The 72,089-nt window shown below is 36.6% G+C and overlaps 2 protein-coding genes and 1 long non-coding RNA gene across 3 annotated transcripts; all 3 read left to right on the plus strand.

Moving 5' to 3' along the window:
• The first annotated feature begins 14,253 nt into the window (after positions 1-14,253).
• LOC118492310 lies at positions 14,254-14,771 on the plus strand. The gene is made up of 2 exons (XR_004893150.1): positions 14,254-14,512; positions 14,604-14,771. It is a non-coding gene; the product is annotated as an uncharacterized LOC118492310 (long non-coding RNA).
• Positions 14,772-30,181: 15,410 nt separating this feature from the next.
• On the plus strand, positions 30,182-32,635 carry LOC110938636 (receptor-like serine/threonine-protein kinase ALE2). The gene is made up of 2 exons (XM_022180831.2): positions 30,182-30,602; positions 30,814-32,635. Exons 1-2 carry the CDS (start codon positions 30,419-30,421, stop codon positions 31,119-31,121), a joined length of 492 nt encoding a protein of 163 aa, XP_022036523.1. The 5' UTR covers positions 30,182-30,418; the 3' UTR covers positions 31,122-32,635.
• Positions 32,636-37,262: 4,627 nt separating this feature from the next.
• On the plus strand, positions 37,263-42,373 carry LOC110940167 (diacylglycerol kinase 4). The gene is made up of 12 exons (XM_022181728.2): positions 37,263-37,864; positions 38,273-38,395; positions 38,665-38,802; positions 38,889-38,974; positions 39,064-39,154; positions 39,859-39,934; positions 40,050-40,132; positions 40,266-40,336; positions 40,639-40,716; positions 41,303-41,390; positions 41,466-41,582; positions 41,975-42,373. The coding sequence occupies exons 1-12, from the start codon at positions 37,520-37,522 to the stop codon at positions 42,131-42,133; spliced, it is 1,455 nt and encodes a 484-aa protein (XP_022037420.1). The 5' UTR covers positions 37,263-37,519; the 3' UTR covers positions 42,134-42,373.
• The last annotated feature ends 29,716 nt before the right edge of the window (positions 42,374-72,089 follow it).

Here is a 72,089-nt window from a genome sequence, read left to right on the forward strand (position 1 = left end):
TGTTTAACTCTGATGATTCACGAAACCAAGCCTGTTATGGAACCGGCTGATGGCAAGTCAACTGAGACCCCACATGTTAGTTGGGATGCAAACTCGACCTTACGAGGGGACAGGCATTCGACACCGGTCTTACTCCTACTATCGTTGGTGGTTACAACGTAGTAGTTAGTGTTGGTTGGTTACCTGGATATATCGCCCAGACGTACCCTGTAAGAATAAATTTAGCGTCACTTTATGCTCTAATGTACCAGGGTGGTGAAAAGATTAGCATCATGTCAGTAATGATAGCCTCGAAAGCGTCTATGAAAGGATGACCTCACTGTAGTAGCAACTAACTCTAATGATCAGACTAAGTGCGATAGGATCAAGGATCCATCAATTGTTGTGACTCATCCCAATGTGCAAGTAGACGAGCTTTCAGACCTATTACCACAACTATTAGTCGGACACTCAGTTACTTCACGATTAGAGGGAGTTCCGAATACTCGTACTCTTACCGTCTTGCATCAGGAGGGTTGCAAGAACTGTATGAGCTACTACGAGAACTGTTGGACAAGAGCGTTGTCAGACCTAGTTTTCGCTTCGGAAAGCCCCAGTTACGTCTAGGAGGATAAGCCTTTTGGTGTGTATACTGATTATCAAGAACTCATCAAAACGATAGTTGAGAACCGTTTGCCTTGACTATGTATTGACAACCCGTCGACTAGTTGCAAGGGACAAGCCTTTATCAGATGGAAGTCCAGGGGGAAAGGTTATTAAAGCGGCTGATCAGTCGCAATTCAGCCATGCGACTTTGCATTCCATGACCCTTGGGGTAGTCATCACACCCGCAACTTTGTGTATCGTGTGAACCGACCATGTTATTTCGATGACGTTCTGAATCTTTTCCAAGAGAAAAGAACATCCCAGACAACTTTTCATTTTATTAGTAGAGCCCCTGAGGGAGGAGCCATACCGCGCGAAGTCTCGATAAACGTAACTTCTGGATCCGAGAGATATTCTTTGGGGGTGCACACATATAATCAACGAAGTGGGGATGCACGTGGATCTCACTAAGACACGCTTTGGGTGGAGACTGATCGACACTGAAGAATTCCCCGAGGATACAACGATTACTTGGTTCCTCTTGATATTACCGCAGATTAATCGCAGGGATCCTGAAGGTCGCGTAGCTTAGATCTCTCTAGTACAGCCGAGTGATATGATCGCGGAAGAAAGAACATGAGGATGTCTTCCCAAGTTTCGAATCTTAACTCTACAAAGCGCTAAACATCGTTTCACCCGAGGGCGCGGGTAATACAGTAGCATATCATTATGCTTCGAATCGGAGTCCCAGTTACACGTTGACGCAACACGAGAGAGTGACGACTTACGTAATAGAGTTACAAAGAAGAACTGCATGACACACACAACCGGTGGTAGAAACCATAGTCTTTGGATTCACTTGGAGGCATTACTTGTACGGTACCGAAAGCATTATTTAGACCGATCACAAGGGCCTCCCATGTACCCTGGTTATGAAAGAAGCTTTACCAGTTAATAAGATCGCTTGATGGAACTCTTGGATGATTACGACTGTGAGACCTGAACATGCACAAGCTTGGCAGCTCGCTACCCACTCCGAAATACCTGATCAAACTCGCCTTGTTCGAAGCGAATAACTGATGGAAGAGAATGCACAAGCTGGGTTCATGCGGGGCATGGAGGAGCAACTTTTGGCAAGGCGGACAATATTCGCTACCTCGTGGAACGAATGTGGATCCCACTATACAGCAACCGTATGGAACTCATACTGAGCAAAGCACACCGACCTCGATATTCTAGTAGTCTGGGCTTGATAGGGGATACTAGGATTTTAAGTCTCGTATGGATGACCGGGCAGGAAGGCCCCATAGCACGGTATATGAACGATGTTGGATATGTGCAAAAGTCAAGGTAGAACACAAGAAACCTACTTGTATGTGCAACAACCAGAAACACCCATATGGAAACGGTAACAAACACCGTGAATTTGTCATTGGTTTACTTAAAACTCAAAACGGAACCGATATCACCTGGTGATCGTTGATTGTCCCACGTAACCGGCACACTCTCTTGCAATCTAGAAAACTAGCAAGACTTCACAAGCTGTGGATGTTCTTCTAAGAGAGGCGGCTTTAGGCACGAGGTGCCAACTCCTGTCACTTCTGATTTTGGAGCTATACCTGATTTATGACAAGCAATACACGATACCCTCGGTCCACGTCTAGGTATGGCCATTTCGTATCACCGTAGGGCAAACAGATAGAGTAAACGAACCATCCTTGCACTCGAGGACATGTTGTGAGCATCTGTATGGTTAACTTTAGTAGAAATGGAAGGACGCTTATCTTTGTGTGAGTTCTACTGCAGCCGTTACCGTTTTAGTATGCATACAGTTCTGTCCGAGGCATCGCATATACAGTAACGCTAATCTCCTTGTTAGATAAAGGTGGGTGACAACCTAATCACAGTTCCAGGATTTGTATTCGAAGCTCTTGGAAAGATTGTTTAGATCGGAAATTGTTTGGCGGCAACGAGTAACCGTCAGGGAAGTTGATAAGCTTAGGAAACATTGGGGGTTCGCTGTAGGCGAACGTATCATGTTAAAAGTCTCACCCTGGAAGGGTGTGGTGCGTTTTGGGAAACGCGGAAAACTCAACCCCCGCTATGTTGGACCATTCAAAATTCTGGAACGAATCGGAAAGGTGGCCTATAGTGATGTATTTCATGTGTCGCAGTTAAAGAAGTGTTAGGTTGACGAAACACTGGTTGTACCCTTTCCAGAACTGAAGATAGACGACAAGTTACAATTTGTCGAAGAACCAGTTGAGAGTATGGACCGGGAAGTTAAAATTCGTAAGCATAGCCGCATTCTGATTGTGAGGGTACGTTGGAACTCGCGACGTGGACCGGAGTTCACGTGGGAACGTGAGGATCAAATGGAGCTCAAGTATCCACATCTATTCCCAAAGGACAAGACAAAACCTAGTGACTCAGATGTTAATGCAACTAGTGAATTTCGGGACGAAATTCCCTTTCAAGTTGGGGATGATGTGACACCCGCAGAAAATACGCAGTCATCCTGATTTAGCATACTTTCGTTCGTAGCTTGCTTACCGTTTTGTAATTTGCCTATCAAATTTCGGGACGAAATTTCTTTCAAGTTGGGGATGATGTGACAACCCAAGACTTCATGTTCTTTCCTTTATGTATCATCTATTCCGAAATCTCTGTTGGCAATGTGTTAGGTTTGGTAATGTGCATGTACTGTTCGAAATATTAGATTTTTATGTGTATGGGATTATGTTAAATTGTTAGAGGTGCTTATTATTTTATACGTCGTTGTTGCGTTATGGCTATATGTGCTTGTGCGGTTATTAGTCGAACCTAGTTAAGTATTTGTGATTTCATTTAAATGGGCTGGGTTGTTTCATTTAGGTCGCACCCTTACGTCCCTCTATTAAATGGCTTCGTTCCATCTGGGCCGCACTCTTGGGTTGTTCTGATCAATGGAGTAGCCTAGACTTTTGGAGCCCAAAACAAACCCAAGTGAACCTTTATGTCCAACCGAACTGGATATATGTTCCATACGGATCTTCCTCTTTATACGCATAACACACCCACACAAAATACAAACCCTAGTGCTCTATCCTCTCCCCCTAAACGACGGCAGCCCCCTTCTTAGATCGAATACTCCTCCTTGTGAAACTCGGTTAGTATGATTACAATATGTTAATATGATTTGTATGTTTGGTTGTGTTCTTGTTGATGAGTTATTGATTGGTTTTAATTAGATGGAAGATAAGGTCCATTAAACATTTAGAATTTATATAATTATTGCACAAGTTTACACGTAATTGTCTGATGATCATGTGAAGTATAATGATTGATATTTGCATGTGAATGATGTGAAGCAACTAATATGTACCCATGCTAGAATTAATGATAGTGAGTGTGTTTTGGGATTCACATAATAATAGGGCCGTCAAATCAGTGATATGCATCCCACCACATTTACATATTATAGGCATTTTATTCACATGGATAGTGACTTATGATCTGAATGATTCACATGATAGACTGAACAATCACATGAACATGGCTGACACAATTAATCACCTTCAAAGCTTATTGGACCATTAACATTGTTTTAAATATTTTGATTGGGCCAAGACAAAAAAAAAAGGACATGCCATATTAAATGGGTCTTACTGTTAGTTGTTTAGGGTGTTGAATATCTTGTTGGTGATGACAATATTTAGGATAGGGTGTTCGTCAAGGATAATGATGATCGTATAAAGAAACACTTTCGTATTTGGGTATTATGGATTTGATCCGATTTTAATAAATGCTAAAGATGATTTTTTTTATTGAAAACGTTTATTAATGAGTAGCTATCTCGAAGAATTAGAAGTTTGTCACTGGTTAGAATGGAGTGACGATGAATGCTTGTTGAAAAATGGTGTGGATGGTCATAGCCTGGTTCGAATGATGAGTTGAAGATGTTTGTATATTTGAAGTAATATATTAATTGTGTTATTGATTGTATGGAAATTGTGTAAACTGTTTGACAAAATAATGTGGAAACAAATAACTGGTCACACACTTTCATGGTAATGGCATAAACACTTGGGTTATAGTGCATTCTGGGCCGAACACATTGGAGGCCTAGATCGCACCAATAAATCTTACACACACTCCATTGGGCCATGCATTAGTTATCGGGCTCTAACATTGAGAATGGGCTTTCTATTATGAGCCGATCGCACTAGTTACTGGGTCGGCTAACAACTGTGACACACACAAATACATGCTTTATGTTTTATGTTTGGTTTCAAATTATGTGGATTGCACACTATATGGAAGATAAGTGTTAAATGATACGTGAAAACGAGCTAATACGAGGCCCATACACCTCCCATGTACTAATACAACATAGAGTATGGATTGTTGGATTGCGTGAATAACTGTTACGACTTGTATGCTGATACGTGTATGTTACGTGTGTAATACGTGTTTACGAAACTGACAGTTTTTGGTAACCGCGGTAGGGTTTGATTGGCTAACTGGAAACTGGTAACGTAACAAACCGAGCACATCTAAGGTGAGTTCACTACATTCGAGCATGCGTCCCAGTGGTTGGGGACAGTCAGTGGGTATTCCATGGGGGGAATGAGTCATTGGGTAAAAACGAGTATATTGGTTAATGATCTCACCTATCATCTTTTGTAAGTCCCTCATCGGGTATTAGTTAGTAGCGCTACTTAGGTTTGGCACCCTCACCCCGTGCCTGTAGAGGACGGAGGTGAACTAATGACCCAGTCTGGCCCAGTACTAGATAGGAGTACGTGGGAAGGGCAGTCCGTGAGCCGTCCGTGTTTGGAAATGAGATATTAACAATATTACTTGCAGTGGTTATTGAACGGTTTTATACACAACGGGTAATAAACATTTTCTAAAAACTGTGAACTCGCCAGCTTTGTCTGATACACGTGTTACATGCTCGCAGGTCGTTAGGTATCTAGGAATTGGGAAGCTTGCTATCTGGGAGTGCAGGAGTGGTCATGGATCGAGCCTTTTGGATTAAATTACATGTGATACATTGATTTTAAGCGTTATTATGAAACGATTGCTAAACAATTTATTACATGCTTCCGCTACACAACTTTTGAGAATTAATAGTATGTTGACAACTTATGTTGGTAAATAATGTCATGATGTATTTAAATACTTACCATTGGTTCAATGTGATTGGTGGCTCGAACTCTGATGCGTAACACGCCTCGCGGGGTTTCCGCAGGTGGAATTTTGGGGGTGTTACACGCTACAATAAATAATTATAACAAAATATTAGATTATGAGTGGTATAACACTGCAAAATTAAATACTAAAAATAATTTTTGGATTTTCTATTATGTCAATATATGTAAAATATGAATAACAACTGATCTTACAAAACGCCTGTCGTACTTCCATTCAAACTCAATAGGATTGTAGTCCGGATCACCCTTTTTATCTTCTTCACAATCTGAAACTTCAACGTCTTCCTCATCATTCATTCCATCGATATCAGAGTTAGTTAAGATAGAAGAAACATCAACAGAATCATCATTCATTGATTCATTATAATCTGGATCAGATTCTTCCTCATCGTTTTCATGATCGGTTTTATCATCGGTGTCTTGTCTTTCAATATTTGAAGGACCTGGTTTAGGTATGTTTCCAGCAGCAAGCGTGTATAGACGCTTCGGCACAAGAATCTCACAACCGTTCAAGTCATAAACAATGAGCTGGAAATTTTGTTTAAAAATGTACCTCATCACAACGTAATAATCCGGGTATATAGGTACGTAATTCACAACATTGTCCCATGAATCGTACATAAGATACACCTTAAGATTACGGTCTTTCTGAATCATCACATCAAAACTGTCCCACAAATTAACATGGACCTTGAATGTTAACTTGCTAATAGATGGTAAACGTATTGTATTTTCAACGAAATCAGCAGGAATTATCTGCGTATAATATTCATGCAGTTTAAATAACATAAATTTGTTAGTGAAAACCATATAAAAATATTGTTTGTATACTCACCAAATTATCATTCGACTCTTCTGTGAAGCGTTGACAGAAGTACTCAACATTGCTTATCGTTTTCTCGGTAGACATGGAGGTAAACAAAGGAACATTAGATCCGAAGATCGGATGGTCTTGCATATTCTTAAAAGGTGTTAACAAGTACGAATACAAGTCAATTTGCTTAAACATCAGAAAACAACCCTCCGTAAACGATAGTTTGGCTACAATCAGTTCCCAACCATCCATGAACACAAACGCATCTTTATGTTTAGTCAAAATTACTTCAAATTCCTTACCGTTCACACATTTGATAATGGCTTGATTGTTTGGTTCAGCATTCAATAGGAATCTGTTGCTATATTGATTTGGTATTTCCTTGAAAAACATAAGATGGATTAACATAAAGAAATGAGGAAAAAATGATGTACTTATAAGATTAATTATCTTACTAGATATTCTGAACAGTCGGAGGAAAATATTTTATAAAAAGACGTCATAGTTATCTGCGTTTGAACAAACATGAACTAATTAGATTAGGTATTCCGTTGAATAAAAAACATAATCAACGTACTGCACATAATCTAAACAACATATTCACATAATAAAATGTTTTCCACAATTATCATAATGCAAAAAAGATGATGATACCTAATATAATCAATTTAATATATCTACAAAGTAAGACCTCATACCATAAACATTTAATATATAATAACGGTAATCTAACATATACTTACTAATATTACATCTTCCATTGTATAATACAAAATAAAAATTCAAAATCAGAATGTTTTAAACTTACCTTAAACATGTCTTTTATCATATATCACATTCAATACATCAAAATAACACATATCGTTCAACTAATCTCATTAACAATCACCCGAATGTGCTAAATCTATATATAAACATGAATAGAAACTAAAATCCATAATCGAATATTAGACCTTCAAACTTAACAATGCTTTCAAAGAGTTAACAAAAACAGTACAATGAAATTCAGAATTTAAGATATTGAAGCATACCTTTATGATCCGAATAAGTGAAGAAGATGAAGATGATGTAACCGATGAAAAAGATGGAGGTTATTGGGAAGTGGGAGGAAATCTTTGTATATGGAGAAGACATATGGGGAAAAAGATTTTGTACAAAGAAACCCAAATAATTACATTTTGTTAATTATTATAATTTATTAACTTTACGGAAAAATGTTTATTTACACTTTCTTAATTATTATAATTTTAATATAAGTTTTTAATTTGTTAAAAAGATACTAAAACATTATTAAAATAGTTTTAAACTTTCTAAATTAAATGTATTAATTATCGAATCATCGATTCATTCCAAAAACATAATAGTCAAACTCTTTCTAAAAAAAAGATATATGGTAAATATAAAATTCATAAACCAAAAATAAATACAATCATCTTAGTATTTACTTTATATATAGATTTAGTTTAAATCGTAATATAACATTTTAAATTAAACAACTTCCTAAATTAAAATGTCTTTATAAATACATGTTCAAAGTTGTTAGAAATTTATACATTACAAGATAAAAAACTGTATTTCACCTCGAATTTGAAAAGGTATTAGTTTAATTTTGATTTTTTTTGTACTCTATTCTACCAGTAATATATAAATTTATTAATGCCACTTTTTTGTTCATTTTCTACATACAAAATTAACTTTTCGTTTATATTATTGTAGATGTCAACTGATGAATTTATCATGAATACTCCTTTGAGGAATATATATGATCTCTGGCAAATTATGAAGGTGTGTATATATATTTATAATGGCAAAAGTAGATGAACATTGTCTTTAAATTAAATATTTTTATAAATTTTATTTTATACAGCCTCAATCTGTTATCATACTTGGTACTATTACTGGTATCGATAAGCATTTTGGTTGGCACTATATGGAGTGTCCTAAATGTTTAATCGAGGCTGGTACAGATTTTATAGACAGCCCGAGTATGGAGGAACAATTTTTCTATGTTTGCAAGAACCCTAATTGTGATGAAAGTGTTATATATCCAGTTCCAAGGTAATATGATAATTTGTTATCTTCTTTAATATTTATATGTTTTGTAAAATAATCTGTTTGTATATATGTGTGATTGTATTTAACTTAATTAGATTCAAAATAAAAGTTCAAGTGGAAGACAACAGTGATGATGTTCCACTAATATTATTTCATCCTCTGGTTGATGAAATCATTGAAAAAGTTGTTCTAAAGTCGGCTGAACAATTGTTTCAAGAAAATATAACACCTGTATGTATAAATCATTTTTCCCTTTGTCTATTTTTTTCATTTTATTTTCTAAAAATTTCTTATTAACTTTTTCATACAATATTTTGATTCATAGGTTGTTGAAAAAGTAATCTTTCCCGTGGATTTAAACAACTTGATTGGAAAGAAGTTTGCCTTTAAAATTGAGATAACAAATTATAATCTTACTAACTTTGATGAGATGTATTTTGTCACGAACTTGACTGATGATGAGTCAATTATTAATGAGCTCAAAGAAAAGATGAAGATTACGGAGGTAATTTTTTTTTTCAATACACGTTTCATATTTATTAATAGTTATAAGATTTTTAATTATATTATTTTTTAATATATTTTCACATTTCTTTTAGGTAAATGATAAAGAATTTATAAAGAAGAAAAGTCACATCCTAAGTGTGAAGGACGATGATGTTAACACCAGTTGTGATACCAATAAAAAAAAACGTACATTGGATGACGTCTACGTGTCTTCAACTTCAAGTACTTTCAAGACTTTGGAGAAAGTTAGCAAGAAATTAAATTAGCTCATATTTCTATTATTTAAAATCAGATTTTTTGATTTAAACATTCAAATTTTATCAATCATTACATGATATTAAACATTCATTGGTATTTCAATATCAATGTCTGCATTGAACAGAGGTTTTTTATATTTTGTGTTGGTTTTCTTTGTGCTGAATTTCAATCGAATCTCGATTGAATCCCAATCTAATTTCAACTGAGATATCAACATTTAACTTGATTATAATATACCAACATTTAACTTGATGATATTTGCCTTTTTTTATATTAACTATATTAATATATATCTAATATATCGTATACTTAATTGTAAGGTTTCCAAAGATATGTTTTTATTTGAACAGAAACATAAGTTGGTTGTTAATAGTTATTGAAAAAGTTGTTAAAACATGTAACAAGTAACGACTTTAGATATAATTATTTTTAAATCCCTTTTTTAGCAACATCTATATATAAAAAAAATTTTGACATTTTTTTTTAATAATAAAAGAATTAAGTGTATTACGTTTCATGTTTAATTATGTCAAAAAAATTGCTGTATTATATTATAGATTTGGACGGCCCAATGATAGTTTGGACGGCCCAATGATAGTTTACCAATTAAATGTGTAGGCCAGTATTTGTTGCTATATGTGATTTTGTATTATTTTTTATAAAGTGGCCCAATCAATTTTTATAAAGCGGCCCATTAACCTGGTATAATTACATTTTCTATTACTACAATACCATATGTCAATAAAAAATATATTATTCAAATTTACTTATATACGTTTACACAACTTTCCTATTTAACTTAATATTTGTATTAGTAATTTCAAAGATTTTATACACAATTTATAAATGTGTATCCAAAAATACCCCAATCTTTTCAAAATGCCAGTCAAAGCTGTAAACATATTTCAATTAAATAATTATATTTTTATTCTGTTTTCATATAATTAATAAGGTTTAAAAAAATACTATCATACTAAATGAGATTGACTATATCTATATACATTTAACAAAAGTTAACGGGGTTTATGTACATATGTTTTTAATCCTTTGCTATCTGGACCGAATATCCAGGCTATTACAGAGCATTATTAAACATCAACAAATATCACTTTTCAAATCTTCATACAATCATCACATACAAATATCTTCACCATATCCAAACATTATTATAATTATATTTCACTCTTAACCTAAAAGTTAATTATATAAAAGCCTATTGAAAACAACCAAGAACTTTTTGTTATCAAGATCATGGGACAAAAACGATAATTAATCATCAAATTAGTTTGTACTTGGATTTAATTCTTGCTTATTGCTTAAAATCCCTGTGAAGTTATAGTCGGAACTCTTCATCTTCTTCGACGAACCATATTGACTATATGTCCGCATACGACAATCATTCATTCATTCTCCAAACGAATGAACCTAACTCTTAAAGATCTCCCGTAGTCACTTTAAATACGTTATATATATATTTAGATATATAAATTTCATATTGTATAAGTTTGTATTTTCAAATTTAAAATATTTATTGTACAGTCATACCAATATTAGTCACTTTCAATACATTATATAGTTTTAAAATTAATCCTACAAACTTATAACATAACTCCACGAGATATGCAAGAAATGCGAACCGCCCATCCATGGGTATCCGGACTATATATAGGAGATATTTTAGTAATATCTCTCACACAATATTTCACTTATTTATATTGCTTCATCTCGAGAACCAAGGAATCCTTTGATCTTCAACAAGTTCATCAAAAAACCTCAAAATCTACATCGGTAATATCCTGCATATTTCATACCTAAAATGTTTTTGGTGTATTGTTTTCATCTTATTTACTTTAAATGTAAAGCTTTCCATCTCCGATTATGTATCTATACATGCAATCGCATACCTGGATCTTTTGTTTGTCTTCATCTAATATTTCTGGTTAAATGTTTGATTCCATCTCCGATTGGTGTATTTTTTTCATCTTTTTTATTCGAAATTATTTGTTCTTTATGGTAATAATCTATGTCTTCAATTTTATACAAGTATTTTGTATAAGATTATCTTCAATCATATACTTGGATAGTATGTGTTTCTTGATGTTTTATCTATAGATTAAACCGGAAACCAAAACAATACTCGAGATTGTTTGGTATGGAGTGTAATAATCTATGTCTTCAATCTTGTACAATGGAATTTTGTTTATATTGTTATGGTACAGTGATCGAAAGTATTGGGTTTGACATAAACTTATTTGAAGATTTCGTGTTTTTATTAATGGATTTTGTTTTCATTAGGTTTACTGTTAATGGTTAGATTTGGTGATTTTATATAAATATTTTCTATTTTTTTAATGTCTTTTTTTTATATTTTTTGAACATCCTGTTTGAAGTATTAAAATTATTCTATTATGGTTATTGTATAAAATTTTACTATTATAAATTTTTTGATATTCAATTGATAGTTCTCAAGTGTTTATACAATAAGTTTTTATACAATCGTTTTTTGTTTATTGTTTTTTTTGTTATCAGAGTATTAAGGATCATGGAACGTATTGGTGATGACATGATGTTTGAAGAGATCTTATCGAGACTACTTGCAAAGGTAGTTTGTCAATTCAAGTGTGTTTGCAAACAATGGTGTTATGAGTTATCTACACCAAAGTTTGTTTTAATACATACTCGACGACTTTCAAACTTACTACAAAAGAAGCTGCTCTCTTTGAATGAACATACCATTGTCGTTGACGACATAGTATCTGGCAACTTGGAAGTCGATACCAGAAAAATCGTCACTTTTCCATACGATGTCCAGCCATCAAGATTAATCATTATAGGTTCGTTTAGTGGACTGATTTTACTTTGCATTAGGAGGACTGATGCGAATGAGCTCGTCCTTTGGAATCCAACGATTAGGCGTTTTAAGTTGATATCGGACGACTATTTTAGTCATTATTTTGGTCGACATGACGATACGGGTGGGATGTACGTTGACGAGCACAACGATCTGAAAGTGCTTCATATTAACTGTTTCGCTGGCGCAGTTACTGCTCGTGTATATTCACGACATGATGACTCATGGAGAAAGTTGAGTTTCTTGAAAGGATGTTTGTTTGGTTCAAGTTTTTATTCATGGTCTCACGGAATTTATTCGGGCAAAACAATTTATTTCACTGTTTCCAATTACTGGATTCCACCTGGTGAATGTAACATTGTTGCTTTTGATGTTATATCTGAATCGTTCAGTATTCTTCGTTTTCCCGAGCGTATTCAAGTCAATCCTTGCCAAGTGCATTTTCTAACAATTTCGGACAGGCTCCATGGCATTGTTGTTCGATATTCTGATGAACTAACTGCAGAATTGGTCAAATATGAACATGATGATTGGATAACGGTATTTTCTTTCACCAATGCTCGCATAGTTCAACAATTGGATCCGCAGCAAAGGACGAATATAATTCAAGACAATAAGTGGTTGGTAACAAGTATTTGGGGAGATACTGTAGAAGTTCTACTGTGCAACGATTCTTTTAACTACATTCAACATGTTGACAGCTTTAACGGACCTAAAGGCGCATTATTTTTGGAGACAATCGTTTCGCCTTTCTGATAGAAAAATTTAATTAAATTGATACTATTTCATCTTTTGTTTATCGAACTATTTAATTTGTTTCAAGTGTCTTGTGTTTTATCTTTTCCTTAGTTTAATAATAAAAGAATTAAGTGTATTATGTTTCATGTTTAATTATGTTAAAAAATTTGCTGTATTAAATTATGGTGTTTGGACGGCCCAATGATAGTTTGGACGGCCCAATGATAGTTTACAAATTAAATTTGTAGGCCAGTATTTGTTGGTATATGTGATTGTGGATTATTTTTTATAAAGCGGCCCAATCAATTTTTATAAAGCGGCCCATTAACCTGGTATAATTACATTTTCTATTACTATAATACCATATGTCAATAAAAAATATATTACTCAAATTTACTTATATACGTTTACACAACTTTCCTATTTAACTTAATATTTGTATTAGTAATTTAAAAGATTTTATACACTATTTATAACTGTGTATCCAAAAATACCCCAATCTTTTCAAAATGCCAGTCAAAGCTGTAAACATATTTCAATTTAATAATTATATTTTTTTTCTTTTTTCATTTAATTAATAAGGTTTAAAAAAATACTATCATACTAAATGAGTTTGACTATATCATAGCCGTTTTACAAAAGTTAACGGGGTTTATGTAAATATGTTTTTAATCCTTTGCTATCTGGACCGAATATCACCGCTATTACAGAGCATTATTAAACATCAACAAATATCACTTTTGAAAACTTCATACAATCATCACATAGAAATATCTTCACCATCTCCAAACATTATTATAATTATATTTCACTCTTAACCTAAAAGTTAATAATTCCACATGAAACCTTTAAACACTCATGGAGGCCAAATTGGAATATTACTAAAACCGAATAAAAGATTTTGTTAGGACGGGAAAGAACACACCAATTAGTTTACTAATTTTATCTATGTATTTGATTTTTCAAATATAATTTTCCCTATCCCGAGATGTTCCCGGGTGATAGCCTAGTTTATAATATATAATAGATGCTAAAACTTACTAAGAAAACAAGAACACACATACAAATGACAAAACCAACAAAAGACAAAATGTTATAAAATTAAAAACACACACATACAAAAGACAAAATAGTTATTACCATTCGTTAACATGTTTGAAATTAATCTATACTATATAATATGCATATTCGAATGACGAAAATGGTCATTGGCCACATTTTTAAATATTACAAGCCTTGAAGCTTTATGTACAAGGATTCAATGCCAAAAAAAAAAAACACAGGATACACATCTAGGGTTTCTAGATCATTCTTTAGATCTCACATTTTCAAAAACCTCAACCCCTCCCTTTTTCTCTCTGGCGATTCAAGAACATGAAGGTGATTTCACCACGATTTCACCAGATCGTTGAAGATTGCACGTGATTGATGATGAATCCGACCTCTTGGTTCCGATTTAGGGTTTGAGAAGAGCTCAAGATCGAGATACTGTTTTAAAGTTAGAATGTATACTCTTTCAACTTCTTCTTGCTTTCATATGTTTTAGTTGCTGCAATAAAGGTTTGTAAGAATTCAATATAGATCTGTTGTTTTGTAGTCTAGGGTTCCACCGGATCTAACGGCAGTAAGGACGACAAGATATATTGTGATTTATATTTCATAAAGGTCAGATCCGCTTCAGAACCACTTCAGATCTGGAAATGGTTCGATTACTCAAATATTTCACTTATTTCTTACTCTAATCAAAGGTTTATTACGTTTTTAAGTCATTTTTTTCATCAAGTCACATGATTACTCTGAATTGTTTCGAAAGGCTTAGCTTGTGAGAAAATTTTGCATTCTATGTCTCATTCTTTCTGAATTTAAACTCATTTTAAGTGTATATAACATGTTTGAATAGAGGTGGTCTAGGTATGAACCATATCGATAAAGGGTATGAAGATGTTATTGGGCTTGGTTCATTATTAGACCAAGCGTAATGGGGCGTTTTTTTTAAAAATTTTTGCCCGAAAACGCCCTATAACGCCCCACCCCCCATTACAGGGGGCGTTATGAGGCGTGATTTTCGAAAAAAATTGTCTCCGGCGTTTTAAAAATAACGCTTAATCGTGTGGGGGCCACCATCTTTCGACCGTTGCTCAAACGGTAACTTTCTTTATTTTTTTTTTATTTTAAATAATTCCCACTATATATATTTAACTCACATTCACACCATTTTTTATACAAAACTTCACAAACAACTTATTATTTTTTTTTTGTAGCAAACTTTCAAACGGGTCCGGTTTTTTGGGATAGGGTTCGTGCACTCTTCTTTAGCACGTGGGGTCAAGGCGAACATCGGGACAAAGACTCGATTTCTAGCAAATGGACCGACATAAACAACAAGTGTCATGCGTTTCAAGAAGTCTTCCAACGTAACTACGATAATCGCCCGAGCGGTGAAGGTGACGTGGGGGTTTTAACGAAGAGTTTGGAGGAGTTCGAGAGGACAAAAGGCCCTTTCACGTACTACAAGTGTTGGGAGCTACTTCGAAAAAGTCCAAAGTGGGCGGTAGTTAACCCAATGACGTCTAGTAGTAGACGTCGGGCTAAAAGGTCAAAAACATCATCCTCCGTTGACCCGTCAACTCCGACATCGGATGCCCGCAATGTTGATTTAAATGAGGCGGTGGACGAGGGCATTCAAGAAGAGTTGGCCCGACCCGCCGGTAGAAGAAAGGGAGCCGGGAAAAAAACGCTCGAGTCGTCTTCCGATCTCGAGTTAAAGGATGATTTCGAGGAGATGAACCGTCGTCTCCAAGACATTCGAGATCTCGGCCACCAACGTTATGAAATTATGAAGGAACGAATGGCCGAAACAAAAAAATTTAACGAGATGCAAGAGGCGAGGCAAATGGAAAAGGACATCGAGTTTTTGTCCAAACCTATCGACCACCTACAAGGCGATGCGTTGATCCTTGCGCAAATGCGTCGCCAAAAAATTAAAGAAAAATATGGACTCTAGATCATATTATTTTTTTATGTTTTTTTTTTATTTTTTTCAGTTATTTTTCGGTTTTTTTTTTATTTTCTGCTTTTTTTTTACTTTCGGTTTTTTTTAAGTTTTTTTTTTATTTTTTTTTCAAGTAATGTAATTTTTTTTTTAAATTAATGAATGTTATTTTATGTTTTAAATTAAAAAAAAATAATTGTGAAATGATTGTAAAATGATTGAATGGGGCATTATGGGGCATTATACCACTACACCACTTTTGCTATAATGCCCCCTTGCTGACTAGGACGCCACATGGCGCAAAACGCCCCATGGTGGGGGCATTATAGTGTTATACCACTACACGTGGTCTTATAAGGAAGGCTTAGACCATGGCTTGGTTCATAGTTATTATTTTTTTTATCTATAGTTGCTTTATGTATTTAATCCTATAGTATTGAGTTCAAGCTTTCATATGTTTATGATGAACAGATATGAATGGAGGGCATGGAAACGACGATTTGGAAGGAATAATTTGTCCATATATATTTTGTGGGAACTAGACAGTGGTGAGCAGTGGCGGTGGATGATGATTTACTTGAAGCTTGCTGGGTTGCTTACAATGAATGTGGTAAGTTCTGGTGACCTTTGAATCAGTTGTATGCTGTTTGTTTCTTTTGTTATTAACCACAATTGTTGTTAGTATCATAAATCATAATCTCTTATCTGTTAATTATGTGGTTCGAAGTGGAACTTTGTTTTTTCATGGTAGGATTTCAATGGAAAATTTGGTAAGCCCCATTTTAATGGTTGTCTGTCAATTTTGAGCCACGCGGAGGTCAATTTGGTCAAATAGAAACGTTCGCATTTTTTATGAACCGTAAACTTCATTAAACCGTAAACTCCATGGGGTATTACATAATGGAGGTTCCAACAATATATAGTAGACTCAACATCCTAAATAATGTAGACATCAATGGAAACCAACATGATGTAAACATAATAGAGCAATGGTAACATTCCATGAGTTCTAGATAATATGTAGAAACACTAAGTCTAAATCGAAGGGTTTATCTTTGTGGGAATGGTTTTTTCAAGATGGTTAATCCTTAAGTTTCATCGGTAATGATCGGAGTAAGATCTTCAAAATAAAACACCGTGAGACTCGTTACAAGGATGAGAGGTGAGGGGTTCTCCTTGTAACCACCCCCGACGTGAGAATAAGTATCGTTTAAGAACACTAAACGAGTTTGTGTTAAGTGTAAGAGAATGAGAGAGCTGATCCTTAAACCCGTGGTTGAAAGTTGGTATTAATAGCCGAGGAATGTGTACAATGAGATGGGCTAATAGGCCTAGGGCCGGGCAGTAACATCAAGAAATATCCTATTTGTCTCACCTGACACGAGCGTTAGTGTTTGCAGAGGATTTAGACACTGGCGCATGGTGACTGGAGCCACGTGGCCCGACGATCGTCCATGTTGTCGACTCTGTCACCAGTTGTGAGTGGAGATCATGGAGCAGTGAATGACGCAACCTGATTGGTTACACGTCACCGTCCTTTTGTATTTCTTGTCTCATGCACGATTGATCATCATGGGAGTTGCCTGGGCAGAGCTTGACGCACACTGATTGGCTGCAACCCCTACATTTGTACTCTTTGTACCTCTTAATTGTCACTGCTGCATGCGCCGATTTGGGTGCATGCTCTGGTGATAGTTAAGTATTGTTTTGTTAAGTCTAGGTATAGTCCTCTAGACGCATATCTTGTGATGCCTTGCACAGCTTGAGACTATATTCCATAATCTTAATTCTTCGGTCTTCATGGTCTTTGAGCAGTGGCACATATTGCAGTGAAATAGTGACATTGTTGCTCGTCCTTAGCGGTTTCATCCTATTTCTAAGACAACTAGGTTTAAAAATGTTCGCCGTGTTGCGGCGAATTTCTTTTGTTATTTAGTCCGTGTTTACAGGTGTTTTGAAATCACTACGAGCGTGTTGCGAATTGAACTACTGACAAGAATAAAAAGAAAATGTAGAAAAAAACACTAAAAGATAACCGAAAGAAAATCAACCAAAAAAGTTGTATGGTAATGATGTTGTTCGTATGAAACCCGTGGTCAGAGATGAGCAAATTGGTCTGGGTACCGGTACCAAATTTGCCGAATCGAAAGATCTTAAGTACCAATTCGGTACCGACTTTTGGCGTTCCTGTTACCGGTTCACTACTGTTTTTTACCATCTTATACCGGTACCGTAACCGGTATTTTCGGTATCAGTACCGATTATGTATCGGTTGGCACCGAGCTCATTCCTACCCCTGAAACTATAAAAAGAAAAAATTAAAAGTTGAAGAAAATCAACAAAATAAAGTTGTACGATACCGTTGTTCGTACGGTAACCGTGATCAGGGATGAGTAAATGGTACCGGGTAGTAGCACTGAATTTCCCAAACCAAAAGATTTCCAATATCAATTTGGCACTAAGTTTTGGCGTTTACTGTATTAGTGCCGTTTTTTACCTTCATACTGATACCAAACAGGATCGTCCCGGTATTTTCGATACCAGTACTGGTTCGATACCGGTTGACACCAAGATTATCCCAACCCCTGATATTAAAAAAAGAATTAAAATTAAAAAGTAAAGAAAATAACTATTATTATAATATTAAAATAAAAAAAGTATTAAAAAACTATATATTATTATAATACTAAAATCACTATTCATTTCAATTCCTTAGTAATATATAGTAATAGTAATATATAGTAATAATTACAAATAGTTTTCATATTATTACTATTAAGTTTTGGTGTAAATTCATATCCCAACAAAACTTATTTCGAACACACTTTTTTTTAGTTTGTGATCAAGTGAATTTATTAAAAAGATATTTTTAATGGAGAAAAAAAGTCGTACTACATTATTTATTCTTTTTCACTTGAGATGTTTTAAGGCTGGTGGGTGTGGGGGCGTCATCCCGCCATCTCAGCCTCCATCGTCCACACCGCCCACAATTAAGGGGGGGATGCCATCATCCTTCCGCCACCATGTTAACGAGCAAAGGGGGAGGGGGGGCTCCATCGAATTTGATTGGCTTTAAAGGGGGGCGCTATAAAGCCCCTAGCCACACCCTCCACACCCTATAAATTAAAGGAGAGGGCTTTAAAGCCCTTGTATGATGTGACGATGAGATGACGTGATAAAATCCTAGCCAATAGCCACACCCTCCAGTGTAACCAAATTTTGTAGATTCTTCAAGTTTATAATATCGCCTACATGTAAATTAATGAAATTGACATAAGCTATGCCGACTATTCTTTTCTTTAAATAGAAGTTTGTTGGCCGATGTCACTTGCTTCCTACGACACAAACGCAAATAAATGGATCACGTATTAAATCGATCTGAATTTAAAACCATAGTAGAAGATATTGGCGATCACAATTTTAGACATATAATAGGCTCAAAATTTTTATTTTAAATTCAACGAGCTATTATAAACTCTCTCACTTAAACTCGACTTAAAATTTAAAGTGAGTGAAGGATGAAACATGCAAGGAACAAGTTCTATTTACCAACAAACTTCTGGTAGTGTTGGATCACTTTGTTATTTCTTGCTTTGACTTCTGGATTGAAGAATATTTAACCTAGAATATTTGTATACAATGTGATAGTGTTGAAGTGAGTGAAGGATGAAACATGCAAGGAACAAGTTCTAGAGAGAAGAAGTGAGATTTCTGGAAGTGGCCAGCTGAATGAATGACAATGTGTTCTCATTTATAGAGAAGGGGCCAACTATAAGGAGAAACCTTTGATTAGTGATCCAAGGTTGCAGTGGAGGGCTTGTCCTTTTTGGTAGGTTGAAGGCTTCAGACCTGCAGATAAAAGGATGTCTCTTCCCACATGCTCCTTTTGCGGCTAAGTGGGAGAGATCACACGTAAAGTGTGATGTGACCTGTCACTGTTTCGTGCTTTTTGCTGTTCACTACAGCTGGTTGACTCCGGTCCCTTTTACCTTTCAACCTTTTAAGCTATATTGCACTTTTAGCCAGTTTATTAAGCTTGAGCTACCCATGTTATCAGCCCCCCAAGTCAGAGGTGTTTGGGGTGTAAACTCAAAGGCTTCTGACTTTTGTACAACACTTTTACTAGTTAAAAGGCTTCAAGGCTGGAAGGGATCCGGGTTCTGCGTTTTGGGCGGCGAAACTGTTGGGTTTGAATTTTAAAAGACATCTGATTTGATTGATTGGACGGTTTTCTTGCAGATGACAGTTTTTAGCCCCCTAAGTAATGATGGTAACCGTCAGACCTTATTAAAGTTTTCTTTTCTCAATAAGAACTACCTTCACATATTTCTCTTAAACATTCACAAGTTTCATCAAAACACTCTCTTCCATCCAGGTTAGTCTTTTCTTTATCGTTTTCCTTTTTTTTCCTTCGATCATCACTCATGGGTGCCCGAAAGGATCAGTCCATTAGTTATTCTCGCCTTACTCAAGAAGAGGTTGAGGCGTTTTGCATACAATGGGGAATCGATTCAAAGTTTAATCTGGTGTCTCCGGGTTTGGACAAGTCTATCAATCAATGTCCGGCCGGTTCCATTGCTCTATATTGCCGTCATTTTGAGTTTTCAAACCTCCGTCACCCATTTTTTGTTTTTGTTCTCAATGTTTTAGAGTACTACCATGTTTCTTTCATTCAATTACAACCCCAGGGCCTCGCTAGGGTTTTACATTTTGAGGTAGTATGTCGGGCCGCGGGGTATGATCCGTCTTTGTTATCCTTTCGTCGTTTCTTTCATTTAGTTAAGAACGACAATTGGTTTACTTTCGAGACGTCTCAGGTTGACACATGTTTGATTTCGTCTATGGTGACCACACTCGGTTCTTGAAAGACCGTTTTTTTTGGGTTTCCGAGTCGATTGTTCTGTTCAAAATGGTTTGGAGGCATCCGGATGCTGTCCTTAATGAACTGGAACCCTCTGAATCCGAGTTGGATAGTTGGTTTTTGAAATCAATCAGGGCATGTCCTTCGAGGCTTCGCCCCTTTCCTGAACATTTGTTGGTCTTAATGGGCATTTGCAAATTGTGGGATAAACCGAATCGAGATCCTGTACTCATGAGGGATGGTCAAGGTATGCATTTTACTTTGTTGGTTTCTTTATAGTTTTTCCATATCTTTACTTATGTTTTGTTTTGTGTTTTGATGGCAGTCATGTCTGCATTGGATTTCATTAAGAGTGACGACACCTCCGATGTGTTTACTGTGACAAACGACATAAATCCGGTAACTTCCGTACTATTTTAATAATTATTTTTTAACTGCAATTATGTGTTTTAATGTCAACATTATATGCTTGCTTGTCATACATTTAAATCATGCGTGTTAAACATTTCATTTATCGCATTGTGAAACAATTTAAGCTTTGCGTCGAAACAATTAGAAAATTCACCGGTTAGACAAGTCAGTACAGCCTCAGTACTCAGTTAAATGATAGATTTAGGACTTAGATGTAGGTCCGACATCAAAAATATATTAAACCCCAATTGGGAGAACAAGGGTTTATGTAACACTTTCCGGAAACATGAACAAGCACTAAAAACTGTCTGAAACGAACTATAAACAACAAATTCAGCATTTTCAGCAAAATTCAGCATTTAACTAGTTATGTTAGATGCAGAAAATAGTATAAAACATCTAGAATAACTTGTAAAGTGTCGGGATGGAAATCATAACACAAAAGGTACTTCATACTGTATAAATTACGCAATATAACACTTTAACGAACCGACAACCGAATAATTATCCGGACACTACCAAAACACCAAAAATGAATTAGAAGCATTGCTTTAGTGTTATTAAGCTAGTTATGGTCATATAACACTTAAAAACACTAAGACACATATAACCTTACATCTAACATCAAAGTTACACCTTCACCCCCTAACTTCCAACTTTTAACCATTACCCCCCCTCCCCCCACCTATGTTGAACGGTCAACACATGGGGACCCACATGTCCCCATGTTGTCTAATTAAGTAGTGTATAGAATGATGGTTAATAGGATTATTTGTTGGAAGGAAGTCTTGTTTGGATTATAAGAACACCTAAACCCCAACATAACCTTATCACTTTCATCTCAAAATTTCAAACTCTCCTTCTCCTTTCTCCTCCCACGCCTCACGGTCACACCCATCTACATTTCAATTCCATCATCAAGCTAATTTCAAGGCATTTCAAGCATACACAAAGGTGTCTCAAGGCTAACAAAGGAAGGTTCAAGCACTAGAAGTTGAAGGACCACTCTTGGAAGCTTTTAACCACCTTCTTCTTATCATCTTCATCTTCTTTGTTTTCTTGCCACTTTTGTCACGGCCCTCGGCCCCGGTTTGACCCGGTCTAGAGCCGCGAGGCAGGAAATCCCGTGGTATTTAATTTAGGCGACATCGGAAGTATTTAATACAGGATCTTTTAATATTAAAAATGCCCGTTACATAAATTAGGGATAAAAACCCCGTAATTTACATTAACATGATTTCACTGGGAAACCTTTATTTTTACAAAACAGGTTTCTTTATTTATTTATATTGAGCCACTTCTCTAAGCTTGTAGTGCTTCACGGCACTTTTCTTTGCTCACAACAGATCACCTGAAACATGTTTGAAAAAGATTTTGTCAGCGGGGAAATACTGAGTGAATCATTCAATTTACTGAAAACGACACATTTGTTATAATTTACAGTATTAAGAGCGATTACAATGTTTCTGATATCAACCAACTACCCACAGTATTTGTCACTCGACCCATTGGCCCATTCCTCCAATGGTGTCTATGACTATGGTCATATCACCCCTTGGCTAACTCGTTGTCCAATGGTGAAGATTATCAAGTAATGTATACAAAACCCCACATACCGGCTGTAACTTGGTGATTACATACACTTAATCCCTGTAATTATAACTTTGAAAATAATTAGGAGTTTTGTAAAACAGTTGATTAAAAGAGAATGACTCACATTGCAGATTTAACGAGCAGTGTATAAGCCTACTGATTTAGCCTTGTTTAACCTAATTTAAATAACAATGCACACAAACTGGGTTAGTAACTAATACAGCAGTTACGACAATTCACGAGATTAAACCCTCATAACGAATGACAAAGTGCGATACTTAAACATCCAGCGGATTCACAACGAATGACAGAGTATAGCCCGAATTTGGAGAGCACTCAAACATTCAAGTTGAAATCACGACGAATGACAAAGTATAAACTCAATTTGAGAGCACTTAAACATACGTTGGATAGTTTCAATCGATCGGACGTTGAATCGTAATAGCGATCGAGTTATTACCCTGTTTTGCGGCAGCGTTTCGATATTGGTGTGTGTTGTGAACTGTTTCTACGATATCTCAGTGTGTATAACGAATTTCTTCGTCGTTTTAGTGCCAGAAATCAAGTCCCAATGTCTACTATTTATACACAAAATTTGACCCCCCTCGCGTGACGCAAGGGGTCACCTATTTCCATAGGGTAGCTACGTGTGTGTGTAGGCCTGCTGAGTTGACGAAATCGTAAAATTCAAAACTGACAACAAGTTATTTAGATAATCGTAACTAGGGTTTTACCCCCCCGAGTTTTAGGGGCCCTGATCCTGATTCCGATTGTTATGAAAATTTTAGGGTTTATGCAGAATTACTTGGGTTTCTCAATTAGGGTTTCCTTAATGGATAATTAACATACTAAGTATTAATTTTAGTGAGAGTTGTTACAACTTTCCTAGCCACAAGAGCTAGTAGTAAGCCTTCTCATCTTCATTTTACTTCTTGTTAGTAGTATGTTACATGTGTACAAGTTAAACCATCTAGAAAACTTAACTTTGAAAGATGAACACTTAAAGAAACAACATAATCTAAAGAAAATAAAGTGTTTCTAGTGTTGGTTGAAGTATGTGATGAAGTTGTTGTTGTTGTTGATCTTGTGATTTTGTTAAGATCCATCATATGTAAGCTTTTTAGAAGCTTAGATCTATCAAGTGTAAGCATGGATCTTGAAAGATCCATGAAGAAACATGTTATTAAACTTGAAGATCCTAAGAATGAACTTGTAAGTGGTTTTAAAATGAAATATTCATGTTCTTAAACCTACTAATCAAGTGGATGAACAATTTTGCAAATTAAAGTTTCATCAAAGTTTATAAAAGTTAACAAGTAAGCCTAGATTTAAGTAGATCTATATGTTTAATGTGTAGATCTATTAAGCTATTAAGGTATTGTCATAGAATATGCACTACAAAATATCCAAAGACTCAATAATCAAACTATTAAGCTATTGTCACAGAATATGTACCAATATCACCTATATTTATAGTTGGAAACAGTAGGTTCAAACGGCCCCATGCCTGGTAGGCACGTCTCTGTGTCCTTCTCCTTCTTTGTCTTCATTTAATGATCTTGTCAGTCCAACTGTACACACGACCCCATGTGTTAACGGCATGGCCCCATGGCCCTTTTACTTGTTGTACGAACCAAGATTTGCAAATTTGAGAGTTGACCACGGTCCGTGTCCATGAGACACGGCCCCGTGTTATCGCAACCCCGACCCCTGCCCTGGGAGGCGGGCGGCCGCGAGCTACTCAGAGCTGGTGGTATCGGTGTTTATTAATTTGGCAGCGAAAATTTCATCAGGATCGTAGTTAAGAAATATTTTATCAGACTAAAACACCATACTTTTATAATTAATAAGTACGTATATGGGAAAAACCCAAGTTTCCATTACAAACATGTTTTTAGGGATAAACCCTAATTTATTTAAATAAAACTTCTTCTTTATTTAGGTAACTTTTATAGCCACTTTTTCAAGCCTTCAGTGCTCTTCAGCTGGCTTCTAATTGGCTTTCACATTTTGTTACCTGAACCGTTTAAAAATATTTTATCAGCAAGAAATACTGGCGTGTAAATCCCAGTTTAATAAAAACAAGTTTTATCATTTTACAGCATTGAGAGCAATCCAGCAATTACATTTGTTTATCTCTACTTTAATTACCATCCACGGTACTATCAATCCTGACTTGTGGTAATGTTACTACTCACAGTGTAGTAACAAGTTATGTATATAAAAACCCCAACATACCGACGATGATTGTAGATTTACAAATACTCAATCACTGTGAATTGTAATTTAAAACATTTGAGGTTTTGTAAAAACAGTTTACAAAAAGAGGAATTACTCACATTGCTAATTTAGGTATTTCCTTGTGACTTCCTGGTTATAATCTATTAATTAAACAATGCACGCGCGTTAGTATGCTAACCCAAATTTACATTAGATATACCCTCCCCGAGACAGAACTCCAACGACTAAGTCAGGCAGAGCCTTGACATGCGTTACGGAGCACTAGATCGATCGGGCAGCGTAACTAATACGTAACCTGGGTTTATGATACTTACATCGAGGCAGAGCTTCGCTATTTTAGTGGGTATAATACCCGAGAATTATAATTGCTATCCGAGAATTGAGAGAGAAAGTTGTTTTATGAACGAATTGAAACTGAATGCCAACGGTCCCTATTTATACATCTGATCGAGCACTCTCTCGCGGCCCGCGAGAGAGTTTACTTTGGCCTTCGCGGCCCACGAGCAAGGTAGGGTAGGCTTTTCCTTGGCCAGTCACGGGTGTAGGTTGAACGCGTAACAGGACACGTGGCATTACCGGGTTGTGCTTGGTGTCAGGCTGTCGCGCCCCGCGACTGAGGTAGCTAAGGGGGTCGCGGCCCGCGAGCGCCCCCTATTTCTTGTTTTTATTTAATTTTGTTAAATTAAATGTATTTTGGGCCTATTTTTCGTATACGGGATGTATTTTAGGACATACAGGGATGTTTTAAGGTTTTTAGGAGAGTTGTTATACGTGTCCCTTTTCTGCTTATGTTTGTCTTTTTCTTCAGGGAATCTTAAGTGGGGCACGGCCCCATGCCCGGTAGGCACGACCCCGTGCTTGGGTTCTAGTTTGTTGTTTTTGTTCTTGGGTGAAGCTTGGAGGGTCGGTATAGTGTATCAACTTCCCTTCTTCTGTATTTATGCTGGTTTTTGCTGTTAATTTGTTCCTTTTGTACGTTTAAGCTCTTTTAATCCTGAAAATCAAAAGTAAACAAAGAAACACACTTTTTCCAAATTAGTACTAAAAAGGGTTGTTTTTATACCTTATTTGATACAATTTATATGTTGCCTTTTGCGCGTATCAATGACTAATCTAACCATATTGCGAATGATAAATGGTAGTTTGATGCTTGACAAGTAGGTGGAAGCTTGGGGAGGAACGGGTAAAACGGATCAAATACGTGGGAAAAGCATAATCGGACGCAAAGTACTAGGCGCAAAGAACCAACCAGACTGATCGAGTGGAAAAATCAGGAATACAGAAACAAAAACGGCAATTGGACCAGAATGCAATTGCATTATAAGGTCGCAATTGAATAGATCGAGCAAGTTCAAATTGACGTAACATAAAACCTATTAGTCCGAAAGCGCCATGGAGAGCACCAAAAGTCCACAGACTGCCTAATTGACACCAACGAGTAAAATCTCCTTGTGCTTCAGGACCCCATAGTAATAACAAAGAATGTGCTAAACTATTAGCAGGAGTATAAACTACGACAGTTAAGAAATTGCAGCCTTCCAAATAGGAACTGGCCAATCCATGGGTATACCATGAAGTTCCAAAGGTTGTACCCGTGAACCAACCCCCTACGGCGAAATAGGCACAAGGAAAGAGCAATAGGCCGGACCAGCCTACAAAAACGAAACGGTCCCTACGTAACCAGTCATCCATAATATCAAACAAATCATTTTGGTCTTTGGTAAATTTACCAAGGGCTATAGTCCTCCTATTCAACTACTTCGACCATTTCCGGACATCTCATAGTATTTTCGGGGCGTCCAAAGAGTCGATCATTTCTGCATGATTTTTTTCTTTACATCTTTTAAATAGAACATCTACTCTGTATTTGGTTAAGAAAATGAGACCTAGTATTGGAATGAGTCTTTGAAATATGACGATCTAACACGAATCGATACGGGTCGGAACGAGTAAAAATGGTAAGAAACCATATTTGGTGGTAAACAATGAGTTTTGGAAAGATCCCCTATGGTGTAAGCCATGATGGGTAAAAAGGGTAAAATGATAATTTGGTCACGTGTTGACGAATAAACAATAAGTTTTGAAAAGACACCTTATGGCGTAAGCCATAATAGGTCAAACGAGTAAAGAAATGACTTTTAAGAAATATGACCACATGGTGTAAACCGTAACGGGTCAAATGGGTGAGATGGTAAATAAATACCTTCTTGAAATATATAATATTTGGGTTGTCCTAACGCAAAAAGGGTAAGTCAAGAGGTGGGTAAAATGGTCATTTAGGCCAAACGGGTCAAATGGTGATGTTATCACCATTTGATAATAAGGATTAATGATTGCTTGTGAGTCTTGTGCTCACAGGGAAGAATAGCGTACGGGCATGCATTGCTAATAATTAGCAACTAATAGATACAAGGTATTGAAAGCGGGTTAACGCTTTGACCCGATCCAGGTATGTGTAATTGGTCAAACTCTCAATGAGGACACAGGGTCCGATGAGAGTTAATTGAGTCACGAGTGGACATCGGATTACCTAAAGTGGGTATATCTAGTAATTTGAATTAGAGATATTATGTTCCTAGGAACACAATGAATTTTAAATGGAATACGGGTTAAATGTGCCCACTTGGACAAAACAAGTTTTTAAATGTCCTTCGTAGTTAAAAGGACTAAAATTGACCAAAACGCCGCCGAATGATGAACCGGGCAAACGAACCTTAAGGGTAGTTTAAAAATGAGTTTTATAATTGGGTAGACTCTTTCGGTGGTATTAAAGTGAAAGGCGTAAGCCTTTTTGGCTTAATGTCTTCTAACGGGTCATTCTTGTAAAATGTCAAACCGAAGGGTAAAATCGGAATATAATGATTTTACTATAACAATCCACCACAAATAAAGTTGTAGTGGAAGATAAATGGAAGTATTAGTGTGGAAATAAGTGGTTTGGAAAGAATGAGTGAGATTTAAGCTTAGTGCTCAAATCTTGAAGCAGGTCAAATAATTATGCGCATGAACTGGGTGACGGATGCGCAAAGTGTAAAATTGTGAATCCGGGTTATGCACTATGAGTAAAACATGCAGATAAATGTTTTACGAATGCATAGAAACAAGTTTGAGGTCAATCGGATGTGTCTTGACAAAGTTATGAAAATTTTGGTGAAAAAGAGTTTTGCTACAAATTTGCAGCTCCAAGCCTGCCGTAAGCTACGGCAGAGAGTCGTAAGCTACGGCAGAGAGTCGTAAGCTACGACACGGACTTCCTGGTTAAAATAGAACAGGTATACCGTAAGCGACGGCAGTGAGCCGTAGCCTACGACGAGTTATGTGAAACAAACAGAATAAACATACCGTAAGCTACGATAGGGAGCCGTAGCTTACGGTGGGTTATGGCAAAAATGGTTCATTTTTCTTGTTTTTGCATACGGGTTCGTTTAGACATGTTTTAAACATCCTATAATTGATGTTTCGATGGTTTTGTGACCCAGGTTGCTTAAGAACGGAAAACGGATGATGATCAAGTCGCGTAGCAAACCGAACACAGACCATGAATCAACGCTTTCGCGTTTAGATTTTTGGATTACCAAAAAAATCAAAGAAAATTCTTGTTTTATGAGTACTCCTTGGTACGAACGAAGTGTTAATTTATCTCGTTTTTGGAACGACTATGCAATTGCATTTATATTTATATAAATGCAAGATTTTATTATAGTTGAAGTCCTATTTGGGACGAGTCTTGCATTTACTTATAACAGGTTTTGTATTTAATGTCAAGTAGTCTTAACCCCACGCGTTGCAATTTCGGGTCTCAAATCATGTTGTTGTGGGCGTGGGGCATGCAACCGAATGACAACCAAAACTGGTAAAAAACGTAAAAAAAAATACGAATTTCTAACACCAAGTGAATCATGTGACGTAAACGTAGACAAAGTTGAATTTATACCGACACATATTAGAAAGTCAAGTGGTAAAAAACCTGAGTGACCACCAAATAACATGTCAAGTATCAAGCGAACAATGACCAAATCCGAAAAAAGCATAAAACATAAACTGATAAAGAAACAAAATTCATTTAACCTTTGTGGCAAATTATAAGAAATCAAAGTTTGTTACAAAAATTGAAAATCATAAAATTTAGGGGAATTGGCCTGTAATAATCTCACTTAGGCCTTATTGGCCATTAATAATCCCACCTCAGAATAATCCCCCCACCAGTTCCACCTTTTACCTATTTTTCCTACAATGGTCCCCCGTTAAAAAAACTTAACGGAGTTAAGTTTTTTTCCAAATTACAAACAAATTTTTTAGGGCTTTTGATCAGAACGATGATACGAGTCCATTGATGTAAAACTTACTTCGAAATGGTGCTCCAAGTGACTTGATTTTGGTTAATTGGAAATTTAAACACATGAATTGAAGCGCCGTTTTCATCGTTTGGAGCACCGTTTCGAGGCAAGTTTACATCAACGGACTCGTATCGTCGTTCTAATCAAAAGCCCTAAAAATTCTGTTTGTAATTTGGAAAAAGTTTAACTTCGTTAAGTTTTTTTAACGGGGGACCAATGTAGGAAAAATAGGTGAAAGGTGGGACTAGTGAGGGGAATATTCTGAGGTGGATTATTAATGGCCAATAAGGTCTAGGTGAGATTATTATAGACCAATTTCCCTAAAATTTACTATGAAAAAAGGAAAAAGAAATACAAAAAAAAAAAAAAAAAAACCACACACACACGAAAGACAAAATTACTATACCTTAACATGTTATGAATTAATATATATATATATATACACAATACATGCTATTAGAATCACGTGATCCTTTAGTAAAGACAAAGCCTTTAGGAACATCTGCGTTAAAGGTTTATGTTCAAGTCATATAAACGACAAGTTAAAAAAATGGGTAAATTACTTTTTGAGTCCCTGTGTTTTATGGGTTTTAACCACTTGAGTACAAAAACAAAAAGTTTAACGACCTGAGTCCCCATAAGCATTTTCTTTAACCATTTGAATCCAAATTTCTAACACTGTCAGAATTTTTTGGTTAACTATTGTTAAATGACCAAAATACCCTTATAATTAAAAAAAATATTTCTCTGTCTCTCTTGTCTCCCTCACACTTCCTTCATCTTCAATCCCCATTTCAATCTCTCTTTTTAACCTAATTAAATCCCCTTTTCATTCCCCACAACACCCACAACTTCAATCTCTGTTACAGATCAAACTACGCTTCCTGATATCTCCATACACCTTCTTCCCATTGGTCTCCGAACTTGCTAAAGAAATCGCCACCAGCGTTTCCCTCAATGTTACTCAAGCTCGAATCATGGGAGCCAATGCCGCCGGTGACCGGCTCGACCAAACCATCGTTCTCGTCAATCTAGTTCCCCTAAAACAAAATTTCAATTTCTCCACTGCATATTCAATCTACCAAAAGTTCTGGAGGAAACAAGTTTCCATCAGCAAAGCTCGATTTGGATCATATCAAGTCGTACACGTCCAATTTCCAGGTATTACATGGGTTATAAAAAGATAATTTATTTACTTTGTGTTTAGAAAAAGATCTTTACCCTTTGCAGGATTTGAAGTTACAACCATTTGGTTGCCATTATGGGCATTTGCTTTATAAATAAATAAAAGAATGTGTTTTTATTGTGAATTGGTAGTTTAGTAAAAGTGTAACTGCACATATGTAGAATTTGAAACCTGAATTATTTTTAGGGCTTCCACCATCTCCGCCTTCAAATTCCGCTGTAACAATCGATTCTAAAGGATTGCCGTCGAAGCCTTTTGGAGCAGACATACATAGAGAGAATAAGAAGAAGAGTAAGCTGAATGGAAGCATAATCGTTGTGGTTATTATATCTTCTATCACAGCTTTTGATCTTCTCATTGGAGCTTTTTGGCTTCTGTTGTTGAAAAGTGGATGCTCTTCTTCGTCCCTGGGGAAACCATCAGGTAAAATTCAAATCCACCCACCAGCTGCAACTCTGTCTGGATTGAAGATGAAGGAAGTGTGGGGGAGATAAGAGAGACATAAATATTTTTTTATTTTTTAATTATAAGGGTATTTTGATCATTTAAAAATAGTTAACCATAAAATTCTAACAGTGTTAGAAATTTGGATTCAAATGGTTAAAGAAAATGTTTATGGGGACTCAGGTCGTTAAACTTTTTGCTTTTGGACTCAAGTGGTTAAAACCTATAAAACACAGGGACTCAAAAAGTAATTTACCCTAAAAAATAGTCTTAAAAAATTACCAACCTTACATTATTTGTAAGGCCAACCGCAATGTCGACAGCCCCCCTCCCACATCACCATGAGTGATTCTGTGGCAAACAGCCATGGTGTTGGCCGGGCTTTTTCGGGTGGTCTAAGATGGATCTCCATTTATGGGATAAGAACTTGTGTTTTGTGGCCATGATTGAACCACTCTCTAGAAAATTATTTTTATTTATAACAACAAAATTATAACCTTTTAGTTCTTCAAATATAATTTGGATGTATAGAACATGTGAAACGTATGTTTATAAAGAAGGAGAAAGAAAAGTTTAAACTATGTTTCATGTCATATATGAATTATATCCATCATTATTTTTTATTGAGTAAACTGCCATTTTGGTCCCTGTAGTTTGGGCACTTTTGCCATTTTAGTCTAAATCTCAAACTTTTTACATCTGGGTCCCTGTGGTTTGTATTTTGTTGCCATTTTGGTCTAAAACTCAAATCATATCAGATTTCTAAAAAAAACCCTGCTATTTTGTCCTTTTCTGAAGGGGCATTTTGGTCATTTTAAAAAAAAGCCCTGTCTGTCTCCCTTCTCTCCTCTTTATCTGCAGATCACCAAAAAAAAAAAAACCCCTGTCTCTCTCTCTCTCTCTTTTCTCTCTCTCTATTTGCAGATCATCACCAAAAAAACCAATCTCTCTCTCTTTTTTTCTCTATCTACCGTCTATTACCCTTCACTTAGGGTTATATGACAGTGAGCAAAGAAGAACCAGAAGCACCTGAACCACCACCGCCCTCATCCAACCTGAACTACCTTCATCAAACCCAGATCAACTCTTCACACAAAAATACAGTTTATCCACATCCACCCCCAATCTTTCGATCTCTCCAGAAGCAACGGAACCCGCCGGCGGCGACGGTAATGGAGGTGATGATATGGTCAGGCTTTGATTTTGGCTCGGATTACCAGGAAGAGGTTTAATGGTTCGGGTTTTGTTCGGATTTTGCTTTGGGTTTGGTGAAGGTGGTGACAGCGGCTGTTTGACGTAGTTGGGTGGCCGGTGGTGGTGGTGGTGGTGCTGGTGGTGGTGATGGTGGTGGTAGTGGCGATGATGAAGCCAGTTGATGACCAAAATGACCAAAAGGTTTAGGGATATGTTGAAGAAGATGATGAGTTTGAATATTGGTCTGTGAAATCGAATACGAGTTTTATGATTCTGTATATATTAAATTTTAGATATTGTAGTTTTGTTATATATTTAGATCGAATTTAACATTCTCCAAAAGCTTTATGTTGAAATTAGATTCGTTCGTTTTTAGTAGATTCTTGATATCTACTGGGGAGATGAACTGGGTTTTTTTGGGAAAGATGAACTCTAAATGGGGGTATAATGACCAAAATGCCTCTGAGAAAAAGGACAAAAATCAGGGTTTTTTTTTTTTAGAAATCTGACCTGATTTGAAATTTGGACCAAAATGGCAACAAAATGCAAACCACAGGGACCCAGATGTAAAAACTTTGAGATTTGGACTAAAATGGCAAAAGTGCCCAAACCACAGGGACCAAAATGGCAGTTTACTCTTTTTTATTTATTAATTTGTAAGAGATTGTGTTAATCATGCGTTTTGACTTATTTAATTTACATGTAGTACCATTTGATTGAGAATCATTTAACTTATAGAAAACATATGTATGTAGTATATGAAAACATATATTTATCATGATATACAACTGTTATTGGATAATTATATTCCTTACTTTATTTCTCAAAAAGCATACTAGTGGTTGATGATTACCTGTATGTTCAAATAATACTTTCTTTAATGCGTCCATAAAGAAAATATTCGAATACGGCGTGTCACAAGTGGAAAATTATTGAAAGAAAACAAAAATATATTCATTAAATATGATAATGATAATTTCAAAAGAAAGATACTAAAATGTATTTTTTTTTTAATAATTATACTGATATTTGCTGACATGTATGCTTTGGGCCATTGCTAACTTCATCTTTTTGTTTTTTATTACTCCTAAGACGTTCATTTGTTATTTTCTATAAAACATTTCTGACGGGTTCTTGTAACCCTAGACCAGAGTAAAAAAAACCTCAATTTTTAGCCCCAAATGTAAAATAGTTCAACGAATTAATTAAAACTTGAGCAAAACATGAATGCTAAGTTATCGGAGAAAGTATCTGATCACCGGCGTGAAGGCTCGGCGGCCGGAGAAAGCAACCATTTCTCTCTCTCTAATCACATTCTCTAAGGCTGGCTTCATCTTCAAATCAAGTGTCTAACCCTCAGTTTCATGCTTTCTTTTCATAATGAAAGTGAATCATGGTGGTGGAATGCAAAAGGGAACATATATGGTTTGATGGGGAGGAAACACGATTTCACCGGCTGGTAAAAAAAAGTCCAATGATCACATGCCAGCAGCCGTGTATGACTGTTCATTCCATTGTATTATTAATAGGTAGAGATATTAATGCTCGGCTGCGTTTAACTATTTTTTCTTTACATTCTAAGTTTATTGAAAATGAAATTATATTCTAAATAGCAGTACGTTGACAAACCAAAGTCGTATCAACCAAACAACATAAATAGCGGTATCGGTATTAATTTTTATGGTATTGATTAACTTAAATCACAACTTTAATTTTTGGGTTACATCGTACAACTTGTGTGTAATAATTAGTATTTAGGACGGCGGGAGCGTTAAACCGAACGAAAAATTAGATGTTAAAACGTTGAACCACGCAAGAACATTGCGGCATGTTAGGCATATGAGGGAATTAAACTGAGATAATTAACTTGGTTAGTCGTAGAGGATTGAACCCGTAATAAAAATATAAAAGTTATTTTTAGCAAGTTTTAAACATAAAGGCTTAAACCTGCAAGTTTGAGAAAACATAAAAGACTGTTGTGCATTTTACTCTAGTAGTTATTTGGTTCTATCTCATCTTTTAATGCTAATTCATTTTTTTTAACAAATTTACATTTTTACCCCTAAACTTTGATAAATTTATTGTACAACCCTAAACTTTAATAGTTGTTGGTATAAACTCGACTACGTCTATGTTTTACGTCACCTGACTCACTTGTTAGAAATTCGTGCTTTTGTTTTATGTTTTTCCCGGTTTTGGTTGTCGTTTAGTTGGCATTTTTTACGCCCACTCCCCTCACGCTTGTAGCACAATTTTACACTCCCTGCCCCGCAATGCCTGGGGCTTAAGACGAGCTATCATAAATTTTGAACATATTTTGTTTTTCTTTTATAACTTTTTAAATATGATCTTTAAAAAATTCCAAGTATACATTACAACATATTTATTTTTTATGCAAGTCTTGATGGTCGTTGTTCGCTATCATTATTTTTGAACATATTTTGTTTTTTTTTTCTTATAACTTTTTAAATATGATCTTTTATAAAATACCAAGTATATTGTTACAACATATTTTTTTATGCACATTATGATGGTCGTCATTCGTATCATGCAAAAACCTAATTAACCTAGAGAATTAGGGTATGCATGATATCATATCCACAAACACGCATGTGGTCAGTATTAGTGTGTTACATATTTTGTTTGATTATTTATATTAAGACTTAATATGAAACTAAATTTTGGTCTGATTGATTAATTAAATACTATGAAATGTGAAATTGATTGATTGGAAAACAATAATCACTCTCGGGTTACAACATATTTATTTTTATGCACATTTTGATGGCCGTCATTCGTGTAATGCAAAAACCTAATTAACCTAGATAGCTAGGGTAAGCATCATATCGTATCCACAAGAAGCATGTGCTCAATATTAGTGTATTACACATTTTGTTTGATTATTTATACTAAAACTTAATATAAAACTGAATTTAGGTTTGATTGATTAATGAAACATTATGAAATCTGAAATTGATTGATTGGAAAACAATAATTACTCTCGGGTTTCATGTATGTGAAGCGCTCCAAAAGTTTTACCAATCGGAAAGCCACATAAACATGACTTGTTAAACTGTTTGGTTGAAAAGATACTACGAGACGAATAATTTGGTTATGATTATTAACCAATGAAACCAAGTACATTCACAACTAATAACTCATCTATTTAGCTAACCCTACATTTGGGGTTGATCACAAGCGAATTACCTTCGCATGTCGATGATTGACTTTGATTCTTGATGTTTTCTTGTTGGAATTATGATGTGCTAGTATTGTATCATTGACGTAACAAATCAAGTTGATATTGACTGAAACCGGATTTCCATCGCACCTGAGAAACCCACTAGTTAACTTTTTATATTAATCTACTTTTTTCTATCTTAATATCACTCATAAATAGTAACTTCAATCAGATTTATAAATTGTTTTAATTTAACATAAAAATTATTAAAAAGATGTGGAAATTTATTCAGTGCAGGATGTGTGTAATAAATACCCTGTATTAACATAAAGCGTTAAATGCCATTTTAGTCCATGTGGTTTGTATCATTTTGCCAGTTCAGTCCAAAGGTTTGGAATGTTATCATTTTAGTCCAAATAGTTTCTAGCGTTGTCATTTTAGTCCACTGGGTTAACTACGTTCATTTTTTGTATTAGCTAGAAGGGTAATTCGATCATTTTATGTGGTCGAAATGCCCTTATAGTTAACATAATAAAGGGATGAAGTTAACTCAGTGAACTAAAATTACAACGTTTGAAACTATTTGGACTAAAATGACAACGTTTCAAACCTTTAAACTAAACTGGTAAAATAGCCCAAATCACAGAGACTAAAACGACATTTAACTCAACATAAAAATATTCAAAAGATGAGGGAGTGAAGTGTGAACTAGCTATTAAGTACAGGATGTGTGCAATAAATACCCTGTATATGTGGAACTTTGAAAAACTGGTCCATTTGGCACATTGCTTTTTAACTGGTTCCCAAATTAAATACGATGAAAATTTATTATTTCACCCAATAGATTAATAAGTCTTAAAATATAGCCCCTGTACTTCCATAATTAAATTCTTTTCAATCATGTTTCCATGAATTATTTTGCAAGTTTCACTAAACTAAAACTTTAATTTGTTTGTCATTTGGTAAATTAATCAACTTTATTGTTCTTTAATTCTTCACTTCACATTTTTCTTTAATTCTACCAATGATATGGTGATTATTAAAACTGCTCTGAAAATAAAGACAACTGATATATAAATAGAAGGGAACAAGAACGGAAGACATTTAACATGATTTAACGGTCTAAGTTTCTTTGTGGGCGAGGAGTAGGTCTAAGTATAAGTGTTTGGATTGGGGTCATTGGTGCGACTTCAATGTTTGAGATATAATCATTTAATGCTTGATGTATGGGTTTTTCAGCATCTGACCGTTTTTTCTATATTTATATAAAAGCTGTCTGTTTAAAAAAATTAAACATGATATAAATTACCGATGCAAAAAGATGAAAAGACAACGTGTATCTATAATAATGATGATTAACATGATAACCCACCGATTATATCCATTGGCTTTACTGATTATTGGCGGAAAAAAATCCTTTAAAACATCTGCGTGAACTAATAGTACTATTTCTACTATAAATATCTGAATCTAATAACTAGTTGTGCTTGATCTTCCAACAAGATATTAGAAAACTAAATTTCTTTTACTTTTGATGTTTTAAACATGTCTAAAAGTAATTTCAAATATGCATGACAACCAACATCAATATCCAAAAGAAACACACAAAATGGTAAACATCTGTTAAAGTTAACTTTATTTTATCAGCGAACACATACTCCTCTAAAACCTACTCACTTTATAGCACTTAAACCCGTACCACTTTAAAGACGATAAACACCCGGTGTCACACCACTAGACAAAGAAGCCATCACGAGTCAAAATTGTGACAATCTACAACTCAAAATAGCATATGAACAACTTAAGGTAGAAATTACCATATACACGCACACCAACACCACAAAATTTCCAAAACCACACCCTCCACCGGAGTTCCAAAACCGCCCCCACCACCACCAATCCCATTCTACCCACACAAAGAATAATAATAAATAATAGTCAAAAGGTCAATTTCAAGTATTCCACACGCCACAAAACTTGAGTTTTGACACCCTTTCAACCCAAAAAACGAACATATTCAACTCTTGCTGTATTCAATTTAGGTTCCCATTTCACCTCAACTCAACAACAATAATGGAAGAATCATCGGAAACTGTGGTGAGTAAAGTAGGCGTACGGTCATCAGTAATCGAATCCCTCAAGGGTTTCTCTTTTTCCGGCGTACGGATCCGTAAAGATGAGTTGCGGAACAAGCTTACCATGCCGGAGTATTTAAGATTGGCGATGAAAGACGCCATTTTTGAGGAAGATATTGACGCCGGAAAACGTCACTATGACGTCATCGCCGCCGGTGGTCATGATGCGCCGCCGGTCGCCGCCCCTGAAGCGCCAGTGGTTGTGTTTATTAATTCCAAGAGTGGTGGTCGTCTTGGGCCCGAGTTGAAAGATTTGTTGCAGGATTTGATGAGTGAAGAACAGGTAATTTTTTTTTTTTTTTTTTTTGTAGATGAGGAATTGTAGGTGTTATTGTGGGTTTTATATGTAGATTTAAAAGTTGCATTAGTTAAGGTGAAGAACAGGTAAAGTTTTTTTTTTTTTTTTTTTTTTTTAATATATATGTGTTTCAATCATGAAGGGTAAGTCATTCTTGATTTAATGATGCAAAAAAGAATCATAATTTGTTGAAGTTTATGGTTCTTGCTAATGGTTTATGTTGGAGAAATCTTTGTACATTTTGAGTGCTACTGCTATATATGATAAACTGTTTTAAATTTTAATAAATTTGGTAAAAGAATTGGATTTTTACATAGATGCAAAGTGCAAACAAATTAATGTTTTTTGCAGTGTGTTGTAACTTGTAAAAAAAGTTTTGTTTTTTGATGTTAGGTTTTTGAAGTTCTAAAAGTGAAGCCACACAAGTTTATTCAGTTCGGGTTGGGTTGCCTTGAGATGCTTGCTAGTCTTGGTGACAGCTGTGCCAAGGAAACTCGCGAAAGATTGAGGGTTGTGGTATGCGTAAATTGTAATATGTTTAATTCAAATATTCGATGGTAGTTGATGGTACTTCCGTATGATTGTCATAGTCGTCAAAGGCGCAAAGGGTGAGCCTATGGCCAGAATTTTCAAGATTTGGCCGGAATCTCACCGGAGCTCCTGCATGGCGGCAAGGCGTTTTCTTGCGCCTGAGGGCCTAAGCGCGTGCCCAAAGGGCTTTTGACAACATAGATGATTTATAACATGAAATTAGGATTTTGGGTTGTTAACTTGTTATTTGACAGGTTGCAGGAGGTGACGGTACTGTGGGTTGGGTTCTCGGGTGCCTAGGAGAGCTTCATAAAGCGGGTCGGGACCCGGTTCCACCTACTGCAATCGTACCTCTTGGTACAGGAAACGACTTATCCAGGAGTTTCGGTTGGGTAATAACTAATTACTTATAATAATAATAATAATAACCATCTACTTTTAGTTTTCTGATACGGGTCGGGTTTGGACATATATTCAGGGTGGTTCGTTTCCTTACAACTGGAAAACAGCTATTAAAAAGACCCTTGATAAGGCAATTCACGGTCCAACTTGCCGCCTGGATAGGTGAGTTACATTTTCATGGGCTTCCTATGAAACATTAATTGTTTTTAAATAAAAATATTGCTTTATGAATCGTATCTTGTTATGCACAGTTGGAATCTTGTAATATCAATGCCAGCGGGTGCAGCAGATTTGGTTGCCCCTCATTCTTTGAAACGATCAGAAGAAGTTGTTCTTGATCAGGTTAAGATTACTGCACAAATCAAAATATATGTTAATATTATGTTGGTTATAAAACTGCGTATGAGGCAACTTATGGGGCAAAAAGGCGGGCATCATGAAAAAATTGAGTGAATTTCAAGGATTGTCTTTTATCTTTATACCCATTTTCAGGCGCTGTCCTTTATGTTCAAAATTGACGAGTTTTGTCCTTTATGTTTTTGGTCATGTGCTTTGCACATGAGGGCATTTTTGTCAATTCAAAGGTTGCAGAAGCTTTGAGCTGTAAATCTGCCGTTGAACTTACCTTTGAATTGACAAAAATGCCCTCATGTGCAAAGCAGGTGACCAAATTTAACTGAAAAAACTAACTGGGTTAGGCCTAAAGGACAAAACATGTATGATATGAAAACATAAAGGACAAAACTCGTCAATTTTGAACATAAAGGACAACGCCTGAAAATGGGTATAAAGATAAAGGACAATCCTTGAAATCCACTCTGAAAAATTTATGAAAGGTTTACTTGATAAATATGTAAAACAAATAAGAGGGACACAACTTCTGGTTGTAAATAAAGCTTATAAGGTTGTGTATTATTTAGGACCTATACGCCTCGGAGCGCCTCATGCTTTTTTTTAAACCAAGAATATTATGCGTTTTCGCAACTTTATTTCAAGAAATACGGGAATTTAAAATTTTGAACCTTTATGCACTCACTTATTTGCAGGATTTAAAAATAGAAGGAGCATTACCTGAAAAAGTTACTTCCTACCAAGGAGTCTTTTATAATTACTTTAGCATCGGTATGCCATTGTATTTTTTTAAAATCACTTATTTTCTAACTAATTATTGTTACTATTTATTATTTATGGGTTTATTTTGATGTTTTCTTCTCTGTTTTTGGTCTTATTTATGTAGGGATGGATGCCCAAGTGGCTTACGGTTTTCATACTCTGAGGAACAAGAAACCTTATCTTGCCCAAGGTCCTATTTCAAACAAGGTCTACCTTTATTCCGCTTCTGGTTAAGTTTCATAAATTGTTATGATATTTTCTCATTTCAATCCTTTTCTTGATCGAGTATATGTAAGCTAATATGCTAAAAGGTAAACTGTTTGACTATATTTGGTTGCAGATAATTTACTCGAGTTATAGTTGCAAACAAGGATGGTTCTTTACGCCTTGTATAGCCGATCCCGGTTTAAGGTTAGAATTTTTTAAAATGACATGCCTTTGTAAGTCTAAAATAGTAAAATGCTACCGGGTCAAAACTGGTAATATGTCGAATACGATTACAAAGTTTATAATATGTCAATAATAATCTATTTTTGTGCAAATAATGATGTAGGAGGTTTTATGCATTATAATTACATTTTGGCCCACCGTTGACCCGTTTTATTTACCCGTTTGACTTGTTGGATATTACATTGTAACCCAAATTGGCCCATATGTAAGTAAACTGTGAAAGTTCGTTTGTGACTGACAATGTGGTGAACCGTTAACGCTAGGGGACTAAATAACATCTTGAAGCTGCATGTTAAAAGACTCAACAGCACGACGTGGGAGCCTATTACTATCCCCTCGAGGTGCGGCTTTTATATCTTATCTTTTATGTTCAATAATTTATTTACTTGTGACATTAAAGTTACCAAAGGTGCGGCATATTTGATCTAAAACAATCGATCATACCCTTCTTGTGAAATATGCGATGATTGACTTGACATGTAGTTTGAAGAATTGCTTGGTTATTTGTGAAATGTCTAAAATACCCATTATGGACAAATTAAGGAGTTACTTATTTAATTGATGAGTAAAGTACACGGATTGCCCCTGTAGTTAACCAAAATTTTGGATTTGGTCCCCTAGCTTTTCAAAAGTACACCGATGGTCCCTGTGGTTTGCATTTTGTAACGTATTTAGTCCCCAACTAACAAATCTAAAGGTTTTAACATGTCCAAGTTAGGGGCTAAATGTGTTACAAAGTGCAAACTACAGGGACCATCCATGTACTTTTGGCAAAACTTGTAGACTAAATGCGATACAAAGTGCAAACCAGAGGGGCCATCCGTGTACTTTTGGAAATCTAGGGACCAAATCCAAACCTTTGGTCAACCCCAGGGACGATCTGTGTACTTTACTCTTAATTGACTGACAAACATGTGTATGTTTCAGTGTTAGGTCTATAGTGGCTTTGAATCTTCATAGCTATGCAAGTGGAAGAAATCCATGGGGAAAATTGAAGCCAGAATATTTACAAAAGGTAACATTTGTTCATTAAGATCTTGTGGCAACAAATGGAGACGGAATCTGATTTGCATCCAAATATTGAATGCAGAAAGGGTTTGTTGAGGCTAAAGCAGATGATGGTGTTTTAGAAGTTTTCGGGTTTAAACATGGATGGCATGCATCGTTTGTTATGGCCGAACTTATTTCAGCCAAACACATTGCACAGGTATTTATTTAACCTGGTTAAGGGGCTGTTTGTTTACCTCTTAATGGAGCTCTTAATGATTCAGACCTCTTACTGGTTCAGCACTTAATGGTTCAGACTGTTTGTTTCGCGAGCAAATGTCTGAATGGTTCAGACATTACCTCTGAATGGTTAAGAATTATACAGAGTCTGAATGGTTAAGACCTCTAATCGGAATTGATCAGACATTTGCCTCTAAACGGTTAAGCATTATACTGGCTCTTAATGGTTCAGACCTCTTACTGGTTCAGCACTTAATGATTCAGACCTCTTACTGGTTCAGCACTTAACCATTCAGAAGTTGCCAAACAGCCCCTAAGTCTGTTCGATATGTTAATGGTCTTTATATTATTTTATAATTTTACGATTATCAGGCTAGTGAAATCCGGTTTGAGTTGAGGGGTGGAGCATGGAAAGAAGGTTTTATGCAGATGGACGGAGAACCATGGAAACAACCCATGAACAACGAGTTGTCGACGTTTGTGGACATCAAACGGGTGCCGTTTCAGTCGGTTATGATCAAGGGAGAGTAAGTTATGTAACTAAGTGATGTGTAAAATACTTGTTTGTCTTGTAAAAGAAAAAAAAAAGAGCATTTGTATGGTTGGTAATTTATTTATTGTTAATATTAGTTGTTTCATTGTTAGTGGTGTGGCTTTTGTGAAGTCTGAATATTGTAAATGGTTCAGTTTGTTCAACCTTGTTTAGATGCACTGAAACCTGTAAATGAAATACTGAACTATCTAGAAACTAGATTTTCGTTTTTTATATCATTTTACTTCTTTCTAATCATTATATTTGTGGTTTTAGTTAAAGAAAGTAATTGCATACAATTCAATAAAAAAGATGCCCTGCTTGTCATGTGCATGAATTGTGAATACAGTTAAATAGAAGAAATTCTCTACTTGTCATGTGCATGAGTTGTTTTTCAACAATTTCCAAAAGAAACGAAATGAACGAATACGAATAAAGTTTTGTTTGTGTTCGTTTGTTAAGGAACAAACATGTTCATGAGCTGTTCACAAACGCTTATCGAACGAGATTTCTTATTTGTGTTCCTGCATTAAGGAAAGGAACTTGTTCGTGAACTGTTCACGAACACTTACTATACACAAATGAACTCTAACAAATGTTCATGAACATAAATGAACATAAACGACGTTTATGAACACAAATAAATACAGTATATTCATTTTAGAATAAAATCTGCATTTTCATCACAAGCATTACAAAGAATCCACAAAAAAATAAATAAACACTTAACATAATTATCCGAACATAGTTGACATGATTATCAGAAACATGATTAACACAAAATTAAGAGTTTGTCAAGCTTTAACACAAACTAAAATTGAAATAGTGAAATGAGGGATGTTTTGAGAGACATATAAGATAACTAGGGTTTCAAATTTTAAAAACTAGAAACAATAAAACAAAATACAACATCTAAATACCTTTAAACGAACGAGTACAAATAAACATTAACGAGTGAACATAAATGAACACATTACCGAACGCTCATGAACATAAACGAACACATTACCGAACGTTCATGAACATAAACGAGCGAACACAACCTCTGTTCATGTTCGTTCGTTTAACTTAACGAACGGAATTTCGTGTTCGTTTTCATTCATTTACTAAACGAACGAACATAAACGAACTTCCCACCGAACTCTTCACTAAACGTTCGGTTCATTTACAACCCTAAGTGATACTGATTGAACATTGGTACTGTTACATATTCAGCATGATATTAAAATTACCGATATCCCACCGTAATAACCGATATCTCAAATATCAGGCCTTGACCGATATCCGACTTTTTACCACATTACTGGAGGGTAACTTTGTACATCTCTATACTTCCCGAAAGCAGAATGTTATCTAGCAACACAAAATATGAAATAAAATATCTTTATCCTAGTTTATATAATTTTTGGTTTCATTACTAATTGGTGTTTTGTACTACGAGTATTGAACCAACACCGTGCCGCTATAACCGATACCGTGCGCCGCTATAACCGATACTGTGCCGCCATAACGGTACAATATTTCTTTTGTGTTTTTACTTGTTTTTAAGTACTGAACCTGGTGGCGTTATGGCACTGATCTTAACTGCTACTAGTACGGTATAAATCTCATCCTTAATTTCCAATACTATCAAATTAAAGGAGATGTTTTAATGTCATAACTAGATACAATCTAAATACAATTCTCTCTTTTTTGATCTCTAATATGATAGTTATTTCATAAATAAGTCTAGAATTAAAATTTATTAAATAACCACAAAAATCTTCATTGAATACCTATTGATTTGATTATATAAAAATACTTTGATTTTGTTCATTTTTAATAAAAATTAAATGAAAATAAATACAATATAAATAAAATGAACTTAAAAATACATAGGACAGGTGAAAAAAGCATAACAAATATATATATATATATATATATATATATATATATATATATATATATATATATATAGGGAGAGGATCATGAGAAAACTACATCAAAATGAGAAAATTAGAAAACTAACTAAAAAAAGCCAAAAAACATACCAATTTTTTTTTACAATTTTTTATAAAAAAATCGCTACTTTTTATATATAAAAAAAATTTTCAAAAAAAAAAATTGTTGTACTGCACATGTGCATTATATGTGTACTACACATGTACTACATATGTGCACTATATCCGTAATAGTGCACATGTGTAATACAACAAATTTTTTTTTTTTTGAAATTTTTTTTCCATGTATAAAAACTAGCGATTTTTATAAAAAAAAATTAAAAACAAAATTTGGTATGTTTTTTAGGCTTTTTAGTTAGTTTTTTGGTTTTCTTATTTAAACTAGTTTTCTCATGATCCATCCCCTATATATATATATAGGGGATGGATCATGAGAATATATAGGGGATGGATCATGAGAAAACTAGTTTAAATGAGAAAACCAAAAAACTAACTAAAAAGCCTAAAAAACATACCAAATATATATATATATATATATATATATATATATATATATATATATATATATATATATATATATATATATATGGGAGAGTTATCTTGAGAACGCTAAATATTGCGAGAACTGTGAGAACGAATGAAAAAACCAATCAAAACCGATTTTTTTTTTAATTCAAACCTGTTAGGATCTGAGGTCCTCATGATTGTGTTTGTTTGTAATAATTAAACAATGGATGAATGTAAAACAGAGATCTAATGCAGCGGAAATAAAACAAACTTTGTAAACACAATCAAAGAAACAATAGTTTTCATAAACATGTGAATCTCACTAGAGTCGAAAGATTATAATCAAAAGATTACATGTATGCTTACAAACTAAAAACTCCCCCTCAGCTCGAGCTCCATGGTTGATCGTACAAGATGATAGAATTGAAGGAGAAAACTGACGTCACCATGAAAGTGACACTTAACAACCTAACAAACTACAACCACTGATCTAGTACAAGCACTGTTGTCAAACAGCTGATTACAATACAAAATACAAAGACAAGTTAAACTACTGTTTCTTCATACCACTGCTTCAACCCTAGCAGTGCTTTGGTCTTTAGCAACACTTGAGTCAAGGCAGTAGATTGACCAACAGTACTTAGCCTATAATAGTCTTTGAATGGACATCAGATGTTGTGGATAACAGTTGTTGTAGTAGATCAGTTGATAGAAGACATCAGTTGTTAGAATCACTATCAAGGGGAAGGTCTTGTATACATAACATCTGCTTATTCTGGATCCACTGCTCTGATCCAGTTTTGGCTTTAATTATCTGTTCCTCTGATAGGGTTCAATCCCAACAAAACCTCATTGTAATTAAAATACAACATCAAAAAAGAATTTACAACATCAAATAATTCATTTCTCCTTTCAAAATCATTGTTACTAGATTTTTTACTATGTGTAAATATAACAAATTTACACATGTATAAATGACAAACTTACATATGTGTAAATTTTCTTTATTTACGAATTCACGTAAATTTAAACGTGTTAATTTAATTTCTAAAATTGTATTCGAACAATAATGATAAGTCTAAAAAGAAATTTTGAATTTGAATTGTTTTTGACCAAGTTCTTGTGGTTTTTTTATTTGTTCTCACGGTTCTCGCGATATTTAGCGTTCTCATTTAAACCCTCCCATATATATATATATATATATATATATAGGTAGAGGATCCTGTACATTAATCCAGAAGTGTGAGAAGTGTATTATAACACTATATATAACACGATATAAACACCGTATAACACTATGTAACACCATATAACACCATATAACACTATGTAACACTATATAACATTATATAACAAATATAACACTATATTTTGTTTGATAGCATGTCTATGATAGATGTATATTGTTATATTTGTTATATAATGTTATATAGTGTTACATAGTGTTATATGGTGTTACATAGTGTTATACGGTGTTTATATGGTGTTATATAGTGTTATATATAGTGTTATAATACACTTCTCACACTTCTGAATTAATGTACACTATCCCTACCCTATATATATATATATATATATATATATATATATATATATATATATATATATATATATATATATATATATATATAGGGTCAGGATTTAGTGAAAACGGTGAAAAGTGTGAGAGTGAGAACGCTTATGGATCGTCAGATCAAAACAATCTATGGACTAGATTGGCATGGTGGCGTTTTAGTAAATAACATCAATTTTATTACGTAGACACACTTCATGAAGGGTAAAAAGGTCTTTAGACTTCTCCACACAAAACGCCATTAAATTCCCGCCTTAAACTACAAAGCACACATCATCCTAATCCACCAAACTTTGTTTTTAAACCATAAAGCTGAACAAACAGTAACTGAAACGATGGAACTTCATTACTAGCATTTATTATAATAAAAACCCGCCTAAAATACGCGCCAAAAAAATCCTATATAAACAACGTCTCAGACCTTCCATTGAACACACCACACCCAAATCGCCATATTTTACTAAATACCATTCAATTTAGAAACGCCAAAATATTCAAACAACAAAGATTCCAAACAACGTTCTTTGAGATACAGTTTTGTTCTCAGTAAAGTTTCACTCAATGTGATGGACAAAATCCTTAAGTAGGGATATTGGCCATCTCATTGAGCAAAATTTTATTGGGTTTATCCTTAATATAAACGCCAAAACATTCAAAAACCACAAATTGCAAACATCATTTCTTGGAGATTCAATTTTGTTCTCAATAAGGTTTCACTGAATGGGGTGGACAACATTGTTGGACAACTTTCTTAACTGAGCCTTAACAATGTTGTCCATCTCATTAAGCAAAATATTATTGAGTTTATGTAAGTCCCAAAAACGGATCTAACATTGATATCAAACAATCACCAAGGATGGGCGGAACCCAAACTTGGTGAAATAAAAGAAAAATAAAAACAAACAAGAACACCGAAAACACTTTTAACTCACACACGTTTCTATTACTATCACTAGCAAAAACGTCTGGTATGAGTACACCACAAACAATTCGCCTCTCTCTCTATCTCTCTAGAACTTGTGTAACAAATGAGGCTCCAACCCTAGTTTGTGAAACAAACTAGTTTATACACCTGGGAAAGCCCAAACCCTACATGGGCTCCCCTTGGGCCTGCCTGGCCCACATGGCCTTAGACAAGGCCCAATCACCTATTAAAGGCCCACAACCTAATATAAATGTGTTTGATAAAGACAAGCGTAAACCTACTCAGTTTTATAGCCTTACAATATCCCCCTAGGTTTATGTTGTCTTTATCAAACTACTGTCTTTCTCACATATCTGTGGGAAGATACTTCATCTTTTCTTCTTCAAACTTGGGCTCTTTGTTTTTCTTAATCACGACTAGCTTTGCTTGAAAATCTTGTTGAAAAGAATGCAAGAGGAGGATTCTAAATAACTCTTTTTTTTGTCAATGTCTTTTCTTTCAAGCAGGTTCACAGGTACTTCTTTAAATGTACTATCACTGTCAGATGATGACTCGTATCTGTTCTTCTGACTCAGGCACATCTTGTTGTTGTGATGCTTTATGCTATATCAGCAGCCAACAACATCTTAATCTTCAACAACCACTGTTTCTTGATTTAAATCAAGTTCTGCACATGCTCAGAAATTCATAAGCAACATTTCTAAACAACAGAGGGAAATACCACATTAACACTTGGTACGTCCAAGTATTTGTACTCGGATTTCACAATTCAAATTTCTTTCAACTTATGATTATCAATCAAATCTTCATGAACGGTTAAAATTTTTAATAAAACAAAAAAACACTCTATTTTTTGGATTTTTGATTTTATAAAAATAAAACACTATTTTTGAAATTTTTATTTTATTTTTAAATCTAACAGTATAAACTGAATCACAAATAAACAAAGAAACTAATATACAATTACATTTTCAATGGGATCAAATCAGAGTGTTTCAGGCTAGACCACACTTATCAAAACTAATTTACTTTGGGTGATCCGAGCGATTGCCAGTATTTTTATCCACTTAAAGTTATCTCCTTAGGCCTTTTTCATGTAACGATCTGCAACTGATTTATCATGTTTTTCAATTTAATTAATATGAATGCTCAAACAAATTACAGTCAAATCCTGGAATTTTTTAAATCGTACACGCTATCATACATTCAGTTTCCCTACCACATATTTTCACAAGCCTGTTCTAGGATTCTGAAACCTTGACTGAGACTGAGTTGAGAAGAACATCATAGATCATTAGCAGAGATGGATATAATATACAGATCAAATGAGTTTTCTCAGTTTGATATAGGTTTTTCGGGTTTCTTTTGGGCAATAAAGGGCCTCTTTCGGGTGTAATTGATCTATAGCGCGACAACGTACAACTAGGTCAGGATGTATCTGGATGCAGCAGAAGCTGACATTGCCTAGTACCTCCAGGTCTTTGCTCACGCAAAACAGAGGAGATACACGAGTTGGTCAGAAAAGATTTCAGAACTAGAACAAAATTGTGTGTATCGGGACGTCACACACGTATTCAAATAGTCATGTCCTAATTCCAAGTGACGTGCTTTCCTGAGGTCATAGAGTAATTTAATGTTCTACACATAACTAGTCAAAATGTCCAGCCATCAGGATAAAGCCTGCCAACATATCGCTCTAGAGTCAGACCATTTCAATATTGGTCTTACATGAGTCAGTCTTAATCCACCTAGTAAAAAATTATTTCATTTCCCATATATGCAGTAAAATCTTTTTGAATTTTCTGTTTTTCGAATGTTTTTGTATTTTCTCATTTTCTCTATTTACAGCTATCTCTGGATATCCCCTAAATTTGTGCATAAATTTTATGCGCAAATTTACTTAATAACGAAAACGTATGTACAAAGAGAAACACAAAAGAAAATGAAAACATTTTTGTTACTTTTGCCTAACCATTCCATCATAAGATTTAAGACTAATCAATATCGAAATTAGAACACGAAATTCAAATTTGTACCTTTTCGCTGATCTTGTCTCGCCTCTCTTATCTCCTTCAAACGAAACATATCAACTGTAAAGAAATATACATTTTGCAACAGTGAAATGTTACCTGTTATGTCTCTAGAACAACCGCTATCAACATCCAAAGATTGTCAACAACTCCTCCTTGGTTGTCCTTGAAAAGTAAGGAGATCAGTAAGACATTAGTACCCAGGCCATCGTGGTCCTAGGTTGTCCTGAAGCATCAACATAAGACACTTCCCGCAAGCACATGTCCCCTTTTGTTTCGGGGATTGGTGACGTCGCTGCATTATGTTTTGCCTTCCAAACTTGTTTAGGTTTTTCTAATTTCTTAGGTGCCTTGGGTAAAACAGTCTGCTTTTCAACCTTATTGTTTTTCAAAACTTGTTTAGGTTTCGAAGCTTGCTTTCTTTTAGCTTTGGCAGCATTCCAATCCCCATCAGATGGTTTAACCTTGGTATGCTTATTCATCATTGCCTTAGGCTTTTCAACCTGTTGATACATATTGAGTGGACACGACTCGGTTTGGTTTGGCTCGTTTAGGTTCGGCTCAAGCCCGACGTCACGACATTCCTCCGTCGTGTGCCCCAGAGTTCGGCACGCGAAGCACGGAGAGCCACGAACTAATCCCGCCTACACATCATCATGACAGCATCATGATGATGTGACATGTTGACTAATTACATATTCACGTAGAAAACTGTGACAACTCGAAATTTCACCCTATGCATTAGCGTAGCCTGTGCGTATATAATTAATCTGTAAACTTAATTGTCTAATATGTGACATAGTTGTGGGTTTAATTGTTTAATATGTGATATCGTTGTGAGTTAAATGCTTATTATATGAACGATGTAAACTAGTGTACGTTATGTTTTTGGATTGCACAAACGCTCCGGGTCACGCATTTCGTTATCATCGCACACCTTTCTACCCTTTGGGTGTTTGGGCTCGGCCCAAGACCTCTCATGATAATGCACCGCCACATAACTCAAGCACAAACCGCCATCACCCATACCCATTATGTTCTTGATTATGGCAGCCCAAGTGTATGGGCTTAAGCCCATTTCGGCTAGCATGTAACCGCCCCAAACCCTTATATTTATAATGCACGTATTATAGTTACAACTAAAAAAAAAAAAACCCACTCCTTCTCACCTGATTTGCGGCGGCAGACGCCCCCTCAACGAGGCAACATCGTAATCGGTCGAACTTTTGGTTAGTTTATGTGCTTTCAACCCTTGTATTTATGAGATGTTAGTTTTAGTTGATTGTGGTTTTGTTTGCAATGTTATTTATAAAAATCATAATTGATGTTAAATATGAGATGTGGATTTCGTAATGATGGTTCTGATCATGTGAAGATGATGTATAAATTGTAACGATGAGGTGTGCATTTGTAGGTATATGCTAGGTTTAATTTTGGTGCCATGAACCTATGTGTGCTTCACATGTATGATTTAGTGATGTAAAAACTTGTGACTATGTATGCATGAAATCGGTCAAGATAAAGAATGGATATTAATGTGATTTGATTGAGGGTAGTATATAAATGCTTGTTTAAATTGAGTTAGAAGTGGCGGCCCATGTGCATGTGAAATCTTGGTCTTCATCAAACCATGTGCACCTTCTAATCATGTTGTCAGAATATAGTTAAAGTACTTAAATCTTATCAATTGTTTTGTTATATGGGAAACTAGATGATCTTGTGTCTTGTGCATAGTTATTAATGGGAAGGACATGTGTTTATAGGGGTCAACTGATGTGATAACATGATTTGCCAGTAATACGATTCACCTTCTTGGTTTAACCATTACTACATATTAGTGATTATAATGGAAATAATTGAATTGGAGCCTGTGATGTTATGTGATTTTATTGTAAAGTATTGTTAATAAAAATATCATAAACCTTAATCTCTTGAATGGATTATATGCATTAAGATTTTCATGACTAGTTGATGGCCCTGTTGAACACTGGTAATTAACCATGGGTATGAACATTGGTAATTAACTGATGATGTGGTGGTATTATGGTTAGATATATTAGTGCATGAAACTTAAGAATATCATAGGGTTTGGATGCAAACTAATACAGACCCGCTAATCATTGGAATACTTGACATCAAGAATGTGATAATTTGGTTAGGTTAGTAAATGTCTATGCTATGGGTAAAATTCTTTCTGAATGTGTTTAATAAACTAAGAGGCATATGAGAATTTAGAAATCAATGAAGTTGGAAGTGTACTTGGGCCGCATGTAATCCGAGTGGGGTAAAGGAAAACAGGGTACAATTTTGGTTGGGCTTTTATACTAATGAACCGTATAATTTTTGGTCGAGCTAGTTGGTTTGGGCCATGGGCTGTGTAACAAGTACACAAACCGGGGGCATGTGTGAGTAATGTTTTATGATGCAAATATTTACAATGTGTTGAGTAATGTTCGTGATTTAATGCATGTAATAGTTTAAATGACATAAATCGATAAATGCTTTCGTGAGACATGGACACTGTTGATTAACTGATACAACTTGCACAACTTGTTTAAATGCTAGTGCACTGTCTGATGAATACGTGTGAAACGATACGCACTAAGCTTGTATGTGAACTGACTGTTATGTGCAACTATTATAGGATTCGATTGATCATTTCTGTTAAACGAGTAATTAATCTTACCGAGCAAACCAAAGGTGAGTTCACTGCACTTTTCTAAGCATGCGTCCCGGTGGTTTGGGACATCTGGTAAACGTTTCTAAAGGGAATACTGGGTAAACTGTTTATTTGGGATGTTGGTTATTGAACACAGTATAAATCATGTAAGACCCCATACATCTACCGTGTTGCTAAAGAAGCAACGAGGTATTTAGTTGATAGCGCTATTAGGTTTGGCACCCTCACACCGGGCCGAAAGTACGGGCGTGAACTAATTACCTGGACTTCATGACCAATGCCTAGTTAGAGGCATTGGGGTTGGGCATTCTCATCGTGTACATATAAGACCCCTTACATCTATTCAAGGTTGTTTGATACCTTGACCTCATGACCAATGCCTAAATGGAGGCATTGGGGTTGGGCATTCACTTCTAGTCGCCACATACGGTAATCGAGTTAATAACAACATCAAATCAAATTATTGAACTATTGAACTGTTGAACTGTTTTATACACATACCTGGTAACTAAACGCGTTAACAAAACTTTGAACTCACCAGCGTCGTCTGACACACTTGTCTGCATGCTTACAGGTCGTTAGACATCTTGGATTTGGGAACTTGCTGTCTGGAGTAGCTGGAGTGGTCATGGGTCGACTGGAGGGATTCATGTGATTAAACTATTGATATCATACATTGGTTTTCGAAACAGTTTAACATTGGTTTACTATTTGCTTCCGCTGAACATGTTGGTTTTCAATTAAACTCGTTGATGGTATTTTACATTAATAATTGAGGATTTTATTTTGAAACTTGTATGCGTTCAATGTAATTAGTGGCTCATTATTGGTACATCACACGCCTAACAGGGACATTCCTTAGGTGGTATTTTGGGGGTGTGACAGTTTGGTATCAGAGCCACTGGTTATAGTGAACTTGGTTTTAAAACGTTTTCATAAAACCAGACTATAACCGAACAGCTCCGAAATCGACCATGACACTCAAGCTCCAGACTGCAAGGTTCGTTTCTCGTTTACTATTGCATAGTATATCTAGCGTACAGTTATGTATGACATTACATGTGAATGCACACTTAGCACTGTAGTATGAACTTCTATGTTACCAACCCATGTTACGTGTTTTAAGAGTGCGACTCTCCTTGAACTTTCATGATCTATGTTGTGGTGTCATCTGTCTTATTGCTCGAATTCGGGGAACCTTTTAGCGCGAGTTAAGAGGCATTGAGATAAGCATGCAAATTGCCTTATTATTATGGGTGCACACATAATAATAAGGTGGGGTGCATGTGAGTCCCAGTGAGGCTTAACGAGTGTGAGAGGGGTTCCGCTCTGTTAATTGATATTATGTTAGAACTCAGCAGTCTATAGGAGTCATAGCAGTGATTGTCTCCTACTCGAACATGATCTTTTCACCCCTTTCTGAATCCTTACAAATCTCGATGCTATCGAGTATCACCTGATCACACATCTGAACGCCTAGCGAACTGTGTAGAATGTTAGGTGCTAGTACGAACGTCCCTGAGTTGGATGACTCAGCGTCAAATGATTGGACTATACTTCCCTCACTTATCTTTGTTTGCTGGAACTTAGCGTGTTGACGCCTTATATCCCGAAGTGCGATCACTTCTGCAACATTCTCGCGGCATACCGTGTATTACTTCGTCAACTTGCAAGAACGATGGACAAGAGGGTAAACATAGTACCTTACCGACTTCAGCATTTGAACGACCCTAGTTGCCGACAACGAACAACAGCGATTTGACCCCAATCGAATCCTTAACCCCAACCAGCGACTCATGGGAGTCGACTCTTACGAACCAATTGGGACAAAATCGATGACGTTTGACTGTAGAGCGGACTGTGTAACCGCCCGCACCATGAGTAGTGCCTTAGGACGTGGTACAGAATGTGAAAAGATGGACCTTGTTGGTTAAAGGACGCAGGAAACCGTTACAGGCAACAATATTAGAGGCAATAGTCGCGGCAACATCAAGGTACTCGTGATCGTAGCTTACAGTATGGAAACGAAGGTGACCTCGACAAGGATTGACTGTGTTAAGTCAAGGTGACGACAACCAAGGGAACGACGTTAGTACTGGAAATTTTCATGACGAAAACAACACTGGATATGAAGCTCATGAAAGGACATTTGGTATTGGCATAGGCTATACCTGGTGTAATAGCAACACGATAGCTTGGATGGGTAGCTATTCGCTTCGTCTCTGTTCTGTTTAACCCTGATGTTTTTTGAAACCGAACCTGTTGTGGAGTCGGCTGATGCAAGTCAATTGAAGCCTCATATGTTCGCTGGGATGCAAACTCGACCTTGGGGGACAGGTGTTCGACATTGACCTTCCTTCCACTACACTTGATGGTTGCAATACAGTAGTTAGTGTGGATTAGTTATCCAGAGATCGCGCAGATACATCAGTGAGGAGAAAATTTTGTGTGGAGAATCGTTATTTGTTCTAAAGCGTCAGAGTGGTGCAAAGGTTAGCGCCATTTCAGCTATGAGGGCCAAAAGTGTCTACGGAGGGATTACTCCGCTATACTAGCAACCGTTACTGATGTTAGGGCTAAGGAAACGGAGGATCGAGGATCCACCAATCATTCGTGATTCCTTTTGGTATGCTATCCGAGGAACTTTTGGGTTTACTGCCACAACTGTTAGGAGAAATCTCAGTCTGATCTCGCGCCAGAGGCAGCCCTGGCTACACGCACTCTTACCGTCTTGCACCAGGAGGGTTGCAATAACTGTTTAATCAACTGCAGGAACTGTTGGACAAGAGTTTTGTCAGACCTAGCTTTTCGCTTTGGGGAGCCCTGGTTATATCTGTTAAGATAAGCCTTTTCGTAGGTGTAATGATTTTCAAGAACTCAATAAGGTGACAGTTGAGAACCGTTTGCCACGACCATATATTGACAACCTGACGACCAGTCGCGGTGGTCGAGCTTCCATTCGAGGTTTGAATAACAAACGAGCTATTGCCAGAAGGTAGTCCAAGGGGAGATTGAGTCTGCAACGACATACCAAGCGCAGTGCGGCCATTTCGACGTTGTATTCCAAGACTTTCGAGCTAATCATCACACCAACAGATGTATGGATCACATGAATCGCCATGCTTATGGACGATATGTTGAATCATTTCCAGGAGAAAGGAACATCATGGGCAACTTTGTATCTTATTTGAGGGCTCCTGAAGAAGGAGCCACACCGCGCGAAGTCTTGATAAATGTAACTTCTGGATGCGAGGGATACCTTTTTCGTCATATAATCAACAAAGTGGGAATACACGTGGATCTCGCTAAGACCCGTTTTAGTTAGAAACTGATCGACACCAGAGATCCCTTCGAGGATGCAGCAATTTCTTGGTCTCACTAGATGCTATCGCAGATTCATCACAGGATCTCGAAAATCGCGCAACTTAAATCTCTTTAGCACAGCAGGGTGCTCTGCTCGTGGAAGACAAAACAGGAGGACGTCCTTTCAACTTGTGAACCTCAACTCTGCAATGCTCTGAGCATCGTCTTTACCCGAGGATACGGGTGATCTAGTGGTTTACCATGATGGTCTGAATCAGAATACCAGTTACACGCCGATGCAACACGAGAAGGTGATGATTTACGTGGTGGCATAACCAGATGAATTGCACGACTCACAACCTGCAGTAGAAACCGTGGTCTTTGGATTTAAGTTGGAAGCGTTACTTGGACGGTACCAGATGCACTGCTTAGACCGATCACAAGGGCCTCCCGTGTACTTGTGATTCAGAAAAGCTAACTCAGTTAAAGGCATCGCTGGGTGGAATTTTGGACGGGCATGACTATGAAACCTGAACGTGCACGAGCTTTGCAACACACTATCGACTCTAACTTACCTGATCAGACTCGTTCTGTTCAAACTAGAGAACGGAAGGAAGAGAACTTTCAAGTTGAGCCCATGCGGGGCATGGAGAAGCAACCCTTTGCAGGTTGGACGATATTCGCTACCTCTTGGGACGAATGTGGGTCTCATTATACAGAAACTGTAGGGAACTCGTGTTGAGCAAACACATCGGCCGCAGTATTCTAGTCGTCTGGGTTTGATGGGAGATATTAGGATCTATATATCTTGTATTGGTAATCGGGTATGAAGGCCCACCTAGCTATGTTTGTGAATGATGTTTAACTTGTGGGAAAGTCGAGGTGGATTATCAATAACCAGAAACACATATATGGAAATGAGAACAGACTGCCATGGATTTGTCACTAGTCTACTTACAACATGAAATGAAAACATTATCACCTGGGTGATCATTGATGGACTCAAGTTACCAACACACTTTCTTGCAATCAAGAAAACTGACGAGTCCTCACAGTTGTGAATGTTCTCCTGGGAGAGGCGACTTTTAGGCACGAGGTGCCAACTCCTGTTACCTCTGAATTTGATCTATGCATGATTTATGTCAGGCAATACACAACACCCTTGGCTCACGTCAAGACCAGAGCATTGCTTATCGCCGTTGGGCAAACGATCGGAGAAAACGAACTCTCCTAGCACCCGAAGACATGCTGCAAGCATGTGTGTGAGTGGTTTGGTGCAAATTGGAAGGACTCTTACCTATGGTTGGCTACTACTGCGGCAGTTATCATCTTGGTAATCAGACAGCTCTGTTGAGGCATTACACAGACAATAATGCCAACCTTCTTGTTAGACTGAGATGCTTGACAACTTAATTACTGGTCCAGGACTGGTACTCAAAACTCTTGGGAAGGTTGCTTGGATCAGGAATCGTATGGCTGCAACGCGTGACCGTCAGGAAAGCTGATAAACTTGGGAAACGCTGGAAGATCGCTGTAGGCGATCGTATCGTATTGAAAGTCTCACCCTGGGAGGGTGGGGAATGCTTAGGAAGCATGGTGAGCTTAACTGACGTCACGATGGACCATTCAACAGTCTGGGAAGAATCGGTAGCGTAACCTACAAACTCGAGTTACCTGACGAATCGGGTAACGTACGCGATATCATTTATGTTTCAGACTTAAGGCAGCGGTTTTCTGATGAAACACGTGCGATATCTTTAATGGAGGAATTTATCGAACACATGGACCAGGAAGTCAAGGTTCGTTAACTAAGTCGAATTCCAATCGTGAGTGTTCGTTGGAACCCAAGACGTGGACCGGAGTTCACGTGGGAGCGCGAGGATCAGATGAAGCTCAAATATCCTCAACTCTTTTCTGTTGACCAATCAAATTCGGATACTGCTGGTGAATTTCGGGACGAAATTTCTTTCAAGTTGGGGATGATGTGACACCCGTGGAAAAACCTGCAACAATCTTGATCTATCACTTCGCTTCTCGGTGATTACTTATCAAATTTCGGGACGAAATTTCTTTCAAGTTGGGGATGATGTGACAACTCGAAATTTCACCCTATGGATTAGCGTAGCCTGTGCGTATATAATTAATCTGTAAACTTAATTGTCTAATATGTGACATAGTTGTGGGTTTAATTGTTTAATATGTGATATCGTTGTGAATTAAATGCTTATTATATGAACGATGTAAACTAGTGTACGTTATGTTTTTGGATTGCACAAACGCTCCGGGTCACGCATTTCGTTATCATCGCACACCTTTCTACCCTTTGGGTGTTTGGGCTTGGCCCAAGACCTCTCATGATAATGCACCGCCACATAACTCAAGCACAAACCGCCATCACCCATACCCATTATGTTCTTGATTATGGCAGCCCAAGTGTATGGGCTTAAGCCCATTTCGGCTAGCATGTAACCGCCCCAAACCCTTATATTTATAATGCACGTATTATAGTTACAACTAAAAAAAAAAAAACCCACTCCTTCTCACCTGATTTGCGGCGGCAGACGCCCCCTCAACGAGGCAACATCGTAATCGGTCGAACTTTTGGTTAGTTTATGTGCTTTCAACCCTTGTATTTATGAGATGTTAGTTTTAGTTGATTGTGGTTTCGTTTGCAATGTTATTTATAAAAATCATAATTGATGTTAAATATGAGATGTGGATTTCGTAATGATGGTTCTGATCATGTGAAGATGATGTATAAATTGTAACGATGAGGTGTGCATTTGTAGGTGTATGCTAGGTTTAATTTTGGTGCCATGAACCTATGTGTGCTTCACATGTATGATTTAGTGATGTAAAAACTTGTGACTATGTATGCATGAAATCGGTCAAGATAAAGAATGGATATTAATGTGATTTGATTGAGGGTAGTATATAAATGCTTGTTTAAATTGAGTTAGAAGTGGCGGCCCATGTGCATGTGAAATCTTGGTCTTCATCAAACCATGTGCACCTTCTAATCATGTTGTCAGAATATAGTTAAAGTACTTAAATATTATCAATTGTTTTGTTATATGGGAAACTAGATGATCTTGTGTCTTATGCATAATTATTAATGGGAAGGACATGTGTTTATAGGGGTCAACTGATGTGATAACATGATTTGCCAGTAATACGATTCACCTTCTTGGTTTAACCATTACTACATATTAGTGATTATAATGGAAATAATTGAATTGGAGCCTGTGATGTTATGTGATTTTATTGTAAAGTATTGTTAATAAAAATATCATAAACCTTAATCTCTTGAATGGATTATATGCATTAAGATTTTCATGACTAGTTGATGGCCCTGTTGAACACTCGATGATATATATATATATGGATACATACGTGCGAGTTTTGAAGTATTAGAATTATAACCATGGGTATGAACATTGGTAATTAACTGATGATGTGGTGGTATTATGGTTAGATATATTAGTGCATGAAACTTAAGAATATCATAGGGTTTGGATGCAAACTAATACAGACCCGCTAATCATTGGAATACTTGACATCAAGAATGTGATAATTTGGTTAGGTTAGTAAATGTCTATGCTATGGGTAAAATTCTTTCTGAATGTGTTTAATAAACTAAGAGGCATATGAGAATTTAGAAATCAATGAAGTTGGAAGTGTACTTGGGCCGCAGGTAATCCGAGTGGGGTAAAGGAAAACAGGGTACAATTTTGGTTGGGCTTTTATACTAATGAACCGTATAATTTTTGGTCGGGCTAGTTGGTTTGGGCCATGGGCTGTGTAACAAGTACACAAACCAGGGGCATGTGTGAGTAATGTTTTATGATGCAAATATTTACAATGTGTTGAGTAATGTTCGTGATTTAATGCATGTAATAGTTTAAATGACATAAATCGATAAATGCTTTCGTGAGACATGGACACTGTTGATTAACTGATACAACTTGCACAACTTGTTTAAATGCTAGTGCACTGTCTGATGAATACGTGTGAAACGATACGCACTAAGCTTGTATGTGAACTGACTGTTATGTGCAACTATTATAGGATTCGATTGATCATTTCTGTTAAACGAGTAATTAATCTTACCGAGCAAACCAAAGGTGAGTTCACTGCACTTTTCTAAGCATGCGTCCCGGTGGTTTGGGACATCTGGTAAACGTTTCTAAAGGGAATACTGGGTAAACTGTTTATTTGGGATGTTGGTTATTGAACACAGTATAAATCATGTAAGACCCCATACATCTACCGTGTTGCTGAAGAAGCAACGAGGTATTTAGTTGATAGCGCTATTAGGTTTGGCACCCTCACACCGGGCCGAAAGTACGGGCGTGAACTAATTACCTGGACTTCATGACCAATGCCTAGTTAGAGGCATTGGGGTTGGGCATTCTCATCGTGTACATATAAGACCCCTTACATCTATTCAAGGTTGTTTGATACCTTGACCTCATGACCAATGCCTAAATGGAGGCATTGGGGTTGGGCATTCACTTCTAGTCGCCACATACGGTAATCGAGTTAATAACAACATCAAATCAAATTATTGAACTATTGAACTGTTGAACTGTTTTATACACATACCTGGTAACTAAACGCGTTAACAAAACTTTGAACTCACCAGCGTCGTCTGACACACTTGTCTGCATGCTTACAGGTCGTTAGACATCTTGGATTTGGGAACTTGCTGTCTGGAGTAGCTGGAGTGGTCATGGGTCGACTGGAGGGATTCATGTGATTAAACTATTGATATCATACATTGGTTTTCGAAACAGTTTAACATTGGTTTACTATTTGCTTCCGCTGAACATGTTGGTTTTCAATTAAACTCGTTGATGGTATTTTACATTAATAATTGAGGATTTTATTTTGCAACTTGTATGCGTTCAATGTAATTAGTGGCTCATTATTGGTACATCACACGCCTAACAGGGACATTCCTTAGGTGGTATTTTGGGGGTGTGACAAAAACTGCTATATGTTAGTGCATGTTTTTGGGCCAACCAATCAACTTCTTGGGCCAATCAGAATACCACATGGGCCGAAACCCACTTGGGCCGAATCCAATATTCTCAGCAACATGTAGGTCGACGAAACCTTATGGAGTTTCGTCGACTTTGGAGTTTCGCCATGGCCCATCCAAGTTTCGTCAAAGATATAGACGAAACTCTATGAGTTTCGTCGACCAGCTGAGGTTTCGTCGAAGACAACCATGTTTCGTCGTTGCTGTGTTGCTGAGCCTATATAAACAGAACTGAGAGAACACATAAACTAGAACACACACACGAGAGAACTAGAGAGAGTTTACAGAGATTATTTTGTAAACATTGTATTGTAACCGTTTCAAAGCATTAATACATTGTGTGTTAATCGTTGAGTCTCGTGTTTATGATTTACGTGTTCGAACTTGGTTTAACTTACCCGTTTGGATTTCGCACTTTCGGGTTTGTCGGAAAACAGGAATAGAGGTTACTCGATCCTCCGGGTGGACCTACAATTGGTATCAGAGCTTTGGCTCGATTCCTTGTTAAAACCCAGTTTGTGTTCTTGATTTTTCTTAGTTTTTAATGTGTTTTCTTGAGTTTTGATCTTTAAGTTCATACATTTTCTGGAAAAACGTTGTTAAAATCTTGAAAGTCTTGGTATTTTTGCTTCTAGTTCATATAAAACCTTGTTTAAGCTTTACATATACATGTTAGTATTGGGTTTTTGTTGAACTTTATTGCAAAATTGTGTTCGGAAATTATTCCGGTGATTATCTCGGCCAGAAAACTCATATTGTTCTTCATTGTATTCAAACTTTTCTTGAGCTTTATATCTGTTTGATCTAATTTGTGGTTTGAATTAAAGAGTTATTGTGTTTATTAATATTAAAAGGCAAGTTGTTTGAAATTGGTGTACACAAACAATCATGACTAGTTGAAAAAGAAGTCTGTAGGAGATAAGGTGTTTAAAAATTTGGCCATTTGAACCTTTTGTGTCAGAAGATAAGATTTGAGAAATATATTTTCCTGGCAAATATCTTTTCCTTGCAACTACCTTTTTCAACTCAAGTTTTCATGAAACTTGTAAGCTTCAAGACAACAAAGCGCTTATGGGACGCATTGAAGACGAGAGGTGAAGGAAACGAAGCGTCACGCAAGTTACGGCGTGACTTACTCAAGAAAGAGTTTGATGGTTTAACTTGTATGGAAAGAGAACCTCTAAGAGATTTGACTAGTCGATTTTATCACTTGTTGACTGAGTTGAATCATTATGGGGTAGTAACAACTCCTATAGAGGTTGTCACAAAGTTGGCCGATGCGCTGCCATTTCAATGGAAGGGTTTCTTGGAAATTTTGAAGTACAATGGCACATTAGCTACAACATCAATTCATGATTTCGTTCAGATGTTGGAGAATAAAGATCAGGAAGAAACTCTAAAGGCGAAAAAGGTTCCAGTACAACAAAATCCTGATATGTATTATGGAACTTCTAGCACTTCTGCAAAACCTGCTCAACATGCTCCACTTCAAACGGTGTTTGTCACAAGCACAAATTTGTATGGCAATCAAATACAAGTTCCTGTAAAGCCAGCTCCAACCACAGACTTGTATGGAAATCTACTGCAACCAGCTCCACAACAGCCAAGCCAACGATCTATCGTAGCAACTGATATGTTTGGAAATCCATTACCTATTCGATCTACCGGAGCAACAGATCTGTATGGAAATCCACTTCCACCTTCCTCAAGACCAATGGTTGTTCAACCAACCACAGATTTGTACGACAATCTACAACCTGTGCAACAGCAAGCCTGTTATGGTAGCACGTCATCAGCTGGTCAGCCATCTAATACAGTACGACTGGACACATCAAGTTTCTCCAAAGTTAGCGTTGAAGTAGCTAAGGATCACATGGAGATATTGAACACTTTGGTGAGCGCGTATTGTGGGTTGATAGCAGGTCAGATCGGGAACATCAATCTAACTCAAGAAGATTACCAGCAGATAGATAAAGAGGAGATGGATATGATGGACATCAAGTGGGCTTTCGCTAGTGCTGTTAGGCGGGCTAAAGACTTCATGGAACGGACGGGTAGAACCAGCTTGGAAAGCAAGAAAGACACCAAGTATGGGTTTGATAAGCAGTCTGTTAAGTGCTTTAACTGTGGTGAACGTGGCCATTTCAAGCGTGAATGCACAAAGCCAGCTCAGCATGGGAACCAGAATCCTTTCAGAGGTCAAGGCAACCAGGCAAATCAGAATCAAGCCAGAAATGACGATCGCACCTTGGTCCCTGCAAACAATCAAGCAAGACCATCAAACACCAATCAAGCTCTTGTGGTGCAAATAGATGAAAGTTGCGTGATATTCGCTAATTTACACATATTTTAGTCCCCCGTTTTACCCCCATTTTATGCGTTTTCGGCCGTAAAACCGTCATTCGGATACTTATTTATCTACATTTTTGTTTACAGGCCTAAAACTGCATACCAGACAAGATGAAAGCGAAAACGAGGACTTTCCGGACAAAACGACAAAGCTGCGAAGATTCTGTGGAAAAACTGACCTGGGCGTTTGGCACGGTCATGCGGGCATCCGCACGACCGTGCATATCCGACAAACAAGAAAGTCCCGGCGGTGCACCAGGCGTGCAAGCACGGCGTGCAAGGCTATGAAGGCCAATCCGAAATGGCACGGTCGTTCCGGATGTGGAACGGTCGTGCATATCCGAGAACCAACATAACCTCGGAACTGAACGGCCAAGGAACAAAGCGTGCAAGCCAAATGCCGGTTTGGCACGCCCGTGCCAAACCTGGAACGTCCGTGCGTGTCCGAAGACCAGTCAACGATCTGTGACGTCATGCGGTATGGTGGCCCACCACCAATAATGCTTAAAGTGCACGGTCGTGCCAAACCAAGAACGACCGTGCCGATCAGAAAAACCATTTAAACAGAACAGAAGCATTTTAGACGTAATTCTGGACATTTTGGGAGCTCTACAGGCGATTTTGAGGCTCCGAAGGCTGCTGCTTTCACTCGGATTCAAGCCACATTGCCCGGTTTTGCTCATTTACTATCCAGATTCTCATTCTTATGCTTGTTTATGGTTTGGTTTCTCAAATCTTTCCATAATTTTGTTATGTTTCAAGCATTTAGACTGATTATTATGTATTAATGTAAGCCTTTGGGCAAAAAACACAACAATCCCTTGCTTGATTATAACCATTAGTATGTTGATCTATGTTTGTAATGAAAGTTGGAAGTGTTTTCTATGATTATCTTTGATGATTAGTTTGCAACCTTGTTATTGATATTGATTTCTTGATTATAAGTAATTGTGTTGGATGATTGGTGCTTGGTTAGGTAAGATAGTTGAAAAATGAAGCTTATTTAATCATGTATTAGTAAACTTTTAATTTGGTTAACTAGTTTAACTTGGTTAAAATGTAGGCACCATGATACTCTAACGGGTTAGTGGTTTAATAAAATGCAATTATTATTAATCAAGAGAGCTTGCCCTCACGGAAGGACTCTAACGGGTTAGATGGTGTTGTTACGAATTCTTGCCATGATTTGTTAGCTTAGTTAGTAGTTTCGGCCAAAATTGCTATCTTGGTGAATTTATGTGCAAGATTTGTAAAATGAACTCGGTTGTGATTTAATCTAGTTTATGCTTGTCTCGGTGGTTGCATTGTGTTTATCGGTGTTGCTTTCCTTGATTAAGTGAGGTTAGAAAACTCCTAACGGATGACTAACTTATTTTTAGGAGATTTTTGTAGACATTAATCAATCGCACGTTAAAGAACAATTTTAGGTGGTTAAAGTGTGTTTATCGTTTTAACTTTCCGAATGATTGTCATGTTAGGATTCCCGAAAGGGATACTAATTGTCTCAAAATGGAAAATTGACCGAATGCTTCTAGTGCCAAAACTGACTTAGTTGACATGCTGTGGTTGTGTATTAAGCAAGGCTATTTATATATAATTTACTATGTTTTATAAGTATTTATTTATGCTTACTTTAGATTAATTAAAACCAAAACAACGTATGTTTTTACCGGTAATTTAGTGGCAAAGGTCTAGTACTATTTCTCCGCCCATTTCCGTGGATCGATACTTGGTTCTTACCGATACTTTACTACATATATGACAGGGTACACTTGCCCTTTCGTGTGTGTTTTGATGTAAAAGTAATAATCACTTTTATAAATTTAAAACCAATTCGTGTGTAATTTCATTGTAAAAATATGTGTAGTCACGCACGTAACATTGCGATTGGTCAATGCAATTAAGCATTGGTGATCAGGGAGGAGCAGCTTGTTTTGCTGAAAATGCTAAGGATTTGAAGCATGCCAGCGGTGGAGAATCTTCCACCAGTGGTGGTGAATCTTCAGATGAAGAGAGTTCTGGTGATTCAAGGATTTCAGATGAGAAAATCTCAACCTCAGGCGAAGATTATTCTGATGATGTATCTAGTGGGAGAATCGATGCAGATATTGATGAATTGTTAGGAGAAGCTGCAGCAAGGAATGATAGAAGATCTATTCTGGTGGATCAAGCTGCTTATTCTTTTTCTTCTCTTCATTAAGCCTTTATGGCTAATGGCGGCAGTTCATCAAGCCAGGTATGTGTCGATGAACCAACTATCGTTATTTGTGATAATTGTGCTAGCTTAAGTGATAAATGTGCTGATTTAGATGCTAATATGTCTGAGTTGCAAGGCAAACATGATGCTTTAAATGCTGAATTGTCTGACTTGCATGTGACAACTCGAGTTTCCAAGATTCCACTTTCGCATTTATTGCATGTTCACTGTTTGTTTAGTTGTTTACTTACACAAATTGGTTTGCTTTGTAACTGTATACGTTGTGATTTGATAAAGTGTATTGTGATTATTGCATGGTTATGTGTTATTTTGCGAATGATATGACAAATGCATGAACTTGGTGATGAAACTGTAAATTATGTTGTGATGGGTGTGCTTTATGTAAAAGGTGATACTTAGGGGTGAGTAGAGTAGTTAGTGAAATGTTTAGTAACCCTTAACCCTAATCATTCTCACAATCATCATACGTACTTCAACATTTCTCTACAATTCTCTCTACAATCATCTTCTTGGCACAAGCTCTCAATCATCACTCTTGATCCCTCTCTTCATCTAGAATCAATCTAAGGTAAACGTTTAATGATTTCTTGTTGTTAATCTTTGATTATGTGATTCATGCAAAACCCTAGTTCTACAAACAATGACACTGTGGTTATTAAAGATTCTGATTGTTGTGAAATGGTTTATGATTAGTAGTGTAATCAAATGCTTGACAATGAGATGCTTGTAAGATAGAGATGTTTGATTTGCTGATTAGATTACTGCACTTTGAATGTATGAAAACTAGGGTTTCTTGATCGTAAAAACGTAACTGTTACAATGATGTTGAATGTTCGCATGATTGATAGTTGGCCCGACTCTTGATTGCATGTAAAGTCTGAGCTTTGTTTACTTGATGCTATCCGAACTTTGTTTACTTGATGCTATCCGAGTTATGCTTGATGATTTAGTCTGAATTTTATTAACATGTACAAGGTCCGAACTTTACATAACTCACAAGTCTGAATTTTATATACGATGACACAAGGTCCGACCTTTCAAGGCTTAACATGGTCCGAATTTGTGTAGAAGGCCTTGGGTCCGAGTTTTAAAGGCAAGCCTTGTCTGACTTTTACTTGTATAAGCCTGGTCCGATTTTTTGCTTATATTAGTGTTGTCCGAATTTTAGGTTGATATGTAGGGGGTCCGACTTTTTTTGAATGTATAAAAGGGGGTCCGACTTTTGAATGTGTAAAGGGGTCCGACTTTTCTCGTGATGCACCTAGGTCCGACCTTTTACATAAGGACACTAGGTCCGACCTTTTGCGAAGCTTACTTGGTCCGAATATTGTTTGATTTATTGTTCCGACTTTATCCTTGGATATATATATGATCCGACTTTTGATAATGAGCACATGATCCGAGTTTGTTGATGCTATATGTATGAATAAGTGAATAAGTGTATGAGTTTATGGCAAACACCAGTGTTAAAGCCTACGGTATGTTTCTGTATATAATTGTATGCTACTGTATGTAATTGGATGATCCTGTATGTGTGAACAATCTTTCTCGTATCATTCTGTACACAATTATCACACAGAACACAATTGCTTGGATACCAAAGACTTGTAAACCCTAATTGAATATAAACACTTACATCGAGTTATGTGCAATGTACCTTAGGTCGTATGTAAAGGACCTAACTATTAATTAACACTAGAAGCAATAACATACCGAGCAAACCAAGGTGAGTTCACACTCCTACCAAGGCATGGGATTCTCGGGGTTGGGAATGGGATTGAAGGAATAGATTTGTACTTACACTGTTACTAGACTATCTACCATCGTCCTCGGATGCGCAGGATACATACGTAAAACCTACGTATACTTGTACACACCACTGTCGTCAGGTTGCGAAGGACACTTACGTAAAACCTACGTAAACTTATACTCACTACTGCCTCGGGTTGTGTCAGGCACTTACGTAAAACCTACGTAAACCCCCGCGTACCACTGTCCTCGGTTTGTGAAGGACACTTACGTAAAACCTACGTAAACCTTGTACGTACTACTGTTCTCGGGTTAAGAAGAACACTTATGGTTACAAATAGTCTAGTGTATATGCAACTATGGGAAGCCCCCACTAATAGAACATGCTATCGGCCCAGTAGAGCCACACGTTACGAAACATACTTATTATTACGAACTTACTTACTGTGAACTCGCTCAACTAGTTGTTGACTCTCTGTTACATGCCTTGCAGGTCGTTAGGTATACATGGAGCTTGCATGGGGAGGTGCGGTCGTTGTGGACAAGGATCTTGATTGCTTTGATTAAACATTATGACATTACATACTTTATTTATGTTGGGTTTTTACTCATACGCTTCCGCTAAACGTTGAATTTATACTTATGTTTTGAACACCTTTCATATGGATTGGTTTGGTTAATTTACATTTACTTTTACTATATACATTGTTCTATATGATTGGTGGCTTGATCCTGGTCAGTCACGCTCCCAAGCGGTGATACTCCGCGTGTGGATTTTGGGGGTGTGACATTGCAAAACAAACATATTTCTTTGAATGCTAAGATGTCTGATTTGCAAAGCAAACATGAGGCTTTGTAAACCAAGTATGATGTGACATTTATCCACAACCAGAAGTTGATCGTGGATCTTGCCAAATGCACAGAAGCCAACATGTTTTATACAAACCATGAAAACGAGTATAAAACAATGATTGAAAATTTAAGAGAAAACAAATCCGAGCTAACGAAAATGGTTTCAAGAAAACAAACAACCATTAAATGTTACATCAATAGGCTTGAGATAATGAAAAAAGAGATGGCTTGTGTAAAAAGTGAAAGTGAGGCGATCAATCTTAAGCTAAATAGTTATTTGAGTTCTAGTTATGTGTTGGATCACATCATTGATGTTCAAAAGGAGAAAAGGGATGCCACGTGCATTGGATATAAAAAATGTCCACCTCCTGTGAAACACAATTATGATGCCATGCCTGATGAAGAAGATAGAATTTACTTTGAGCCATCTGTTTCTTTAAACATTGAGGAGTTTACAATGGGACTTGGATACAAACCGGAAGTATCATCAGATTCGGATATATCAGCAGATACAAGTGTGTCTTCTGCTGAACAGAATCAGGATCCTCAAGTTATTGTTGAGGATGCTGATTCTTCAGATGATGAATCTAATGATACTGACTCATCACAGTCAGATGCGGTAATTAAAGCAGAGGGCATACCTCTCGAGAATCATATTCTATGTGATCCTCCGGCAAAACCTGCTACGACTGTTCTGACCGAGTCCACGTCCACTTCCTCACAAGAGTCTGAGAGTGTGAATTTGCTGTACACTCTTGTTGGTGATGATAGAATCTATTCTGACAAAGATTTTCCTATTAAGAATGTTAATCAAACTTTAATTAGTAAAATTTTTGAAGATTTAACAAGTAAGTTCTTGGGAAAGACAGGATCACACGTTGTGGTAACACAGTGTCCTCCGATTCCAAGAGCTGAAATTCGCAAACAAAATGGCAATCAAAGATTACCAACTGAGAAAGTTCAGCAAAATCATACCAAACCAAATGGTAAATCACCGACTCAAGGTCAAAATAAACAGACCCAAAAGAAGAACAAAAGGGTGAACTTTGTGAAATCGAAGGGAACAGATAAACTTGAAACATTTGAAAACAAATCTAACCTAGATTTTGTTAATCAAGTGAAAGTTTTAAAAAGAAATGAACAAAACAGTTCAAAACCAAGTACCTCGGGATCACAAAGTTCATCATCGACAAAACAATCACATAATACTTTGGGGTTTGTAGAATGAAGATCATGTTTTTCATGTGGCACATTTGGACATATTATTCGCAATTGTCCATATCTTCATAAACAAAAAGCCAAAGTTGGTGATCCCCGTGACCAAATTGACCGCAAGCGATCTGTTTCATCAAAACCAGATCCCCGTCTTGTAAAAGAAAGGGAAAAGAAACAGAAACGCTAACAGGTCAAGAAAATTGAAAAGGCGATTAAAACCGACGTGGTTAACAAAACATCTGTTTCTGTCAAACCAGAAAATTCAAAAACTTCAGACAACCATGAAGTTAAAATTTAAAGAATAAAACTGGTACAACAAAACAGACCTGGAAACCAAAAACGGTTACTGAATCAGGGGGAACATCACAATTTCCACAACATCGAGAAGTTCAAGTAACTTACGTTGATGAAAATGGAAGACCCAAGACCACAAAGTCTTGGGTCCCCATCTCTAACTAATCATGTGAGTACATGTGCAGGGTGTTCTAGGAGGAACTTTCAGCAGTCATTGGATTGTTGATAGTGGGGCATCCAGGCACATAACCGGCGACATGAAGCTTCTCTACGATCTTAAATCTATTAGAGGAGGTTATGTTGGTTTTGCTGGAGATAAAGGTAGTTATATTACTGGAGAAGGAATGGTATCCAACGGGGTTGTAAGTTTTGACAAGATCAACTTTGTACAACAGCTTGATCACAATCTTCTCAGCATTTCACAAATCTGTGATAAACAGTTTTCAGTACACTTTGACGCAAATGGATGTTACGTGCTGAAACCCGGCTTCAAGATTCCGAAAGAATGGATTCTCTTATCAGCTCCAAGGATAAACGATTTATATGTCCTTGATATGAGCCAAGCAATAACAATGACTGCACAAGCAACTTGTTTTATTACCAAAGCCACAAAAAAAGACTCCATCTCTTGGCACAGACGTATGGGTCACATTCACTTACGGAAAATGAATCATTTGATGTCGAATGAATTAGTGAATGGTGTTCTTCTTAAAAATTTCCATCTTCAAGACGTCTGTGTTTCATGCCAAAAAGGAAAGCAAACTAAGAAGCAACATCCGACAAAGAAAATCAACACGGTGGTAGTTCCTCTTGAACGTTTGCACATGGATTTGTTCGGTCCTGTCAAGCACAAAAGCATCAGGAATGATCAATACTGCCTCGTGATAACTGATGATTATTCAAGATTTTCTTGGGTGGCGTTTATGGCTCACAAGAGTGAAACTTTCGGTATTATCAAAAACTTGATCATTCAGATTGAGAATTTGTATAAGTTGAAGGTTAGACGGATACGCAGCGACAACGGTACAAAATTTAAAAATCATGCTATGGCGGAGTTTTGCACATCAAAAGGTATTCTTCACGAATTTAGTGCGGCTTATACTCCTCAACAGAATGGCGTCGCTGAACGTAAAAACCGTACATTGATCGAGACTGCTAGGACGATGTTAGTAGAGTCACAATTGCCGATTCCCTTCTGGACTGAAGCTGTGTCCACCGCATGTTACACGATGAATCGAGTCCTTACAGTCAAAAGACACAACAAGACCTGCTTTGAGCTTCTTCACAAACAGAAACCAGATTTGTCATATCTTGAACCGTTTGGAGCTCCTTGCACAATGATCGATCTTAATGGAAAGTTTGGGGCAAATGCTATTGAAGGTCACTTTCTTGGTTATGCCACCCCTAACTTAAGAGTCTGGAATCTAGAGAATAAAAGGGTTGAGGAATGGTCTGAAGTCAGAGTACAAAGGCACACTTTACCAGTCAAAAATCCAGGTCAACCATGGATGTTTGAGTAGGATGACTTTTTCAATTCGATCAATGTTGAAGAAGTTGAAGAAAATGCTACGGCAAGGATGTTTTTCGAGAGTGACAACGCAACAGGTTCACCGTTGGTTCGTCCAATTGTTGTCAATCAAGAACCATCTTCAGTGAACAATAATGCTCTCGACAATGAGGATTTTCATGATGCAACCGAACTGAACGAATCTTCAGAGGATGAAGAATTTCTAGATGCAAATCAAGAAGCTCCTACATCAGCAGTACATGGTACTTCAGAGGCTACACCTCCAGTGGACGCCTGATGTGCACAAAATGCAACATATAAATTACATCAATTGTGGCATAAAATAACCTTTTTAGTACTAATGTTGGGAAAAGTGTGCTTTTGTCTTCCTTTTGTATTTTCATGATTAAATGAGCTCAAAATAACAAAAGAAGCAAAAAGACAGCATAATCTAACATAAATACAAGAAAAGGAAGAAAAGTCACATGCCCGACCTCCCGACAGCATCTTCCCAAGCAAAACAAAGAAGACAGAAGACTGAACACGCCCCGTGCTCAGTGAGCACGGGGCCGTGCCCAAGTAGCAGCAGAAAAGACAAACTCATAGAAGCTTCTACTGCCCACCACGGGGCCGTGCCCAGCGGACACGGGGGCTTGGTCAACTTCCTGCAGGCACATTTATTGTAATTGTGAATTACAATTAATGAAGAGAGAGAGAGTTAGATGGACACGGGGCCGTGCCCAGCGGACACGGGGCCGTACCCGAGCTTTTGTTCAGCCTATAAATAGGAGTGTTTGGAGCTCTTGCAACTCATCCATTGGCACACCACCTCTCTCACACTTCACCCACCACCACCATAACACCATCATCCACCACCATCATCCATCATCCATCATAGAGTGTGTGAGTCGTCTCGGGATCCAAGATTGATCGTAAGAGTTCTTGACAATCAAAGGCCATGTTTGCCTAAGTCTCTTAGATCACTTGGTGAAGACAAGTGTTTAGTGTAATACTTTTTATTTTTAATCTTTTGCACTTTTTAATTGGTTTTGTATTAATGACTTTAATTACTAGTTTCTTATGTTGAAGGTGATTCTTCCTTATCGTTTGTCCGTGGTGTCTTGGCATTATTTTACTGTCTATATAAAATAAAAGATTTTCACCATTCATATCTCCACGGTCTATATGGAGGTATGTTGGCTACCTGGTCGGGGGTTAAGGGAACGGTTTGGTAAGAGTCTTGCCATTGTTCAGTGTATAGATCCTGCAAAGGACCTGGGTCAAATTTAGTAGGACCTCCTTCAATACCCAAAGGTATTGGATGGCGGGGGTCCAAACTCTTTGATCCCCTCATAAGTTAAACTACTATTAAAACTTTAACCCAGCTACTTAGGACTGTATCCCTGCTGACTCAGACTACTTAGCTGAGGGTAACGTCGCCTTCAAAAGAGGGGCCTACTACAATAACTAAGATAATCTCTTAAACAAGTGCAAAAGTGCGAAAATAATCAAAGGTTACACTACACACGAGTCAGATCCAAGTGATTCATCTTGTCTATCTGTTTTTATTTTTATTTTATTTTTCAGCATTTTAGTTAGTTTTATTTTACTAGTTTAAAAACCTTTTTTCTAACATTTTGATTTGATTAGACGTTGAGGATAAACCGGTACTAAAAGCTCTTGTGTCCTTGGACTACCTCGGTATCTTACCAACACTATACTACGTCCACGATGGGTGCACTTGCCCATATGTGTATTTAGTGTTAGTA

The sequence above is a fragment of the Helianthus annuus genome, chromosome 5, assembly GCF_002127325.2.
Source record: "Helianthus annuus cultivar XRQ/B chromosome 5, HanXRQr2.0-SUNRISE, whole genome shotgun sequence".
NCBI classification, from domain to species: Eukaryota; Viridiplantae; Streptophyta; class Magnoliopsida; order Asterales; family Asteraceae; genus Helianthus; species Helianthus annuus.

Bases quoted from the DNA above. Each gene is read 5' to 3' on its own strand.
- LOC110938636 (XM_022180831.2), top strand. From the start codon at position 30,419: ATGGGAGCCAATGCCGCCGGTGACCGGCTCGACCAAACCATCGTTCTC. The intron at 30,603-30,813 runs GTATTACATGGG...AATTATTTTTAG, and splicing joins CGTACACGTCCAATTTCCAG to GGCTTCCACCATCTCCGCCT.
- LOC110940167 (XM_022181728.2), top strand. From the start codon at position 37,520: ATGGAAGAATCATCGGAAACTGTGGTGAGTAAAGTAGGCGTACGGTCA. The intron at 38,396-38,664 runs GTATGCGTAAAT...GTTATTTGACAG, and splicing joins GCGAAAGATTGAGGGTTGTG to GTTGCAGGAGGTGACGGTAC. The intron at 41,583-41,974 runs GTATTTATTTAA...TACGATTATCAG, and splicing joins CAGCCAAACACATTGCACAG to GCTAGTGAAATCCGGTTTGA.